Below are 71,118 nucleotides of genomic sequence, written 5' to 3'. Positions count from 1 at the left end.
CTGCATGGTGGCCAAGCAGTGGGGACGCACCACCTGGAAAGCTCCCAAACCTGATGATTTTCATGGTGTAGATAAGACAGACAGAAAATCTACCTGTCCACCCCTGGCCCAGTGCGGGTGCAGCCCAGGCTCAGCCTCACAGTGACGGACTCTGAGGCCCCTCTGATCATCTGCTCTGCTCTGGACACAGCCCAGGGCCTTTGGAGCTCACTTCCTGCCCTGACCTTGTGCTGGTGACTGGGGGGGATGGTGGGGACGGAGGATCCAGAAAACCAGATCTGATTCCTGGCCCAGAGACTGGGTGGACAGGAAGCTTCACCTCTCCAAGCCATCGCATTTTTTCTTTGGGAAACGGAGATAATAATAAAGATTTCACAGGAAGCTGAGGACAGAAAATTCCTTCTCAGTTTGTCTGCGAATGGCAGTTTTTGTTAATGCCACAGTTCACCAGTTGGAGCCAGTGAAAGGGTGAATCCCGCCTAGGGTGACAACATGAGGGCTGTCTGGGCCAGGTCATCCTAATCCCAGCGGGCCTCCAGCCAGCGATCAGGAAAGCAGACGCTGGAGACAGGATGGAGCTGGCCCTGCGGCCAGCCTAAGCCGGGTGGGGGGAGATGCTGCAGAGCCTGCATGGCTGGAGCCCCTGGAACTAGGTCAGCCCCCCACACTCCCCAGTATTGTCCCATCTGAAATTCACAGTGACACGCAGGGCCCAGAGTTCCTGGGGCTAGTTCACAAGTGCGAAAGCTCAGGCTGAGTGAGAGGAGGTCCCTGCACAAGGACGTGCAGGGACGCATGGCAGATGGCCTCCTGCTTCCCACCCCCGTCACTCATACCCGCCCTCCCACCTCCAGCCTTCAGGGCTGTGTAGACCTGTGCTGGGGAAGGTGGGCCCTGTGTGCCCGTAGATGACTGGGAGACCCTGACTCCCAAGGGTGTGAGCAGAGGGGTCTTGAGCAGAATGGGCAGAGCCCCAGAGACTCACTGAGTTCCCATATCAAGGCCACTCACCAATCCCCTTCATGGCTTTGTAGAGGGTCTCTGCGTCAGGGTCTGGGTTGAAGTGGGGGCTGCCCTTCACTGAGATGCCCTCTTGTTCAACCTGCAAGAGAGTCCAGGCCTGCTCAGAGCGGGAGCAGGGGAAAGCAGTGCACCTTGCCACTGCCTCCGTGGGGTGGGCACCAGCTCAGCACCTGCCGACCAGTGGCTGAGCCTCCATCCATCCTGGACCTGCATGTCCTCCCAGGGCGAGTGGAGCCTGTAGCTTCCGGATATGCTAGTTTCCGGCAGACTGTGCTGAGGAAGGGGCACCTTTGTCCACTTGGCATGAAGGTGCCATACGGCCCCCTCATGTCAGGGCTGCAGAGGCCCCACGTGCCTGTTAGGGCCTTGGTCAAGGGGAGGCCTGGAAGGAGGGGCTTCAGGCTGGAAGGAGGGGCCTTCTGAGGAGGAGTGGGTCAGTGCCACCGTAAGAGATGGAATCCCAGCTCTCAGCCCCAGTGCCACGCCTGGGGAGTTGGGGCTTGTAGGCTCGGACAGTGTAGGGGAAGACCTCACAGGTAGCTGGCACTGTGGCCACTTCCAGAGCCACCGTGTGGATTGTGGGACAGCAAGAAGAGGGTCTAGAGACTGGACTCCAGCCTTCAGCTCTCCCATGCCCAGCTGCTCCGTGGGGACCATGCCTCAAGCCCTTCTGCACACCCCAGTCCTGTGCCATGTCTCCTTTCTAGCTCTGGGTCCTTTGATCCTCAGGCAGACATTTGTTTCCTCTTTACTTGCACTTTCTGGGTTTTTGTGATGATCAATGACTTTAAGGAAAATTTTAAAAAAAAGACAAAAAATTTGGGAGGACAGAGTTAGGGTAGGGGACTTGGCCTGAAACAGAATCAGCAAGGGCTTGAAGGGGGTGATGCTAGAGCACTCTTTAGAGGCCAGCAGCGGTTTTACTGGGGCGACAGGGCGCAACATGGAGTCTCTTAGATCTGTGAGGCCGAATGACCCAGGAGTTGGTCACTCCAGGGCATTAGCTGTGTAGGGAAGGGTACCCCAGGGACCGTGGCCTGACTGAGGGGCTGCTGGTTTCCCTGGAGGCTCTGTGGGACTGCCTTGTCTCCTCTGCAGAAAGGCCCCTTGTTTGCAGAAAGGCTCCTTGTTTTAACAGGCTGGCGCCAGCCAGAGCCACAAAACCGTTCCCATCCTTGCCCCTGTGCTGGGGCGTGGGCTCTGAATCAGGCTGTGTCTCCCTTAGGCATCTGCCATCTGAGGCAGGCAGTAGGCCCAGCCACCCCCAGGTTCTTCTAGCACCACTGGCAGACAACAGGAGGGGACAGCCCTGCTCAAAGCTGCAAGGACAATGATCAAGTAAGGAGAGGCTTCATGGAGCGGAACATGCTGCCTGGATAGTGTGTGGATGAAGCAGGGAAGCCAGATTGAGCTCAATCTGCCCTCTTCTTGAGAAGTGGGCGCTTATAAGAAAGCAGAGGGCCAGGGCACCCAGTTGAACATCCTGACAGCTCAGGGCCTTTCCAAGTCCTCAGGCTCAAAGGGGCAGAGGGTTAGCTTTAGAAAACACAGCATGATGTTCTGAAAGTTGTGAAATAAACCAGATAACTGAAGTCCCTAGGCCCTTGATTTCCAAGTCTCTAATCCATGTCTTGCCTGAGGGCTCCTGAGACTTGTGCTCTGCAGAATTTCTAAGGTGCAAATGAATGATCCCTCTTAAGTGTGTGTTTTGGGAGATGGGCAATTAAGGAGTGGAGGGAGATTGGAGATGGGGACTGAGTGTGAAGGAGACTCAGAGACCCTTCAAATGGAAGGGAATTTAGTCCCATTGCATTTGGTCTCCCATGCGCCTGTTCAGCTACTCCTATCCACCCCTCATCCACTCACCTACTCTTCCGCTTACCCAGCCACCACCCACTCATTCATTCACTACCCAGGTGTCCCACTACCACGTCATTGCATTCATCCAGTCACCACATCCATCCATCCTTCCTCCCTTCCTTTGTCCTCCCTCTTCCCCTCCTGTTTTTCCTTCCTTCCTTCCTGGCTCTAGCTAGTTCCTGAAAATGCAGAGCAGCTTCCCATCCATGCTATATCTGTAAAGATATTTCTTTTGAGTAAAAGGTAAGAAGTCTTTCTATATCCTTTGCTTGAATTTCAAATATCTAGTGATAGATTTTCCTACTTTAATTCTTTAGCACCAAGTTTCATAGAAGAAATTATTAGAAGTAATTCCTTGTGGCAATTTGATCCAGAGAGCCTGTGTGGTCCCAGATGTTGCCCAGCTGGGCACACGCATAGATCATAATCCTTGTTTGTGGAGTCACAAGCGTCTGTTACTACTGTTAAAGATTTGAGCAGGTCCTATGTGCCAGGCTTTGTGTTTTAGGGGCTTTAGGTACTTCAGATGTAATGCACTTCTTGACATCTCTGCCAGTTGCATTAGGTAGTTATGAATGCCCCATTTTACAGACTGGGCTTCGAGAACTTGGCAAGACTATACAGCTAGTAAATGATGATGCTGGACTTAACCCACAGCCTGACTCAGAAGCTCAGCTGTCTGCCGCCCCCCTGCTATCAATGACTCAACCTTTTCCAGACACTGAGGTTTCCCAGAACTCTTCCCTGAAGGAGACCTTGCCCACAGGGATGCAGGTTGTGAGTGAGTGTTGGGTCATCTCAGATCTCAGTGCTAAGCTCTGGGGGCCACCCAGGAGGAGCTTTCCTCCTGCCTCTTGCCCCAGGCTGGCACTCAGGGGCTGTGCAGCAGTGATACACCGGGCCACACATACTAGTCAGCCGGTCTGAGGTTGAGCTCCAGAGGCAGTGTTGGTAAATAGCTCTCTGGGGCTTGTGATTTCACTGCAGTGAGAAGCCTCAGCCTCACTTTCCATACAAAGGTTTTACAGGTGAAAAAGACAATTTCCTAGGAATCAGACCCCTGGATGTGAGCATGGGGTGTTGGAGCTCCAGATAATCTATTCAGGACCAGCCCACCCCCCACCACGTTGGAAGAAAGGTCTGTCTAGGTTCTTCCTGGGCCTTGTACAGAGCAGGCCAGTCCACACAGGAACATTTGCACTGAAAAGATGACTCATTCTGGCCTGTGACTCTCCATCTGTTCTGTATCTGTGAAGGTCTCCGGTGAATTGCCACACCCTTGCCTTCTCCTGTCACAAGGCTGCTGGGGAGAACTTGAGAGACAAAACTTCATCGCCTTAAGAGAGGCACGGACAGGTTCCCTCGAGCTGATCTTTCACCTCCCTCGGGTCCAGTCCTGGTCTTGTTAGAAGCTCAGAGGTCATCTGTCTCTCACTGGAAGCTCAGCCAGTCTCACCTGGGGTCCCCCTGTAATCTTGATGCCCTTGGCTTGTGGGTTGCCAAGCCCCACAGAATTTGAGCTCTGGCATCAGACTGCTCAGTCTAACCCAGACTCCAGCATTTCCTAGCGTGGCAACCTTGGATGCCGTCTTATCCTCCTTGTGCCTCCGTTTCCATATCTGTCAATAAGGATACGGGCATTTCTATGGCAGAGATGTCTTGAGGCCCAAGTGAGAGATTGACTCAGGAATGTCCAGGGCACAGTACATACTCAGGAAGCCTCATTGTCATTCCTCCAGGTTGGTCAGGTCCCTACAAGGAGGCTTTTGTCTGCCTGGCTGGGTGGGCCACAGGGCTGGGCCTTTACCCTGCCCCTGATTTTGGGAGCAAGGCCCAGAATCAGGCCACCCTGGGCAACAGCTGACTTTGGAAAGTGCCCAGCGCTAGGTTCTCCCTGACTCATCTGCCTCCTCAAAGCCCAGTTTCCCATCAGCCAGGATGAAGCTGGAGGCCAGCCTGGCCCTCGAGCTGTCCTGGCTGCCTCGCCAGGGCCAGACAGTCACCCTACCTTGCCGCAGGCCTCCTCTCTGTCCCTCCTGTCCTGGCCTAGCATGTCTGAATCTGAGAGCTCCTGGGAAGTGATCTTTGAGGCAAAGAGATTTCCTGAACTGGGGTAAGCCCAGGTTGCCCACTGAGACCCACAGAGAGCCTGGGGCAGGGACAGAGAGAGACCCCAGTTCACGCTAGACCCCTGTCTGCTAGCTGTGGGGCTGAGCAAGTCGCTAGACGTTGCTGAGCCTCGGTTTCCTCCTCTGTCGAGTGGGAAGAGCAGCCTTGCTACCCCAGGGCCGCCTGGGGATGAATTGCAGGTGTGCAGAGCACATCCCCCCACCCCCTCATTGAGTGGGGGACGCCGCCCGCTCCTCATTTTCCTTCCTTTTGTGCTCTCACCTCCTTAGCTGAGACAGCCTTGGACTCAAACCCAGATGAAGCACTCCCGAGAACCTGTGCATTCATCTGGACACAGGAGACTTAGGGGCAAAATGTGTCATCCCTCCCAACTCAGCCATCTGTCACTGTAAATTTCACTCACAGATTTCAACTGTACAAAACCTCTGTGGGCCGGGCTGTCCTCCCATCCCCTGAGGGGTGGCCATTGGTGAGGCCTCCGACATCAGCTTATTCAATCAGGATGCTCTCTAGCTCAGGTTCCTTCAGTGACTCCCCATTGCTCTTAAGGTAGAGCCCAAGCTCCTTTGCCTGCCATGGGTGGCTCTGTAGGACCCAGCCCTGTCCTACTCTCTAGGTAGATCTCCCCTGATCCGCTACCCTCCTTATCCAGGACCGTCAGGCCTATTTCTCTTTAAAACCAGGCTTCCTACTCTTCTGAGCCTTTGTATATTCTGTTCCCTCTCAAAGGAAACGTTTGCCTGGTTCTCTGTAAACCTGTGCACACACCACACACACAGACACACAAACACACGCATCACTTAACCGTGATTCCCCCTTGCTTCCAGCGGCCTGACCCCTCCATTTGGGTTCTCTCAGCCCCTCAGCTTTCCCAGCTGCATTTTGAGGTTCCTTTATCTGTCCGTCTCCCCTGTTTCCATTGTTTCCAGCCGTGAGCATCCATGGGGCTGGGGCAGTCTCTCCTTGTCTTCCTCCCCAGTGGGCAGCCCAGTCCAGTGCCTGGCCTGGCAGGCAGCAGATGTTGCCTGAGCTGACTTCTCTCTAGACCAACAGTGTGTGGGAACCCTCCCTCTTTGCTTGCTCTGCACTTACCCAAGCTTTCCACCAGGCCATGTCGTCCACCTCGCCGGCACCTTTCCCCAGGGAGACGAAGATACACTGGTCAGCCCTCCCTCCACTCAGAGACTCTGCACACTCACCCCGCTGTACTCAGAAGAGCGGGCGGCTTGGAGTAGGGTGTGGTAGCACCAGCAGGCAGGCCCCAGGCCCCACCCAGTACCACCCCTATTCTGACCCCACCCCCTGGGCTAGGCCTAGCCCTGGGTTCCTCTTGTGGCTTTCAGGCCCCACCTAGCACCAGCCCAGACCTGCCCTTGGAAATCCATTACTTGCTGCCAAATGTTTGAGCTGTGGCTGTTACACAGACTGGAAATTCTGAGTTCCAACCTTTGAAAGCCACACTTAGTAAATAGGGCTGTTTATTCACTCTTTGCTAGACCTGATTTATATAAAAAAGGGGCCTATTTATTGCAAGGCATCTCCACAATAAACAATGCAGTGGGGAGCTCTGCAAAAGACGTGAATTAATAGCATCCTCCACATACTGGGGTGTCTCTGTGCCTAGATACCTCTTTAATCACTGCGTGCTCTGTCCCTTTCAAGCTTTGCCACAACCCTAAGAAGCAGGTAGGTGTTCCATGTAGTATAGTAAGAAGTGGAAACTCCCAAGTTAAGATAATTTGCGTGAATCATACTTCTTGGGGGTAGAAGCCACAGGATCCACCAGGCCCCCTTGACTTGCCTGCTCTGCCCTCAGCCCTGGAGTATGAACTGGCTGCCAAGGGAGGGAGGAACCTCCCGGAAAGAGATTAACATTTTCCTTTCTGGAGTTCACTCTCCCTGGGGCCCCTGCCTAGAATGCTTCAACTTTCCGCCTCTTAACCCCTCCTACCTAAAGGTAAAGATTTTGCCTCAGTGACTGCTCAGTGGCCCCTCCATCCTAGGGAGGTTCCCCAGGGCTTCTAGAACCCCCGCTGCTCCTAGAGCCCCAGAGAAAAGTATCCCACTGTGGTGTGATTCACATTCGGTGAAATCTTCCATAGTGTTGATGGAAAATGAATCATCCGATCTAAGAAAGAAACGGAAAATTTTATTTGACCCAAATTTGAAGACTGTGACCGGGGAAGAGCATCTCAGAAAGCTCTGAGAGCTGTTCTGCCCATTAGAAACCAAGGACAGTTATACAAGGTTTTTGAGGCAGAAGGCTGTACATAAATGACGTGCTATGAGCACTTTACATAATCCAGATCTGAGTGCCTTGTGACCCCTTACAAGATCAAGAAAGAATGTTATCTGTTAAAAAGTTATCTGGCTGGTGCTAGGAGAATGCTTTTCATGGTTGAGAATTGCATTTCATGGTTGAGTAATTGTTTCTGTGGACCGGGAGGTTTGGTAAATACATAATGCAGGCTTATTAATACAATGCATGGTTGGGGGAGAGAGGAGACCAAAGGGCAGAGAAAATTTTATGTTTAAATTTTCCGTGTCTTGCCAGAAAATATGAATTTTATTTCTTAAGAGTAACAGGTAAGAACTGTCCCCTCTGTTTGTGTTCCTGACCTTGGCTCAGGTGCTTGTTTCTCTGTTCACACCAAGTCCCCAGCTGCTCCTTCCTGAAGTGTGGGCTGGAGAGGGTGGGGAGGGTGGGAGCTGGGCCAAGTTACGGAAGATTGGGTAGATAGCTGGGCTGGGGCGAGGAGCTGTTGCCCAGGACTGCTGTGAGACCTGGGGGTGGCTCATCACACAGGGCTGAAGATGCCATCACTAGAGGAAGATTGAGGTCCACCTTGGGTCACGCGGATTGAGAAAGGTCCACCTCTGGGCCCCAGACTCTGCGCCCTCCTTGGGAGCCACCGGGGCCAAAACCATGGTGTCCTCCCTGGTGAGGCTTTCGCAGGACCTCAGCTGCTCATGAAGGCCATGCCCACGTCACCTCATGAGGGTCAGGGTCTGGGGACTGGATACCCTCCAGGGCGGTCTGGCCAAAGTCAGTTATGAGGATGACCCTAGCTAGGTCATCAGTGTGGTGGCCCTGGGCCAAGCTCAGAAAGAAATGCTGGATTCTTGGACAAAGACAGGCCACAGAACTTGGTGCGGAGAGAATGTCAGACAGGGCCTGCCCTCTGAGGGCCCTTAGTCCAGTGACCCAGTGAGGCTGCAGAAGGCCTGCCCTCTGAGACCCATCCCACCAGCACTGTGCCCTCTTCTTAGGCTCCGCCCTGACTCGCTTCTGCAGTCAAGACCTCACCTTCCTTCTGAAGCACTGGGCTTGGCTTCTGGGATGCCCAGCACGCCGGCCATTCTTTTTCATCTCTTTTCCGCAAGCAAACTATTCTTCGGGACTCCTCCCTGGGCCTCTGTTCTTCCCCCTTCATGTCAGTTATTCTGAGGCTCGGCTGCCCCTTGGGCTCAGCCAGGTACGTCTCATGTCAGAGACAAGAGCCCCAAGGTCTCCACCTGCTCTTTTGGGTCCCCTGGGCTCAGCATACCCATCTCAGAGTCACCCACTGACATCACGTCACTGAGGGTCTCTTACATCTTGCGTCTTCTCATGTCTCTCCTGGAACTTCTCACCCATCCTCTTGTGCTCATAGCCCGTGTGCCTATTTCTTCCTCCTGAATAGTCTTTCCTCACTTTTGGGTAGTCGTGGGCAGCTTGCTGGCCCAGGCTGTGTGCCTCTGCCCCGAGGAGTGATCCTCTTCCCCCGGATTACCTGGCTGGGGATGGCCATATGATGTCACAGAGGCAGGCAGAAAGAGGGTGGCTGACACTACACCTCCCTGAGCCCTACTGAGTGAGCCCTGGCCTAGGCATCTGGCAGAGTTGGGTCCAGCTAGTTGCACCCTGGGGTGAGCCTCTGAGCACTCAGTGTGGGGTCCTTATGGGTGAAATCTTAGTGACCTGCCCTTCCCGCTACGCAGACAGGCACTATAAAGGACACTCGTGGCAGTGAGCCGGCAGAAGCTGGCATAGTGTCGGGGAGGGGCTCAGGGTATAGCCAGGCCAAGCTAGAGTTCTTGTCGGATGTTAGGTTCTTTCTTCAGTTCAGTCACTCAGTCGTGTCTGACTCTTTGACATCATATGGACTGTGGTATGCCAGGCTTCCCTGTTCATCATGAACTCCTGGAGCTTGCTTAAACTCATGTCCATCAAGTCAGTGATGCTATCCAACCATCTCATCCTCTGTCGTCCCCTTCTCTTCCTGCCCTCAATCTTTCCCAGCATCAGGGTCTTTTCCAATGAGTCAGTTCTTCGCATCAGGTGGCCAAAGCATTGGAGTTTCAGCTTCATCATCAGTCATTCCAATGAACATTCAGGACTGATTTCCTTTAGGATGGACTGGTTGGATCTCCTTGCTGTCCAAGGGACTCTCAAGAGTCTTCTCCAACACCACAGTTCAAAAGCATTAATTCTTCAGCACTCAACTTTCTTTATAGTCCAACTCTCACATCCATACATGACCACTGGAAAAACCATAGCTTTGACTAGGTGGACCTTTGTCAGCAAAGTGATGTCTCTGCTTTTGAATATGCTGTCTAGGTTAGGCATAACTTTTCTTCCAAGGAGCAAGTGTCTTAATTTCATGGCTGCAGTCACCGTCTACAGTGATTTTGGAGCCCAAGAAAATAAAGTCTCTCACTGTTTGCATTGTTTCCCCATCTATTTGCCATGAAGTGATGGGACCAGATGCCATGATCTTAGTGTTTTGAATGTTGAGTTTTAAGCCAGCTTTTCCACTGTCCTCTTTCACTTTCATCAAGAGGCTCTTTAGTTCCTCTTTGCTTTCTGTGTAAGGGTGCTGTCACCTGCATATATGAAGTTATTGGTATTTCTCCCGGCAGTCTTGATTCCAGCTTGTGCTTCAACCAGTCCAGCATTTTGCATGATGTACTCTGTATGTAGGTTAAATCAGCAGAGTGACAATATATAGCCTCGACGTACTCCTTTCCCAATTTGGTACCAGTCCATTGTTCCATGTCCAGTTCTAACTGTTGTTTCTTGATCTGCATACAGATTTCTCAGGAGGTAGTCAAGGTGTTCTGGTATTCCCATCTCTAAGAATTTTCCACAGTTAGTTGTGATCCACACAGTCGAAGGCCTTGGCATAGTCAATAAAGCAGAAGTAGATGCTTTTCTGGAACTCTCTCGCTTTTTCTATGATCTAACAGATGTTGGCAATTTGATCTCTGATTCCTCTGCCTTTTCTAAGTCCAGCTTAAACATCTGGAAGTTCTTAGTTCATGTACTGTTGAAGACTTGCTTGGAGAATTTTGAGCATTACTTTACTAGCATGTGAGATGAGTGCAATTGTGTGGTAGTTTGAGCATTCTTTGGCATTGCCTTTATTTGAGATTGGAATGAAAACTGACCTTTTCTAGTCCTGTGGCCACTGCTGAGTTTTTCAAATTTGCTGGCATATTGAGTGCAGCACTTTCACAGCATCATCTTTTAGGACTTGAAACAGCACAGCTGGAATTCCATCACCTCCACTAGCTCTGTTCATAGTGATGCTTCCTAAGGCCCACCTGACTTTGGACTCCAGAATGTCTAGCTCTAGGTGAGTGATCACACCATTGTGATTATCTGGGTCATTAAGATATTTTTTGTATGGTTCCTCTGTGTATTCTTGCCACCTCTTCTTAATATCTCCTGCTTCTGTTAGGTCCATACTGATTCTGTCCTTTATTGTGTGTCTTTGCAGGAAATGTTCCCTTGGTATCTTTAATTTTCCTGAAGAGATCTCTAGTCTTTTCCATTCCACTGTTTTCCTCTATTTCTTTGCATTGATCACTGAGGAAAGCTTTCTTATCTCTCTTTGCTATTCTTTGGAACTCTGCATTTAGATGGGTGTATCTTTCCTTTTCTCCTTTGCCTTTCACATCTCTTCTTTTTCCAGCTATTTATAAGGCTTCCTGAGACAACCATTTTGCCTTTTTGCATTTCTTTTTCTTGAGGATGGTCTTGATCACTGCCTGTTGTACAATGGCATGAACCTCCGTCCATAGTTCTTCAAGTACTCTATCAGATCTAATCCTTTGAATCTATTTCTTACTTCCACTGTATAAACATAAGCGATTTGATTTAGGTCATACCTGAATGGTCTAGTGGTTTTCCCTACTTTCTTCAATTTAAGTCTGAATTTGGCAATAAGGAGTTCATGATCTGAGCCACAGTCAGCTCCTGGTCTTCTTTTTGCTGACTGTACAGAGCTCCTCCGTCTTTGACTGCAAAGAATGTAATCAATCTGATTTTGGTATTGACCATCTGGCGATGTTCATGTGTAGAGTCGTCTCTTGTGTTGTTGGAAGAGGGTGCTTGCTATGACCAGTGTGTTCTCCTGGCAAAATTCTGTTAGCCTTTACCCTGCTTCTTAAGGCCAAACTTGCCTGTTACTCCAGGTGTCTCTTGACTTCCTACTCTTGCATTGCTGTCCCCTATGATGAAAATGACATCTTTTTCGGGTGTTATTTCTAGAAGTTCTTGTAGGTCCTCATAGAACCATTCAACTTCGGCTTCTTCTGCATTAGTGGTTGGGACATACACTTGGATTACTCTGATATTGAATGGTTTGTCTTGGAAGTGAACAGAGCTCATTCTGTCCATTTTGAGACTGCACCTAAATGCTGCATTTTGGACTCTTGCTCACTGTGAGGGCTACTCCATTTCTTCTAAGGGATTCTTGCCCACAGTAGTAGATATAATGGTCACCTGAGTTAAATTAACCCATTCTAGTCCATTTTAATTCACTGATTCCTAAAATGTTGATGTTCACTCTTGCCATCTCCTGTTTGACCACTTCCAATTTGCCTTGATTCATGGGCCTGACATTCCAGGTTCCTATGCAGTATTGCTCTTTACAGCATCGGACCTGGCTTCCATCACTGGTCACACCCATGACTGTGCGTTGTTTTTGCCTTGGCCTGTCTCTTCCTTCTTTCTGCAGTTATTTCTCCTCTTTTCTCCAGTAGCATGTTGGGCACCTGCCGACCTGGGGAGTTCATCTTTCAGTGTCCTATCTTTTCGCCTTTTTATACTGTTCATGGTGCTCTCAAGGCAAGAACACTGAAGTGGTTTGCCATTCCCTTCTCCAGAGGACCACATTTTGTCAAAACTCTTCGCCACGACCTGTCCGTCTTGGGCGGCCCCACATGGCATGGCTCGTAGTCTCATTGAGTTACACATGGCTGTGGTCAATGTGATCAATTTGGTTAGTTTTTTGTGACTGTGGTTTTCATTCTGTCTGCCCTCTGATGAATAAGGGTAAGAGGTTTATGGAAGCTTCCTGATGGGAGAGACTGACTCTGGGGGAAACTGGGTCTTGCTCTGATGGGTGGGGCCATACTCAGTAAATCTTTAATACAATTTCCTGTTGAAGTGCAGGGCTGTGTTCCATCTCTGTTGTTTTGCCTCAGGCCTCCACCAGAGATCCCTGGACACTCACAGGCAAGTCTCTTCAGTCTCCCACTGACCTCCAAAGTCAAATTCCCTGGGGGCTCTCAGTCCCTTTGCTCAATCCCCAGGTTGGGAAATCTGTTGTGGGTCCTAGAACTTTCTTAACAGCGTGAGAATTTCTTTGGTCTAATTGTTCTGCAGTTTGTGGGTTGTCTGGGGCTAATGGTGACCTCCTCCAGAGGGCTTATGCCACACGCTGGGTGACCCAGGTCTGCTGCAGCCAGAGACCCTGTCCCCACAGCAGGTCACTGCTGACCTGTGTCTCCACAGGAGGCACTCACACATTCAGAGTCAGGCCTGGCTCAGTCTCTCTGGGGCTTCTGGGTCCTGGTGCGCACAAGGTTTTGTTTGAGCCCTCTGAGAGTCTCTGGTGGGTATGGGGTTTGAGTCTAAACACAATGTTGGCCCTCCTACTGTCTTGTTGGAGCGTCTCCTTTGCTCTTGGACGTGGGATATCTTTTTTTTAGTAGGAACCAACATTCTCCTGTGAATGGTTGTTGAGCAGCGAGTTGCAATTTTGCAGTTCTTGCAGGAGAAGATGAGTGCAACTCGCCTCCGTGGGCAGGTCAACCTGAGTGCTCCTTCTAGGGGGTCCCAAGACCTCTAGTCTCACATTTCACTCGTGGCACAAACAGCAATGGTTGCTGCTGTGTTTCGGTACTCAGCCTAGAGTGGGCAGTGCTGAGCCTGCAGCCCTGGCTCAAGCGGAGACCAGATTTTCCAGAGTCCTGTAAGCTGCAGGTAAGTGACAGAGAGGAGGGCAGAGAATGCTGTGGAAACAGACGGCAGAGCAAGGGCTCAGGTCTTGTCTGGTCTCCCGTGTTGGGAGGCTGCTCTGAGGAAGCGATGCTTCACTGATGAATGGTTGCAGTTAACCCCAGAAAGGGGCCAAGAGTAGGGTAGCAGACAGGCAGAATGGAGGTAAGAGATGCCCCTGGCGTGGTGCTGTGTCCAGACTGTGTGTGAGTGCACGGGGCTAACTGCCCGCTAGAACGAGGGAGGGACCCTGGGAAGGTGTGGTCTGTTCAGGTAGAGAACAGGCTCCAGAGTCACGAGGAAAATAGCAGCTGGGGCTGGGAATGCCGAGCAGCCTCGCAGGCCATGGAATGGGTTTCCGCTTAGCCTGAGCACGCGGAGGCAGCATGGATGCCCGAAGAAGAACAGCACGATGGGACCCAGGTTCCAGAACCTGCAGCTGTGTGGATCCAGTTGCGGGGAGAAGGAGGGAGCGCGGGAAACCAGGGACATGAGGAGGAGGGGAGATGGGCTGCAGACAGACAGGGGAGAGATGGAACCGGTGATAGGATATGGGATGGGTGTGAGGAACGGACAGGGCTCACAGTGCAGGGAGTTAGAGGCCAAGAGGTCAAGGACCAAGAGGCCCTTGTGTCGGATGGGTCACCCTGTAGATATTGACATTTCCCAGGATGGATTTTGGGCTGCCAGGGAATGTCAGCCAGGTGCCCAAGCTTGCAGTGAACGAGGAGTAGAGGATGGCTGTGGGGAGAAGGGCAGAGGATGGCAGAGTGGAATGGCCGGGCTCTTCCATGGGGCCCTGACAGCGCGTGGGGCCCTTACACTAAGGCCACCTGGGCCCTGGCAGAGGGGCTGGGACTGGCCCACTGGCACAGATGTAGCCACAGCTGAGTCTGCTGTTCACCACAGAAAGCTGCACATTTGGTGGGAGGCCGGTGGGTGGGACAAGGGCATGCTGGGCTTAGGGCAGGTTGTCCCTCACATCTGCCCCCCTCCATTACTCCAGGTTTTGAAGAAATATCTCCAGTCTTCAGAAAGAGGAAACAGCTCTCACCATTGACAATGTGATAGAAGGGGCCGCATAATGGGTACGAAATGCCGAGGTAAAAGATCTCAGGAGAAACAAAAGTCGCTATTGTGTTTCTTTCCATGACTCTATTAATATGTTTTGAAACTGATTTTTAAATTGGGCTAGTAAACAAACGTAATCTCTGAGCGCCATCTCCTGGAACCATTTACCACATCACACCAGCCTCCCGTCATCCCGGCCTCAGCAAGGCTCTGGGCACCACTGCCTGAAGCTGCAAGACAGGAAGGCCCCTGGGGGGCAGGCAATGCCTATTAGCCCCCTGTGCCTTCTGTCCCCAGGTGAGGCTGCTGCTGGTTTAGGGCCAGCCTGTTTCTGCGTCAGCCCCCAGCTCTGCCCTACGCAGGGGGGCCGCTTCTAGCATCCCCCCTCCCTTTATGGCCTCCTGCCTGCATGATGACCACTTCTTGTGACTGGCTATCTGCTCTTCGAGCCAGAGTTTGCTTCATCTTGGTCTTCTAGCCTCTAGAACTACGATAAAATAGATTTCAGTTGTTTTAGCTGCTCAGTCTGTGGTACTTTATTACGGCAGGTCAAACAAATGAATACAATGGCTTTGCTGTTAACTGAATCCAGACTGCACCCCTACCCCTGTTTCTTGACCATAAGGGACTCCCTTCTCTATCTCTACTGCCCAAATCAAGACCGGTTCTCCGACCACGAATCAAACTCACGTCCCCTGCGCTGGGAAACCACTGGACTACAGGCGAGTCCTTCAGGAGCTTCAGTCTTTTTTTCCCTTTAGATTTTTTTTTTTTTTTTTTAAACGTGGACCATGTTTTAAAGTCCTTATTGAACTTGTTGCAATCTTGTTTCTGTTTTATGTTTTGGTTCTTTGGCTGGAAGACATACGGGATCTTAGCTCTCCAACCAGGGATGTTACCTGAACCTCTGCATTTGGAAGGCGAAGTGTGAACCACTGGACCTCCAAGGATGTCCCAGGAGCTTCAGTCATGACACAGGATGGAAAGGAGGTTGACTTTGGCCACTTTCTCCCGCACTGAAAGCAAGCAGGCAAACTGCAAAGCCTGGCTAGGAACGTGAAAAGGAGAGCGCACAGAAAGAGAACACGACATTGAGAGGACTCGCGGGCAGCCAGCACAGTGCAGCGGCCCTGGCGGGATAGAGCGCCTGTCCAATAGCCTGACCTCCTCTGTCTGCATCCTGGGTGCACGAGGCGCTCCGGGGCGCAGAAAGAGGATGGGAGGCCTGCTGTTAAGGCCATAGCCTTGCCAGGGATGCACGCTCCCTCACGGGTGCTTGCGCTTCTACTTGGGTGTTTGTGGAGGAGGTCGTGGCTGGCCCTGGTAGGGTCTGGGGAGGCTCCCAGCTTCCAGAAGCTCAAGGCTTTGGTCCAAGCCTGGAGGTCTACAGGGGTTGCTTTACACGAAACCAAGGGACATTCAGAAAATGTGCCTATTTGGACTTTACTGGTGGTCCAGTGATCGAGACTCTGCGCTTCTAATGCGGGGGGTATGAGTTTAACCCTTGGTTGGGGAACCACATGCCATGCGGTGTGGCCAAAATAAAGTAAAATGAAACCTAATTAAAAAAAAGAGAAAGTGTGCGTTTTTGTTGTCCTAGTCTAAAATAATGGAGAAGCATTGCCCAGTATATTTCTCTGGGTATAGGTCTCAGCTTGAGACAGCTCAGATATGAGGCCACTTTCCTAAAAATATCCTGCTTTCCCCCAGGACTCAGGCAGGAGGGGCACCTGGGACAAAAGGCTGCCCATCTACAAGTCAGGTATCAGTTAAGGGCTGCACCTCCATTCTTCTTCACTAGGGTGAGGCACCTCTGGTTGATGTGAAACCAAAAAGATCCGATGAGATAGAATGAGGAAAGGTAGGGGGGCGAAGAGGGCCCAGGGAGAGATGCCAAGGAAACTCCTGTTTTCTACTGCCTCTTATTACCATGCACAGAAGGAAGTGTGGCCAGGGTTGGTGGGTGTGAGTGGTAAGGTATGGGCTCATGCCCCTCCCAGATTTCCCCTGATCTAATGATCCAAAGTTATGACCACCTCCTTCTTCTGTTCATGAGTGAGGCAGGAGTGATGGGCTAAAAATGAGAAGGCTCTCAATATCCACTATTAAACAGACATGCTGATTTCAGCCAGGGTCACATTGGGCTCTTTATTAAATTACAGATACATTTCTCTGTGTAGAGTCTCAGAGATGGGCATGTATTGTATTACAGTTATACACAAACACATAGATACAATATAGGAGCACAAAGCCAGTTTCAGAAATGTGTCCCTGACACTCTCAGGCCAGGACAATGCTCTCACCCCTTACAAACAATCCAAAATATTCCCCTTCTAAGGAAGAGATAAAATCTCTCTACAGGATTTCACATTATTTAAATCTCCTTTCTGTCTAATAAAATTTCACACACTTGATATCATGAGTACATTTTCTTTTCTTTTTTTTTTTTTTACCTATAGTTGTCATACGGATATTCAACTAAAAGGCACAAATATAACATTCAAAGAGATGGGAGTGAGGGTGGAAAGTATTTAATGTACTATCGATACGGATTAGAGACATCTAGTTGTGGCACCTCCGGGGTACTCCTTCTGAAGTGCTTCCGTACTCCCGTGGGGTGTGTGCATGGCCTTGGAACATCATACAGACAGCCTGGGTGGTGGGGAGGACGCTGAATGCTAAAACATCTCTGTCGGGAGCACCGTTACTTCTGCTTGGCAGATGGCGAATAACGGAATTGAACTTCTCTAGGGAAATGGAGAGACTTCACACTCACACACATGTCCTCTAAAATTTCCCTGGGCCTAGGGCTTTCCTTGTAGCTCAGCTGATAAAGAATCTGCCTGCAGTGCGGGAGACCTGGGTTTGATCCCTGGGTTGAGAAGATTCCCCTGGAGAAGGGAACGGATCCCCACTCCAGTGTTCTGGCATGGAGAATTTCATGGACTGTATAGGCCAGGGGGTCACAAAGAGTCAGACACGACTGAGAGACTTTCATTATTCAGGGACCTCTGACTTAGGGACAGAGGATGAGATGGCTGGATGACATCACCAACTCAATGGACATGAGTTTGAGAATGCTCCGGGAGCGTTGGTGATGGACACAGCCTGGCATGCTGTGGTCCGTGGGGTCACAAAGAGTCGGACACGGCTGAGCGACTGAACTGAACTGGAATGAGGGACCTGTTGATTTATCCAGGAAGAAAAGATGCATTTCCAGCTGGTGAACTGTAGAGGGCCTCATCTCTTTCTGAGACATGACTGGAACGTAAGCAACCAAAAGATGGAAACCAGGAGCAAGGAGTGAAGAAGACGAGAAATTCAAGCAGTCCTCTCTGTGCCAGATTAGGGAATCAGACACAGGATTGTATTCATATTTTAAAGATCTTTTGGGTTTTGTTCAAATAGAAGAATTTGACTAAAACCCCATCCCAGACCTTGGTGACAGATGATAAGTTTTGGGGACTGGGACTCATGTGTAATCCTCAGGACATCGGGGTGCTATGTCCTCGCAGGACCAGTATAGATACTTCTCACACAGTGGAGCAGTGCTCTGATTCGAAACAGATTCCAACGCATTGTGACCGTAAACCAAGACTCAATATATATGTCTAATTCAGCAAGCAAAGGGCTCTTAATAATCTTGGGGTTTTGGTGCTTTGGAGCTTGGGCTATGGGGGCTGGAGTGACAAAGTGGCTCTGTTGGCTGTCCGGGCAGGGGTGGAGATGAACGGCTGCATTCTGGAGGGTGGCCTGGAGCACATGGATGGGGAGTGCTGGAACCGTGAGCAGCAGTTGTTGATGGTGAAGCACTCCCGGCTGGGCTGAATGCAGGCCTTAGGGCCGCAGTGCAGTGGCCCACAGTGCGGCCTCATTAGGGCAAAGTTGACGCACTTTCCCTGTGGGCGACAAAACAGAGAGATTACTAGAAGCCGCTGGAACTGGGAGCAGAAGGCTGCAGTTTCCCTGGGGCCTGCCGAGCGCCTTCTCTGACTCAGGTCTACCCTTCTCCTGCTGCCCAGAGTCCCCTGATTCCCCTGCTGGGCCTGTCTGGGCCTATCGGTCCCTATAGGTGCTCCTTATGCAGTACAGACTTCAGGCTTTGGTGGGCCTGCCATTCAATGCGAAATGTTACCCTGAGCACCTGTGAGGCCCAGCCTTGGGACCCACTGCGCCCAGACTCTGTCCTGAGCCACACACGTCTCCAGCTGCCCATCCATTCTCACCTTCCTCTGCCAACAGCAGGATTCTGTTCCTCCCTGCCCTGGGATTGCATCCCAAATTCCTGAACTAAACAGGAATCTTACAATCACCTTAGAATCATTTAGGTCAAGTTCCCTAAAAACATTCATTGCAATTTTCACTAAAGCAGCATTAAGCCCCTAAATTTTGGGGGAAAAGTTGGCATTGCAGTCTAGGTTTCTGCATTTTCAAGTCTTCTGTCATAGCGGAAAGTAAAGATCTGTGGTTTCTGTACATTATAGGTCAGCACACATTGTCACACACATGTGTGGGTATGTTCTTTTATTGCTACTCTGAATAGATTGGGATCTTCTATCTTTATTTCTAAGCTCCCGTATTTCTATTTACTCTAGAACATGACCAGATCATTCCAGACCTAGTATCTTCTGCCTCTGGGATCCCTTTCACTTTCTCAAAGCCAGACTGCAGGGCACCTGTGCTGAGGCTGGGCTCCTCTCCCCCAGCCACAGCCTGTCACTGAGCTGCAGGGGCAGGGATGTGCATGTGGGTTGAGGGAGAGGAGTGAGGGGCTCCAGACAGTGGTGGAGGCCCCCGGGTCTGTTGTGTGATCATAAGGGGGTGAGGCAGGCGACTGGGGGCTGAGGGGAGTGTCCTTCTCCTCTGGTTTTCTATTAATGAGGAGATCTAAGCTGGTGACCAATCACTTCCTATATTAACTCAGCTGCTCCACAGTGAAGGAATGTTTCTCGAAGCGATTGGCAAATGGTTGGTGGAACCTTAATCTCCAGGGCTTTGGAGCTTTGGCTCCATTTCTGGATTTCCTGTTTATTACAGAGGGAAGTGTGTGTGTGTGTGCATGTGAGTGTGTGAGAGAGAGGAGTTGGGAGGGGATGAGGGTTGTTGAGCATTGGGAAGCAGGCTGCCAACACTGTCCCAAAGTTATGATCTGAGACTTTCATAAAGGTCACAGTCTTGAACAACTTTCAAGTTGGGACTTCCTGGAGGGCAGAAGTGCTGGCCCAGCTCTATCACACACGTGTTTTGATGTTCCCTCTGTGAGTGGCGTCAAAACATAGGAACTCAGGAACTGCTTGGCCATGAATGCATCCGACAGCCTCTCTGTAGCTCTAATCATTCCCAGGACAACTGTTTCCAGTATATATTTATGTGTTCATATTTAGAGGCGGTTTGCAAGCAATATAGTGTGAAAATAAGAAATTAACATTCACAGTTGTTTACACATCTAACACACTGCACAGAGGAAGGAAGTCCTTTCTAGTTCTTTCCCATTCACTGTGACAGCAGCTTACAGGAGCTGTGGCCTGGACTTGAAAGTGAGTCTCCCTAGGGTCGTTAACAGCCTTGCTGCACCCTTACACAACCTTGTCATGTTGAGCCCATCACAAAGCATCAGAACCTTGATTTTTTTAGCTTCAAAATGCAGAGCAGTGATCACCTGGCTGAACAGAGAGGCAGCCAAGCATGGGTGAGGTCTGGGCCTTGGGTTGTGGATACTGGCCTCATGGCTGTGCAGCTGGGTAGGTGTACAGGGGGTCAGCTTCCTCCCCGGTAGAGTGTTGGGAGGATGAAAAGACTGAGCTTGTATGAAGTACTCACTGTCAATCCCTACTCTGCATAAATGGCCGCTGTTGTGGGAATGAATGAGACCCTTGTGTAAAAGGTCTTGAGTGAGTCACACTCTCTGTAGACAGTTATGTCACTGCTGGCATCACATTCAGTGAGAGTGGAAGGTTTCCTATTTTCACTCGATTTTGCTGATGTGTCTAGCAGAACTGATTTCCACGAACTGAATGGGCTGACCTGGGAAAGTCAGGGAACAAAGAGGATCAGGACCTCCAGTGTGGGTTTGACTCAAGAGAAAGTGAACTGAGCCTTGCTGCATCATTCCATTGTGTGTGTAGGAAAGACGGTCTGGGAGGGACCATTATCAGATTTCCTCTGGGGATTAGAAGGCAGTGGGGCAGGGAAACATGGTCATTTCACAGAAGGTTACAATAAACAAGAATGATTGCTTCTGTTACCAAAAGGCTGAGTGTTTTGGTAAAGTGAACCTTGGAGGATTTTCCGCATTGTATTGTGCTGAAGGCAGTCATATCTAAATCACCGAAACAAGCAGCTGGCTGAGGTTTTAGAAGGCGGCAGCTCCTACAAGGTCATCCCCAGACTCCACGGTTCTCTGAGCATGCTCACATACACAGGCCTGACTGCATTTCCAGTCCAGATCGAGGAGTTTGGAAACAACTTCCCTATGGCTCAGGAACTGGATGGAGGAGAGAGAGGCTGCACGTTTGCACTGCTGGGAACTGACTCCCTGAGGCTTGTTTTTCAGCACAGCCTGGTGAAGAGGGCCTGGGCGAGGTTCTGTCTGAACAGAGCTCCTGGGACGGGGTACAGGGCTCAGGGGATGGTCAGCAGTGAGAGGACAAAAGGCTTATGTCTGTCCTTGGAAGGACATCTGGTTGATGCTCCTAATCCCCTGCCCAGGCTGAGCTAGGGCAGGCTGAGACCCCCCAAGTGCAGTCTTGACATGTTCCCACTGAGGCATGCCCTTTCCCCCAGCTCCAGAACTCCTCTTGCTGAGGGGACCTATGGTTCAGGTAGGGAAAACATGAGGCCACTCCTGCATAACATGTCCCTGAATAGGGTGTCTCCTGTTATACATTCAGGGTGGGGATTGGGAGCTGACACCGGCCTGCAGAGACGGTAGGCTCCCAGTTGACACTCCATCACTTAGGCTATGATTCACTCTAAGGCCTGGGACCAGAACACAGAAGGCTTCAAGAAAGGAATCAGGACTCCTGCACCCACCAGAATACTGGAAGTGTCCACAGATATCCTTAACACTCAAGCCCCAGACTATGGTTGGGAGGGATAAGGTCAAATGGGAGGGGGGCAGAGGAATGGGAGGGATCACATCCACCAGGCACAGTCACGGGCTCCCAGCCCCTCTCAGGATGAGCAGGTTGGTTTCAGCCAGCTCTGGCTGCTGCCGCTTACTCTTTGGATGGCCTTGGCAGCTTCCCTGATCTCTCAGGCCTCCGTTTTGCCTCCAGGAAGCACACAGATCACTGTGAACCCAGAGAGATTAACGGGCAGGCTGGAGAGCTGGTGTTGCAGGGGCCGAGCAGAGCCCTGGGGGATACGAGCTCCCTAACCCATCGCTCTGCCATCCCAGCACGAGCTCCACAGAGCAGCCCTGGGCCTGTGACCGCTTCAGAGCCCTGTGCTCTGGGCAGGAAGGCTGCGTCTGGGGTCTCCCATCTGGGTCTTATCTCTGTCTTGCTCTGTCCTTGCTGCTCCTGACTGAGCATCTCTGGGCGGCTGTCTCTGCTGTTTGAGGCATAATGCTGGCATGGGGCTCTTGTGAGCATAATGAGGCTGTGGTTGTGGGGAGAGGTTCCAGGAGAATCAGGTGGAGAATGGGGCTTCCCGGCAAGCAAACCTGGGACTGGGAGCCGTAGGAACGCTGGCGCTCTGGCACCAGATAATGTCTCTGCTGGGTGTGAGCAGCGCCTCAGGTGTGTCAGTATCGGTGTCCAGAGGCTTTCTGGCCTGACTACAGTTTCCAAACGCCCAAGCGCCCAGTCTCCAAGAGCCTGTGTGATTCAGGGAAGGTGACCGATGCAGCCCTCATTAAAGGCTCGGGGTCCGCAGCGTCCTCCAGGCCCCTGGTCTGGTCTGTGGAAAGGGTCTGAGTTTGGAACGGCCAGGCAAATGATTTCCAGGCAAACCATTGCCCTCCTTGGGCCCCAGGGAGCTGGGTAGGGCAACCTCTGGTGGTCTGTGGGTAAGCACCATGAGATCATGAGTACTGACCCCAAATGGGATTCAAAGAGAAGGGTAGAGCCAGGCTCAGAATTCAAGTCTGTGCTCCTCCCAGCCTTTGTGACTTAGTCAAGTCACTCAGCCTCTCTGTGGGATAATAGTAGTATCTACCTGTAATTATTGGGAGGATTAAAGCAATGAAGACATGTAAAGTTTTTAGCTCGAGCAACTGACCCACAGAAAGAGCACAGTAGAATTACCCAGCATTATTGTTACATTCCAAGGATGACAGCTGGAACAATTTGGCTTCTCCCCATTGTCACAGGCAATGACACAGGAGGTCGTCTTTGCTACCTGCTAAATGCAGTCAGTGTTGGCCCGACAACATTGGGGAGGGGGTGTCACCATGTCCTACCATTGCTGGCACTTGAGTGACCAGTTCAGGAAGATCTCATGGGTGGGGTGCAGCTAGCAGTCCCCCAGGGGAGGGGGAATTGTGGAGAGGGACGATTGATGGGAGGCAAATAGGCCTCTCCAGACCTTTTTACTTAGGATTGGCAGTTCTAGTCATAGTTCTGAGAAGAAAGGTCCTGACATCCTTGCGATGAGGACACAGAGGAAACGCACGTGTGCCGTGTGGAGAATCGTCTGGAGGCGCATGAGCTCCAGGTCTGCACTTCTTGAGCATTTTTCCTGGCAGATACCCAGACAGGACACGGTTCTCTGACCGACAGTCTCAGGGGCAATGATGAAGGGCAAAACCAAGACCCCAACCCATGGGGAGCATCCCTGTGCCCTGCTTACCATGTCTCTGGTTGGGCACCACATTACTGACATCTGATTGCAGCGCTGAACAAATTCACACAAGCTATCCAGTTTTCCCTGAAAAGCAGATGTGTTTGTGAGGATGCTACAGGCCTAGATGCTGCCTCTAGAGGGACAGTGTCTCCTCTCACTTGAAATTGCCTGTCAGGGATCCATCCCCACCAATTCCCTGAAACAACACTGAACTGCCCTTTGGGGGCCCCAACAACATCCAGAGCTTGGGCCCATCCCAAGGGGGAAATGCTGGCAGTGATGGGAACGTGAGCCCTTGTACTTTCGGCTTCCCCTGAGCAGCTAGGTTTGGGGTGCTTTTGGCTTTTCTCTAGCAGCAAGGGAACATAGTCCGGTGCCCACAGCTCGTTTCTGCTCAAGTCATGCCTACTGGAGCCAGACTTGGGCGTGAAGCAGCTGTCCTCACCCCCTGCTCCCCAGCCGTGGACTCAGTACTCCTTCCCGAGGGCCCCTCTCACCTCCATTCGTTTCATTCCCCCTCCTTGGCACCCACAAGGGACAATCACTGTGGGGCACGGCATTTGGCACGTCTCCTCTGGCTCCTAGGGAGAGAAATCACCATGTTCTCATCTGACAGCTCCTGGGTGCAGACACATGACGTCTGTTGCCCTAGCACCTGTCAAGTACCAGCCACTCAGCAAATGTTTGTGGGAGAATCAAGGACAGGTGAGCAGCTCCCGGCACAGGAAGAGAGTGGCCTCCATGTGAAAACACACCAGCTCCATTTGGCTTACAAAGACGCCTCCTCTCCAAAGATCAGCAAACTTCATCCTGTCCCCTTGGCTCCCAGAGGCGCCCCCGCAGGAGAGGCTGGGTGCGAGGCTGCACCATGTGACGGCGGCTGTCAGGGGTGCAGCAGCAGCAGGGGACAGGGCTGCACTCACCCGCCTCGGGCAGACGCAGCCCCCAGGCCCCACTGCAGCCGGCGCTATGCCAGCCCTGCAGAGGCCCTGTTTGCCGCTGTATCTCAGACCCAGGCCCCCTGTCTTGGGACTCGGTGCGCCTGCTCTAACTGCCTCTTATGGGCCCTGGTTTGGGTCCCCACTCTGGTGGGTCAGCCACAGCCTCCCCACCTGACTTTGGCACCTGTGCTCACCTTGACTCACCTCTCTCACAGCTCGATGCCAGATAAGACTCTCTCCTCCCTCCTCAGTCCCCCAGAGGCCAACCCCACCAAGGCCCTCATCCTGAAATGAGCCAGGGATGAAGAACAAGGAAACGGAGGCCAAACATGCAGCAGAGCTCAGGGAGGGGGTCCAGGTCCCTGAAACCTGAGGATCCTTTTCCAAAAACTCACCTGGGTCCTGAAAGGACCATCCTACAAACAGTCCTTTGGGAACTGACAAAAAGCCCATTGATTCCAGGAAGGATCATAGCTGTTCCTGAGACAGGCTACCCCACATGCTGACCCAGTGCTAAAGGCCCTGGATCAGACCATTCTAGGGGCTGGGGAGTGGTGTTCTCTGGGTGACATTTTGCGAGTCTGCTTCTCCGTCAGCATCCCTGCCTTCCCTCTGTCACCCTCTCTTTCTACCAGTTCTCTCTGCCCAGATAGGTGAGAGCTGGAAGGGTGGGGGAGGATATCTCCCCAAGTACTTCTGGGGGCCTCTCTGTGTAGGGCATTGTGTGCAATGGGCATGCTCTCAACATCAGGACCAAGCACATCACTCACCCTTTCTGGATTCAGCACTGGCGGTGGCTCCTTGACGGTCTGCAATGGAAGTGATCAAGATGGAAGTTGTCAAGCTTAGTGCCCATAAAGCTTATCTCTGCTGAACTGACGCGTTTTGGGGTAAGACCCTGCAGCGTGAATTGGCTTCCCTCAAGTTTCACACCCCAGCCTGGGTGTCACAGCTCCCTCCTTAATGACTTTTCACCTCCATCCATCTTTTCCTGCTTACCTGGTACTCACAACAAGGGACAGTCACTGTGGTTAAAATCATAGGTTCAAAGGCATGTGGAGGGCTCTGGCTCAGCTACGCAGATAGAAGGGGATGCTGCTCAATAGCAGTAGGGAGGCAGAAAATGGGTTTTGGGGTGTCTGCTGTCTGTAGGTCTATAACCAACAGGTTCCCCCTCTCTGGGCCTCAGGCTTCTCAGTTATCAAAGGGGGAATCAAGGCCTCCATGTATGGTTAAGCGGGAGACAGACTAAGGTTCCTGGTCCCTGGTAGAGGCTGCACATGGGAGTTTTCATCAGCAGCCCTGGCAGCGTATGGAGACAAGAGAGCATTCCCCACACCCCTCCCAGCTCCCCTCTCCCACCCCCTGCAGCCCTCCCTGCCTCCCAGCCCTCGGGGATGACTGTCCACCTCCCTCTCCCCATGCTTTCTCTCCTCACTTCTTGCCCTTTGCAGAAACCTGACCTGCTGGCTTCTAGGCTGCTTTGCTTGTCCTTTCTCAGCTCTGCTTTCCCTCTTCTTCACCCAGCGCTGTCCTGTGCCCTTGCAAACCTGGCTGGCCAGTCCCTCTCCCTCCCCTCCGTCCCCAGGGCCAGTCTCTACTCTTTTCATTATCAGGGCACCTGCCACACCCTCTGAAGGTGACATTTACCTTCAATGCCCCCCAGAGGCCTACACCAGACCAGCCACTAGACAATGAGCTCTTATGGGCAAAGGTGGCGGGTACTTCATTCCTGCCCCTCTGTGCCCAGCATAGGGTCCTGCATATCCCGGTGACTTTGTGTGACTGATGAAGGAGTGACTAAGGTACCAGAGATGGGCAGGGATCCATGCTGCTTTCAAAGGCACAGCCGCCTCTGAGGTTAGCCCTCTCCAGGCCAGCAACCTTCTCCCTTTGGGCCATCAGTGCCCAGGCAGGCCCCTCTTCTTCTCCCAGCAGCAGAGACTCCTGGGGCTTTGATCTACCTGAGTCTTTCTGCTCTAGGGCAGTGTGGTTCTCAGGGGATCTGGGGTCTCTTCTTTTCAGGGGCCAGACAACCCATAGGCCCCCTGTATGTGAAGGTGGAAGCATGAGGCAGGTAGCCCCCTAGAGGCCCCGACTGTCTATGCCCAGGAGGGGAGGACAGAGTCTGTGCCTTGTTGGAGCTGATGGGAACCTGCCCACAGGCAGGATCTGAAGCGGGCCCATGCTCGGTCCCTCAGGGGTTGGTGAGGGCTGGACACAGGCTGTGTAGGCAGGGCTCACTCACCCTCCTGTGGCATAGCCACCAGACGCAGCAGAACATCAGGGACAATAGGAGCAGGGCTGGGATGAGTGCGAAGAGGTAGAGAGGGTTGACATAGGGGATGACTTGCGCGGGCGGCGCGGGCGGTGCGGGAGGTGCGGGCGAGGCAGGCGGCGTGGGCGGCGCGGGTGGCGTCTCTGGAGGCGGCTGGGCAGCTGCTGAGGGAGCTGGTGGGGTAGTCGTATCTTTAGCTGGCCCCCCTGCCTACAGAAAAAACACATGGCGGAGTCCTGGCATGGACCAGGCGCCTACCACTTGGATCCCACCCCAGTCCTCCCTTACCCCTTTCTGCTTGTTTATCCCACTTGAGGAAACAGATTCTAGGAGATCACAGCTGGTACCCTGTGGAGCCCTGGGCCACAGATCCCACTGCTGGCCCTGCTCAGAGGCTCTCTCCAGAGACCTGTTAAGGAAGTCCAGTCCTCCAAGGAGTGATGGCACAGCCCTCACTGCCTGCGTTGGCTGAGAGCATGGGGTATTGTGAGGATCACAGACAGCTGTGACACCCAGATGGGAGAGAGGTGGGGGTGCGAGAGCAGAGGCAGGGCACCCTGAACACCTATCCATAGCCTCACTCCCCTGCTTCCTGGCTCTGCAGCCTCAGGCAAAGCTAGCTGGGTATGACCACAGCTGTTGCACCCTCCAGACCCATGTGCCTGGAACCCAGATTCGGAGGGCTTGAGGGTCCCAGAGGTCCTGGGCTCTGTCTCCTACTACACAGAGCCCCAACCTCTCCCACTCACCCCAGTTGGAATCCAGGATGGAGCCTTGAGGTCCCCACCACAAGGCCCAGCCCAGGGAAGGTGGCAAGGTAGGTCCAGGCTGGGCAGAGCCTCAGCATCATCTCTGGAGTCTGCTTATTTGTCCCTTCCATGTGCCTTCAATGACACTTGGTTCACAGAGAGAGCAAAGGTTTGCAAGGCTTGGACGATAAGGCATACCCCAGGTGCTCTTTTTAGTAGCACTATGGCACTGCCCAAGCCTAATGGGAGTTCAGCACACAGATGTAGGGTTAAGGGCTCTGAGCTACCTGCGAGATGATGCTTAAGGCACATCAGGCTATCTGCTGGACCTGCCCGGGGTGCTGTTCCCTTCACTTGCCTCCTCAGGGTTCAGGGTGTCAGGACAGCCTTAGCTGCCAGAGCCTTACCCTGGTACTCGCACAGTCCTTGCTGGTGAGGCTAACATCATTGTTGATGAAGCTGATACCATTGTTCAGGCTAATTTCCAGGGAGAAAGCCCTAGAGCACAGATAGGGGAGACAGTGACAACCAGGTCAGACAGACATAGTTCTTATACTTTGAGCTCATAATCTCCTCCCTGTAATGACTTTGAACATCAGGCATTCAGGATATCAGAGAGCAGACAGCATGGGTAAGGAGAGTTCACCCCAAAGTATTACGAGGTCATCTTCTGCAATGAAGTCTGACGAGGCAGTGAGGATCCCTAAATGAAGTCAGATGTCCTCGTGGCCATGAGCTAAGTGACCAAGGATGGTGGTATGGTGTCACCATTCCAACTCCTCTGTCAGTACAGTATGGGAGTTTAGCTCCAAAAGGCTGCCCTGAGCAAAGGTACCACCCATCCCCGGGCACAGCATCTCCTGCATCCTGCTCTCCTCAGCAGATCACTGAGCACCTCCAGGGACTGTCAGCCAGGGCAGGTGCGGAGGATGCATGCAGTCCCCCTGGAAACATTACTGTGTTGCCCCAGTAGAGGTGGATTCTCAAATTCTTTACACCTCATGGTGGCAGAATCAGGCACTTACTCATCTGGACTCTCTATCTTTATTCCTGGGCATATCACACTGGTATCTTTCACAGAGCTGGCTTTTTCATCTGAAACACAATCGCATGAGAAGAATGTCAACGGACTCATCCATTCATCCACCCACCCCTCCCCTTCTGCCTGCCCTTGGCAAGCGGAGCCACCACTCTCTGGCAGAAGCAGCTTCTCTTCTCTGCCTTTTCCTGACACCTACCATGCGCCAGGCACTGTTCAGGCCTTGGGCTCTGGTGTTTAATGGGAACAAGGCAGGCAGAAGTCTTGCTCTCAAAGGCCTGACATTTGTGGGACTGGAGAGGGAGTCAGACAATAAAGTAGCAAACAACGGACAAAATGAATGCCAGAGTGGAACGTGCCATGATGTCAAAACCAAGGCGAGGGGTAGGGAAGGGAGGGGAAGGGGCTGCTGCAAAGACGCAGCACAGCCAAAACTAAATAAATGAAGTGATAATCAAACTGAAGGCTTCCCTTTGCATTCCTGATTTGTTAATGTTTTTATAGCCTCCTTTTAACTTAGGGACTTTTTTTTTTTTTAATGAACTGATGAAGAAGAACGATTCATGAAGAGCATGTCTCATGAAGAAGCATCTCTGTGACTCTCAATACTTTCCCCAATTCCACTTCGGCTAGATTTGAGATGTTACAGGCACTTGTCTATGTTGGGATCAAGGGTCATGTTTTATTCTTTACTGTTTCGTATTTTCCTGTTTTCTACCATGTAGCATTGTTATAATGAACAATTTCTAATGTATTTTTATTGTTTTTATTTTTATTTTTTTGCCACAGGTCAGGGCTCTTCCCTAAAGAATGGTTCATTTCCACGTGGAAAACTTTTTGGACCTAACTCAACCGTCAGATTAGCTATGAACTGCAGACAGTGCGGGTCCTTCATTGGGACGGCAGATAAAAGCTAACTGCCCAGTACGGTTAGGGGAAAGGATTTGCATCTGAAGGACAGGATGGTTGGGGTTCCTGTGAGCAATTTGTTCTGCATAGGCTGTTCACAGTCCTGAACAGGGAGAGGGGGTGACGGCAGGCACTCCACACACTGAGAGCGCAGAAAAGCGTGGCTGATTGTAAAGCAGGTTTCAGCCCAATAGTAACTGGTTAGCTAAATACTCGCCACATCTAGACAACTTTTTGAAGCATAAAAACTTTACATACTAGTGACAGGCAATGTAAAACTTAAAGAAACCTTGGTTCTTTTTTTTTTTTTCTTTTTTACATTTCTTTATATTTTCTAAACTTTTGTCTTATGTTTTAATCAGAGGCAAACATAATTAAAAGGAAGCAAGTCAATCCTCATCAGTGCATCAGGGCTCCCGGCAGTAAACAGCATGGTGCAGCCACTTCTTATCAGCCTCGACTCTATGCAGTGAGGTGGTCAGTGGAGGAGCCCAGGACTGCAGGATGGGCTGTCCTGTGGGAGAACCTGGTCCTGGCCTATCCCAGAGAGGTGATGTCTAGAAAGGAAAGCAATACAGCCACGGACCACAGAGGAACATCTGAACACACTTCCTGAAAGATAGGTTGTGTCCCACCTTCCTCGAGAAAGGTCATCTCAGCGAGGTGGAAGGCTCAGAGGAGGCAGTTACAAGAACCAGCTTGTGACCTTGGGCACGCTCTTGAATTGACCCTGACTCTGGTTTCAGATCTATACAAGGGAATAACAATAGGTGTATTCTGAGAATTAATTGGGATAGTGCATGTAAGACCTTGAGCACATTAGCCAATGTGCTCAATAAATCGTTCTCCATGCAAATAATTTACTGATGCGGCTCAGATGGTAAAGCGTCTGCCTACAATGCAGGAGACCCGGGTTTGATCCTTGGGTCGGGAAGTTCCCCTGGAGAAGGAAATGGCAGCCCACCCCAGTGCTCTTGCCTGGAAAATCCCATGGACGGAGGAGCCCGGTAGGCTACAGTCCATGCGGTCACAAAGTCACGGACACGACTGAGCGACTGCATAGTCACTCCCAAGAAACTACAAACCGTGGGAAATCTAACTCCCTGAGACCATCTACACATTCTGTGGTGTGAGCAGTTAGCAATGGGAGAACCCTGCCTATCCCATGCACCCGTGGAAGAAGGAGAGATGGCCCGGAAGTGCTGAGGGAGAGAACTTGCTCTGGGTTTACCAGATGGCCCTGGAATGAGAAGTCATTGAGCATAATGTATCTAATCAATGTATCAGTGGGATAACTTGGAGACCTGAGGAGGAAGAGGAAGTCTAATTGTCCCCAGGCACTCTCTGGGGGAGATGAGACCCTCTTCAGTGATGAGGGCATATCTGCTGCCCATCTGTGTGCTTCCTCAGGCCACTTGCCCATCATGGAAGAACACCTCGTGCCTAAATATTTCCAAATAGTAGCTTATGTACACAATAGGGCTTAGCTGCACACCTACCATACGAACGGCCCCATTGTATAGTACAGATAATAGAGACTGAGAACAGACCACTCATTAGGTCAAGATCGCACATGTAAAGTGGGCCTGAGCCAGAATTCCAGGGTCCAGGCCTGGCGATTGGCATCTGCTCTCAATACCACCCTCCTGGGAGAGCTCAGTGCACCTGGCCCAGATTCAGGGCCCTGGGGGTGCCATCACTTCCCACCAGAAGAGTTGTGAGATTCAAGTACTTGTCTCTCAAGGGAAGTGAAGGCCAAGGAAAGTGTGGGGGCAGTGCAGCCGTAAGGGCAGACCCAGCATCTCAAGCCCAGCCTCTGCAAGGGCAAGCTCTGGGCCACGATGGTCTTGATGTGCTGGAGTTGATACTTTCCAGGCTGGGATGAAGGGCAAGGTGGCCAGTCTTACCAGCCAGGTTGCTCCTTCCATTGTCTATGCTGCCTTCATCCTCACAGTGTCTGCAGTGAATGGTCAGCAAAGGCTTTGACGGCTTAGCTGGCTAAGGGGATGCAGTGTGCTGTGGGAAGCGTGTCACTTGGTGGCACCGAGGGGCTACTTACCGATTAGCTTGTCTTTGAATTTAAATCTACAAATAACTTCATCCTCATTCTTTGCATTATTAAAACCTTTCCCAGAAATCGTCAATTCATATTCATCTGCAAGGGCGACACCCAAAGGTCTGTTATTAGGAGAGTGCTGACTTCCTTCTGATCTTACAGTTATGACAGGCCACACTATAACTGAATTCCCAGGGATTCCAATAAGCAAGCAGCTATGTCTGAACCAATATATGGGCACACACTGGGTCTTACCTGGCATCACAAAGGGTAAAGCTGAGGTGCCTGGGCCTTGAGCACTTGTGGACCTCTCACTGCCCCTTTGGTTCATCAAGCTCATTGAAGGCACCCTGTCTGCTACCCTCCATGGGGCAAACCCAGCCACAGGTTTCTGACTTTGAAGTCCCAAGGTCTTCCCTAAGAGGCGCAGGCAGTGTTCCTTACCAGGCCTTCCCTTACATTAATGACCCAGAAACAAGATAATGCAGGCTGAAGACATTCCTGACCCTTGTCTGAGCTGAGCACCCAAGACTAAGTGCTTGTGGGCCTTTCTCACACTCAGGGGTCTGTTCCTCCTCACTGCGATTCTCTATGCCAATGGCAGGCTGGATACCCCAGGTACAGGGCCAGGACCTGGGTAAAGCAGGGCCAAGAAAGGAGGCGAGGACCCTGCACAGGAGAATCCCCCATGGAGGGTGGAACCCTGTCTTAGCTGTGGTTCTGAATTCTGCAATGACTGCTCTTCACCTCCCTCTTCCTGCCGCTTCTTGTACCTCACACAATGCCCCCAGGGATTCACCAAACATTTCCTTCTGTTAGGGTGGGAGACTTTGATTTGCTAAGGTGTAGTTCTGGGCCATTGGAGAAGGCAATGGCAACCCAATTCAGTCCTCTTGCCTGGAAAATCCCATGGACAGAGGAGCCTGGTAGGCTGCAGTCCATGGGATTGTGAAGAGACTGAGCGACTTCACTTTCACTTTTCACTTGCATGCATTGGAGAAGGAAATGGCAACCCACTCCAGTGTTCTTGCCTGGAGAATCCCAGGGACAGGGGAGCTTGGTGGGCTGCTGTCTATGGGGTCTCACAGAGTCGGATACAACTGACGTGACTCAGCAGCAGCAGCAGTTCTGGGCCATAGCCCTAGCCAGGCTACTAGGTCCCCACTGGTGCTTCCTGGCAACTGAAATACTAACGGATCCAGAGAAGGCAGCCAGTGGGCCTGGCTCCTGGGGAGTGGACCAGGATAAATGCAGGTCTCCCAGCTACAAGCCCAAGGTCAGTAGCCTCCACCCCTGTTCTCCTAGTTAAGATCATTAATTGCCCAAGATCAGTTAGCTTGAGGAATATTCCTCAGAAATGTCAGCACAGCTTTGGACCTGACAGTCCTGATTCCCCCTCCTTCAAGTCTTCCCGTAGTCCCTATCAGATCAAGGTGAAGTTTGAAAACTCTCTGTTTTGAGGAAATTAGATTCCTGGGCTGTGGGCTGAAGCCATCCTGCTGACATGTTTTTATAGGCTTTCAAGTATTTTCAAGAAAATGGGAGTCCATGTTTAAAATCTGAACATTTTCTCTACTAATCCAGATTCCTAGAATTCTTGGAAAATGGGAACATTTGGCACGTGTGGGTTTGTATTTCTGCATGTCAACCACTGACTGGGCCAGAGCCCACTGCCCTCTCAGAAAGGGAAGCTCTCCAGTGGCCAAGTGCTTGCCCCTAACACTATTGACCATCATCCTTGGCTTGGCCTTGGTCCACGCCTCTTTCTCTTGGTACTTGCCTGGTCTAAGAGGGTACCTGAGGCATCGACCTGTCCTTGGAAGAGCTTTAGCAACACGGAAGCATGGAGAGAGCACTGAAGCTTTGATAAAGTGCAGGGAAGGTGAACTGATTGCCTTGTGCTAAGAAATTAGTGCTTTCGTGGCCCATTCAGGGCAACCTTGAGGTCCGTTAACGACATCCCCTCCCATGCCCAGTAGCCAACCAACCAATGCTGCTTCTGAACCCAGATCTGCCAGGTTGCTCCCTCACCTTTCACACTTCCTAAGAGCCCTGGCTATCATGACATAAGGATCTGTATTTGCCCAGGAAGAAGCAGCTGGAACTGTGTCCTGCAAACACGCCTTTACCAGCACAACTTGGTCCAGCCTGAGCAAGGTGACTGGGCCTTAATCTCATGGAAGTATATTTAATAATTCATATTCCAGGATTATTTATTGCAAAGAATGGTTTCCTTGCAAAGCAGAACCATAAACCAATGAAACATATTTTAAGTAAAGATATAAGCAGAGAAGAGAAACTTAAGCTATTGAATATGGGGAAATCAGGCCACAGATGAGGCCAAAAAAAAAGCCAGTAGAAGCGTTTCTGCCATAAACAAAGAGCCAAAAGGAATCAGAAATGAGCAAATAAGTGCCATGCCAAAGCTTACAACTCCTGTGTTCATCCAAATGTTGTTTCCCACTAATGAGCACCTACTATACACCGACCTTTATACTTTCTCCCTAAAATCTCCCAATAGCCCCATGAACTTAGGCATGAGCTAGGCAAGATTTACTACTCAATTTTACACAGAGGGAAACTGTGACTTAAGGCAGGTCACTTCCTTCAACCCAAGGCAGGTACAGGGATCTGACCTCAAGTGCCCAATTCAGGACACACATCACGTCTGCGCCTGTCTTAATTCCAAACATCCATCACTCTGCTCTCTGGGGACACGCCCTTTCTGACCTGAGTCTTTGGCTTACAGGGCTCTGAGTTGAAACCAGAAAGCCCCCATTGGGGACCTGGTCGTCCCAGCCGCATGGTGGAGATTGGGCCCAGCCTCCTTCATGTGGGTGACTGGAGGGAGGGCAGCAGCGGAGGGCAGGGCTGGACGACAGCCCAGAGCACAGACCACACTGGCTCCCTCAGGAGCAGTGTGAGCTGCCCGCTGCCTGGGCGCCTTCCTTCCTCCTCGGGCCTCCTGCTGCCTCCAGCCCTGCTCAGGTGCTGCTTCGCCTCTGCAGTGGAGCCCTTCTCTCCCAGGCAGTGCTGCTCTCAAAGGGGGGCTGCTGAACTCTGGCAAGTCTCCAAAGTGGAAGGCAGGGTGGTGGTTTCAATATTTCAGCAAGAGAGACTTCTGGGTAAAGAACTTTTGCTTTGCCCAGAAAGCTGTCCCTCTTGCTTTCCAAATTCCTCTCCTCATACCCCAATTCCTCCAACAGCATCAGCCACAGGAAGGAAATAAAGTCACAGGAAGGAGTGAAACTGGCTTCCAGGCTGTATTTCCTGCACATCCCACACGGGTCCACTGCCTACAAGCCCTCAGGCTCTGGAAGGGGGATTGAGTCTTTCTGGAACAGAGAACTTTCTCTCTGGAAGAAAAGCTGTACATCAAGTGGTCTGGGAGCTCTAGAGAGAGGTGCTGAGGAGGTAGGCTTGTCTGAGTAGGCTGGTGGAGCTGAGCATGAAGAGGGCGTCTAAGCTGCTTGGGGCTGACGGGGGCGCACAGGTGGGAGTGGCTGGCCCTGGGGAGAGGAGGCGGGGGCACCACATGCGGTGTGGCACAGCCACTTGGAGAGAGACTGGACATTGCCAACCATGAGCTGGGCTTTGCCTTAAGGCAGCAGTTGGCCGTGAAATAAATGGGCCCATCCATGCAATGGCATATTATGTAGAAGGTTGGCTAATACTATGTACTGCATGATCCTATTGATGTAAAATATCCCTGTAAAGTATATTTAGATAGGAATTTACATATCAAAGTTGAACTCTGCGGTTGTTAACTGGGGAGACCATGGGATGGGACAAGGGGGGACCTTATCGTGGTGGAGGGACAGCCTCTACCCAGGCTGGTTGCAGGAGTATCCCACACTGCTCTGCACGATGTGCCCTGCCAACACCCCTGCTCAACACAGCCTGCCCCAGCCACCCTCACAGAGGGCCTGCAGCCACGACGCAGAGCTGGACACCAGACCTCGGAGGGAAGCCCTGCTTGCCCCGTGTCCTACTGTGGCCTCCACTGGGCCCCACCTGCTGGGCTTCTTGCAGACACTGACTCTGGTCTGGTCACATACAGGAAAATGAGGGACCAGGTGCCACCTCCAGCCATAAATAAAGCCTGAATAAACCTTCCTGCCTGGGTTTATTCAGGTTTTATTTCTGGGTCAAGCCTGAATAAACCCAGCAACACACAGGAGGGATGAATCCCCAAACAGTAGTGCCCAGTGCCCCAGGGCCAAACCTCTCACTCATCCTCTGTGAGTCAGCGAAATAGACGGTGGAGGAAGAAATCAGAGAGTAGCTGCTTCTAGGGGGTGGGGGCAGGGATTGCCTGGGGAGAGAGCTGAGGCAACATTCTGGGGACACCTCTGATGTTCTTAGCAGCAGCAGCAGCTGATGTTCTGAGCCTTCATGTGCGCATTTTTCAGAACCCATCAAATGATACACTGAAGTCTGCTGCATTTGGAAAAAAAAAAAACAACACTCAATGAAAAGTGTTTCACAGGTAAAGATATGCAGGATAAAGGGTTTGTGGGTGTGGTAGTCTGATCAGTATAAGTTATTTGGAAATGCATCAGGAAATAAGACGGATTGATAGAGAGAGAGATAAGAAAGAGAGAGGAGTTAGATAAATATGTGACCAGGGATATATGGTTAGATATTAATTGCAAGTCCAGTGGAGAGAGGAATGTTCATTATACATTTATTTCCATTTTTGGTGTATGTTTGAAATCTTCTGTAATAAAGGGTTGGAATAATAACAATGAAGTGGATGATAAAATAAGAAGAAGAATGCTGTGGACACAGCCAAGAAGAAGTTATGGTTCTTACTGAGTGATGAGTGGCCATGAGAGACCAAGGGCTGTGAGAAGCCTGGGGGCCCAGCTGATCAGGAAAGGCTGCGGATGGAGGCGCTCTCAGAGTGAAGTCTCAAGGGCTGGGTGGGCTGGACACTGTAAAGCTGGACAAAGTTTTGCAGGAAACCCAATACCCCTACCCCCAGCCTCTGCAGCAGATGGGCAGACTTAGAGTAGAGGCTGGACATTGAAAGGCCCAGTTATCTGGCTTAGGGGCCTCAGCCTCCAGAAGGTTACAGAAGTAGCCTTCTCTGCCCTTCGGGTCCTATGTAGAGGATGGGCTGGAGCAAAGGCCTAGAGGCAGGGAGGCCAGCAGAAGCCTCTGCCTATTCCTAGAGGTAGCCCAAGGTGCTGAAGCAGCCGCGTGCCTCATGCTCATACCCTCCTGGCTTTCCCTCACTCTGCTCACTGACTTATTCAGAATGACAGCTTCTACTTTATTGGGGGTCCAGGTTCCTGCCTTGAGCTTTCCCTCCCAGTGACAGTCATGCTGTGTGGCAGCTTTTGACAAGATGACAACAATTGTAAAGGTCAGAGCAGCACCGCTGGGCCTCACTGGCAGAGGCTGTGCAGCAGGCACCTGTCACCCCAGCTAGGCCACCACAGGGCGTGAATGACAACAGGCATCCTCCCCTGAGGCCTGCAGGCCCGTGTGTGTCCTGGGGACCTGATCAGAGAATGGAGGCGCTCAGGTTGCTGCAAGGTGGGATGTGCAAGGAAAGACCCTGCACGCGTGTGGGGTCTCCTTCCATGGCCGCACCTTGCACGGGCCACGGGGTCAGAGGCAGCAGGGGTAGAGAGCTTCCACCCACAGAGGGCTCAGCGGGAGATGCTTTCATCCTGGGAGTTCTTTAACCACTTCCCTCCCCAACCTGAGCTCAGCAGAGAGGTAGGGGAAGAACCAGGGGTCAGTGATGAAAGTCTTAGTGCCAGCTCCTGTAGGTGAGGGCCACCAGCTTCTAGATCCCGTGCCAGTCACTGTGAATTCCACTGCTTCTGTGTCCCACTGCAGATCTGATAGAGGGTATTGTTATTTCTACTTCTTGGAGATGAAATTGGAGTTGGTAGATATTCAGCAATTTGCCTCGGTTTCATGTCCTTGAGCAGCAGAGCTCAGATATGAACGCTGCTCTGTCTGACCCCACAGCCTTCTGCACTGTGGTCTTGCAGCTCCGAGCACCACAGCCAGGACCAGCTTCCTGGCTATGCATCCAGCTGCATCCAACTGGATGCTGTTATTGGGAGTGTGTGCTTATCCACCCACCTCAGCTCTACAAATCCCAGTGATGCGGATGCTTGAGCTGGCACACACAGAGCTCAGTTCAGAGAGAGTGCTTCTATCAGCAATATGCTACACAGGATCCTCCCCAGTCTGATGCAGGGACCATCCCAGGAGAGGGACAGCATCGCCATCAGGTTCCAGACCTCAGGGAGAGGCTGTCCCCACTGAACCTCTGGGTGTAATGACAGCTGTGAATATTTGTTGGATGCCTTTGTCAGGATCTGTTACTAGTGTGACATTTGCCGTGAACTATGTCCAGTTCTTTCCTTCATCCACTGGAATAATCATGTTTCTCTTCATTTTTCTGATGAGGAAAATCACACTGATATTTTATGTATTGAATCAGCTTGGCATTTCAGGGGTGAACCCTAATTAGTCTTGATGCATTTGTCCTTTTTCATGCTGTTGGCTTCTGTGTGTTAGTGTTTTGTTGAGGGTTTTTAAACTAAAGTTTTTCTTATTTCTTAGTTAAATTTAAAGTTTTGAGCTAAAAAAAAATATGTATGCTTGTAATCAGTTAGCAATATTTTTGTGTCAGGTCATTTTGTGGCATACATTAAACATACAGAGCTGTTTGTTGATTATATCCTAATAAAGCTAGAAAGTGAAAGCAAAAGTCGCTTAGTCACGTCCGACTCTTTGCGACCCCATGGACTATACAGTCCATGGAATGCTCCAGGCCAGAATACTGGAGTGGGTAGCTGTTCCCTTCTACAGGGGATCTTCCCAACCCAGGGATTGAACCCAGGTACCCTGCATTGCAGGTGGATTCTTTACTAGCTGAGCCACCAAGGCTCAGCTGTACAAACACACACACACACCACAACCCCCCACATGCACACCTCACATACACATTCTCTTATGGGCCCAGTGTAGTCACATGTCCCCACATTTCTCTGCAATCACCCCACACACTCAGACACCACACTTACACATACAACTCACACTACACACACAAACCATATATACTGAAGCCATGTGCTCAGAGCACACTCACAATGCACACTGGGCGTACTAACAACTCACACAAACACACACCGCTGTATTTACAAAAGCAAGTCCAGCTCTTACCTCCTACACAGATATCGGAAGGCTCCACAGAAGTAATTTCAATACAGGACTTAGTTTCGAGCTGAAATAGGGAGATGAGGGACGGGAGCAGGGGTGTGAATGTCAGGAACTTGCCGAGAACCCACCTCTTCCCGCTTCTCAAGTCCAGCCCTCACTCACTGGATCAACGATGTCTTTAAGAGCCTTGAATCCTTGGCTCACTGCAAACACGTGATATGGGCTGTCTGCAATTTCCATTAACTACAGTGGAGAGGAGATGGTTGGCACACAGCCAGAGGCTGGAAACACAGTAGATCCTATCCCAGGAAAAGGACTCTTGCCTGCTGCCATGTTGGATTCCAAAGGCCACTCTCTGGCGTCTGTCAGCAGCCCACCCCCAGGAAGTGGAAAGCTCCTCCACCCGCCCCTCTGGCGTGTAGGTTTACACAACGCTTGCTGTTCACCTGCCATGACTACCCGTTGTCCAAACACTTGGGCTGGGATTAAGGGACATCCACTGGGTGGCGCTGGGACAGCTTCTCTGAACGCTTTCACCAGCTGGGCTCAAAAGTGGCATGTGGTTCCCTCTTCGGAATTACCTGATGTTCCTCAAAGTTTTTTACACCCACGCAGTATACTGTCGCTCCCATTTGCCGAGCCTTGTCAGCCTACGAGAAAAAAAGCGTTGAGCATAATTCGTCAGACAACTGGAACCCACAGCTGGTGACGATGGTCTGGACTCACTTCTTTCACAGTTTCTTTTAGTGTCTGTTCCTTCAGAGTTCCATCAGTCAGACAGATGATCATGGAATGAACCTTGTTTTCTGCAGAAAAAATAGGGAGTTGCCTTGTGAGCAAGGCACCTGGAGGGATCTGCCTCAGGCTGTCAGGCCTGCAGCTCTGCTCCCGCACCTCCTCCTCCTGGGGAGGGGCCACCCTGACCCCAGAACTGCCACCCAGAGCACCCCGAAAGAGAAGGGGCCTTAGCCCAGGACCCACTTGACAGGTGAGGAGCGCGAGACTGGCTCAGAGCGCTTCCTAGTGACCCTCACTAGGGCAAGGTGGACAGCCTTTGTCCTGAATGGCAACTGCAGCCTCTCAGCTGAGCTCAGGGAGGAGCAGCCAGACTGACTGCCAGAGGCTTGGCCAGCGGCCCCGCCCAGCTCCCTGCCTTTCCCAGCAGCCTGTGCTTCCTTCCTGATGAGGCTGCAGCCCTGTAGTCTACATGCCGATGGTTTTGGGCTGAGCACAGCCTTTCCCACTGTTGGAAACACTGACACAGGACAAGAGTCACCCACAGGGGAGAGGCTGAAGGGAAAGGGCAGAGCCAGGACCGTGGTGGACAGAGTGTGGGCAGCCAGGGGGCACCAAGGCCTCTGCTCCCTAAACTGGACTCCGTCTCCTCACTGTCCCTGGAATTTCTCTTCTTTCTCATGCAGCCCAACTGTAGGTCAAGCACTTGATATCTAGTAAGGACCAGGAATGTACTGCATGACCCCATGTGGTTCTCAGGAACATCCCTGGGGGAGCTTTCCATCCTCACTGTAGGGAGGAGAAACCTGCAGCACGGGGAGGGCGAGGAGCTCGCTCCAAGAGTCAGCGCTAGGGGCTGGCCAGGGAGGGTCTGCACCAGCCCTCGCTGAGGCCTGGGCCAGGCTCTGTCCCCCCTGAGCACAGTGACGTCAGCAGGCAACTTACCTCCTGAGTGAGCTTCTTCAATTTGCTCAGTTGCCTGCAACAAATTGAAGGAAAGTTGGGGGAGGTGAGAAGTAAGAAGACCCGATAATTCTTTAAGAATGTGACAAAGCAGAATAAATTCTCAGGGCTGTAGGATCTGTACCTTTTTAAATCCTTCCTGCATGTATGTGTCTCCTGTAGGCACTATATTCTGAAGTCTGATAAGACCATCATGAACTTCATTTCTGAAAAAAGTCAGTAAAGGGGACTGAGGAGGAATGAAGGTTGACTGTTACAAAATAGACCAGCTGCCCGGCGCCATTCTGCTCTGTGGAGGTCTGCCTGGACCAGAGAGCACAGTGGCCCTGTTGTGACCCCTCTGTCTGTGTCTTTACAGACAGGACTAACCCTAACGCTTCCTCGTCTGCCACCCAGTGAGCATGGAGGATGCTGCTCTTCCGTCCCATAAGCAGGACCTGGCTTTCAATGCGCTCATCCCTGTCTCAGCAGGCAGACCTCAGGGGACTCAGCAAGCAGTGAGTCCGTGGTGAGAGGGGAGCAGGCACGGATGGCACCTGTGGATCCGGCACCCCCAACATGACTGGAGATGCTGCTGGCACCCAAGGGGCCCCTGGTGAGGGCACATTACCCTCCAACAAGCAAGGCTGAGTTTGGAGAAGTCACTCTGCTGATAACTCTGCCCTGCCCACCATCCTCTCCCGCAGGCCCCCTCTAATAGCCTTGGTCCTTCCAAACCACTTCCCTCCCTGGATTGGTGCTAAAGAAAGTAGCCAAGCTGCTCCATTAGAGTCTAGGGCTCTCGGGCTTCACGTGCTTTTGAAGAAATAGATGGTAAATGGGGAAGAGGCCCGAGAAATGTCCTTGTGGGCTGAAGAGCAGTGACCCCAGGCTGCCACAGGGATCTCTGTTGGCCTCTGTTACAGCAGATAGTGGGGGGATGGGACTGGGACACGCCAGGGGGCGGGGCTTAGGTTCAAGCTTATCTGGTGTGATGGCTGAGCCTTCACAGCAAGTCTTAGAGAATGAGGTGCTGAAGGCTGGCTCGTGCCTCAGGCAGAAGGGATTCTGCCATGAGCTGAGAACTGAGAGCCCCTGGTCCTGCCCTGCCTGACCCAGCAGGGGAACTGAGGAGGCCTGGGACCAGGGCCAGTGGCCCTGCCCACCCAGGCAAAAACAAGCAAGCAAACCCCCCTACCCTCCTCCTGTCACTTTCGGGGAGATCTGTTCTGTTGCTGCTGTTGCAGCCCACATGTGCTGGGGCCCGCAGCCCTCCCTAGCTTCCAGCCCAGGGCTGAGCTTATCCAGGCCTCACTCTGGCCTTTCTCTTGGCTGGCCTGCCACCCCATCCTCATTCCCAGCTCCATGCATGGAGAGAATCCTAGCCTGCTTATGCCCTCACGAAGTCCTTCACTTCTTACAACTCTACCCCGCTTTCCCCCTCCCCTCATTCTCACTCCTCTTCTGACACTTTCCCTTGAGGGCGGCATTTTCTTTTTTTTTTTAATTTTAATTTTTACTTTATTTTACTTTACAATACTGTATGGGTTTTGCCGTACATTGACATGAATCTGCCATGGGTGTACATGAGTTCCCAATCCTGAACCCCCCCTCCCACCTCCCACCCCATATCATCTCTCTGGATCATCCCCGTGCACCAGCCCCAAGCATCCTGTATCCTGTATCGATCATAGACTGGCGATTCGTTTCTTACATGATAGTATACATGTTTCAATGCCATTCTCCTAAATCATCCCGCCCTCTCCCTCTCCCTCAGAGTCCAAAAGTCTGTTCTATACATTTGTGTCTCTTTTGCTGTCTCACATACAGGGTTATCCTTACCATCTTTCTAAATTCCATATATATGCGTTAGTATACTGTATTGGTGTTTTTCTTTCTGGCTTACTTCACTCTGTATAATCGGCTCCAGTTTCATCCACCTCATTAGAACTGATTCAAATGTATTCTTTTTAATGGCTGACGTCTCCACTCTCCAGAGAGGACTGGGAGCCCCTCAGGAGACTCCTGCACAGGTCCCTTGGTTCAAGTTCTGAACTCTTGGTTAGAGGAGTCAGCGGTCCTCCTCTCCCCCACGGGCAGCTCCTCTACCAGAGGCCCCCAGCTCTCTTTCTGCCACAAGCCTGACAGCTCCCCACTCACTTGCTTTCTTCCACCTCACACTCACTCAGGTCTCTCTCTCCAAAATGCAGACCACAGGGACACACAAAACCACGCCTTCCCCACCTCACTGAGCAGGAAGCCCGGTCCCCGCTTCTCCCGGGAGCCAGGCCTGGGGAGTGCTGTCTCCGCGCACTGGCACCCCACACTCTCTGGGTTTCAGTCATTCGCATCATGAGCATCTTGAGCTCCTGGATACTCATGAGCTCCCTATCTTCCACCTCAGGCCTTCGGGCACACCTAGGGTGCTGCTGTGTCATGCTGCCCTCCTGACCCCAGCCCAGCCTGGTATTCAGAACCATACTCATGGGCTCCCTTGTCTCAGAGCCACCAAGGGACCAAGCTCCCATCCAGTGAACTCCATTCCTTCAGCAGGCCCACCCCTGTCTCCTGATTCTGACTCTGCCTCTCTTCTTCCCCCGTGGCCCAGAGCAGAGACTGACACACAGGGCAGGTGCCCAACACAGGCCCGTGTTCACAAAGGGCCCACGCACCTGCTCCTCCAGATCCCAGGAGTCCTCACAGTGAGCCAGTTCTAAGAAAAGTGAAGAGGGCTGGGAGGACAGGATGAGTGGAGGGCGGGGTCTGGGGAAGTGGAGATGGTCCAGCGGCACAGCGGATGCCAGTGCCAGCACAGTCAGGGCTTGGTAGCAACCAGGGAGCTGGGACTGGGGTCAGAGTGAGCCCTCAGCGGAGCCCAGGCTGGCCCAGTCTGCACCCAGTGGAACCCTCAGCTCCTAGGAGTCTCCCTGGCCCTCATTCAGCAGGCCTGCCTTGGGAGATTAAAGCAGCACTTACCTGTCTGAAGTAAGCTTCATGACGGTGTGACCCTCTGTGGAGAAGGTGATGAAGGACATCCGCAGGTTAGGGCTGGGGACGAAGCACGTGCTCGTGAGAAGCTCTGTACGACACAGGCTCACAGTGAAGCCAGCGTGCAGCCAGGAAGAAGGCGCATGCCAGTTTCTCTTCTCCCCACCCCAGAGCATCTGCTTTTGGGTTCATTTCCTAAACCTGGAAGTTTCTCTAACTTAAATGAAGGATTGTAGGTACCTAGTGAGGGAAGCCTGTGGAGACATGCTGCCTTCTTGGAACAATGTAGCAGGATGGCATCCTGATCCAACCTTATACCCCTCACCCCTCTAAAGTGTCTCTCTCTCTCTTAAACACACATGCACGTACGCATACACACACGTGTACACGTACACTGCACACATTGGATACCTATGCGTTCTCTCACGAGGGCCTCCTAACTGGTTTCTCTTCTTCTACAAACTTCTTTGTACCTTTACTGCTCTTCCCTCCCTTACATCCTTCTCGGCTTTGTTCCCACTCATCTCAGAGAAATCATTCTCCTTCTTAGCAGCTATTCATATACTTCCCGCCATTTCCTTTCCCTGGACCCTGTCTTTTGGTCCGTTGACACTTATCATCGTTTAGGTAAATTGCTACAGTACGTTCTTAGATAAGCTCCCTACTGCTCCTGAGTCTTGTTTCAACACATTTTACTCACAATATCAGACTTTCCTTTTTGGCACATAACCTTGATCATGTCAGACCCCTTCCCAAGAATCATCTGTAGATCCCTATTTTTTTTACAGCAGGAAATCCAAGTCCCTTGGCCTGGCCATTACGTGCCCTGAAGGCTTTGGTCCAAATCTGTCTTGTGCAGCCTCATCTCCCAACCTTCTTCTGCATTAACCCTACTCTCCAGCTGAACAGACCACTCACTGCACGAGAAGGCTCCTTAATGGTTTCTGTTGCTCTCTCTTCCCCATCCTTCAAGACCTAGTTCAAAATTCCACATCCTCTAGGAAACCATCCTTGAATTTTCCCTAAGAATTCTTGCTTTTCCCTTTAATTTGCCTTTGAAGACTTCTGCCTTTTTCTTTTGTCTATTGACACCATTTAACCTGGTGTTCAGTTACCATGTTACAGGCTTGCCTGTTTCCTCATCTATATGGCCCTTCAGGGTAGACTGTGCCCCTACAATTATGACCCATCTTCCAAGTAGGAGGCAAGAAAGCTGCTGAGACCCAATGGAATCTGCATGACCTGCTCTTTTCTGCTTCAGAACATCCCCCTGGGCTCTGTGCTCCTGACTCTAGGGGCTCCCATTCCCACTGAGTCTAAACAGCTGTGTACTCTGCCTGGCGGGGAAACACTCTGAGATTTGGAGAAGTCATACTTTTCAAACTTCTTGACCAAATCCTCCACAAAGGAATAAATGTTCATCCAGTTGTTGTTCACACTGCCTGACCTGAAAATGAAGAAGGCTTGAGTTAGAGGCATGAGGTGTATCCATTATGTAGGCAGAATTTCTGCCTCCTCAGTTTCCAGTAGACCCTTTAGCAACTCCTTCCTCCCGCTCCGTGTGGCTGAAGGCTGCCACACAGCCTCAGCAATCTCAGGGGGTCCTCCTGGTGGGGAATTCATAAGTTTTGAGTGTGGGAAGGGTGACCAATCAGATCTGGGTGCTCGGGAGTCAGGAACTTTTAAGGGATGAGGAACCTCTGCTAACAAACCAGGATGGTTGTGCAGCTATCACATCGGAAGTGATGTAGGATGCGTCGGTTGGAAAAGCCTCCAGTGATTTTGATACGACTCTCCTGGTCCCTCAATTTCCCTTGAGCATAAACTATTCCCAGGTGTCTGCTCCTCTCTTGTCCCTTGAAAGTGTGTGTTTGGGTGTGGGTCAGGGCTCTTTGGCACAATATTCCAGCAAAAGTCTCTTAGTTGGTCCTGTCTACCATTCCGTCTGCATTTTCTAGGCTGCAACTAAATCTCTCAACAAATATTGATGACACTAACAATAGATTCTTTTAACATCATCAAGATTATCATTCATTGAGCTGTATGTACCAGGCCTTCATGTTACATGTTTTCCAATTCCAGAACAACCCCATGATATCAGCGTTATTTTCATTTTTCAGATAAGAAAGCTGAAGCTCTCACAAGTGGTGGAATTTTCCACAATTTCCAGATAGCTGTTATGGAACTGAACCCATTTCTAGCCTTAAAACCCACGCTCTACCCATTGCATTGAGCAGACGCATGTGACATGGCTATGTCCAACAATTGTTGTTGTTTGGTCTCTAAGTCATGTCTGGCTTATAACCCCATGGACTGGAGCCCACCAGGCCCCTCCGTCTGTGGAATTTCCCAGGCAAGTATACTGGAGTGGGTTGCCATTTCTTTCTCAAGAGGATCTTCCTGACCTAGGGGTCAAACCTAGGTCTCCTGCATTGGTGGGTGGATTCCTTACCACTGAGCCCCAGGAAAGCCCATGTCCAATAATTACTGAGTAGAGAACACCAGACTCTGACAACTGACCCACAAAATAGACTTTCTATCAGAAGCGTCCATACTAAAGTGCAAGACAAATCCTTTCTTAACTAATGGTAACACTTGAAATGAACATAATATTGTTTAAGTCAACTATACTTCAATTAGAAAGTAAAACCTTTGCGCTTTATGTACTCAAATCACAAAAAGAGAACACATTAGAAGAGCTACATCCAAATGAAATTTATCCTTGGAATGTGAGCATGGTTCAACATATGCAAATTAAAAAATGGGATAAACAACATCAATAGATGAAAGCTAACAATCACAAGATCAACTCAGCAGATTCAGGAAAAGCATTTGACATATTACAACAATATTTCATGATAAAAAACCTAAATATTTGAGTATAGAAGGAACATATCACAAAATAATTGAGGCCATACACAATGAACCCACAGTTAACATTATACTCAGTGGTGGAAAGTTGAAAGCTCTGTTTCTAAGATCAGGCCTGAGCCAAGGATTCCCACTTTTATCACTCTTCTGCTAGAGCTAATTGGCACAACAAAGAAACAAAAGGCATTCAAATTGGAAAGGAAGAAGTATGCTTGTCGTTATTTGCAGATTATTTGATTTTGTATATAAAGAATTCCAAGCACTCAAAGACCTGTTGGAATTAAACAATGAATTCAGTGAATTTTCAAGATATAAATATCAACATACAGAAATCAGTTGTATTTCCAGTAATGAAATGTTGAAAGGTAAATAAAGAAAGCTGTCCTATTGGGAGTAACATCAAAAATAATGAAACACCTAGGAATAAATCTAACTAAAGAAGTGAGAATCTGTGCAATAAAAACTATGTCACAAATAAACGAAAAGACACCCCATGTTCCTGCATTGGAAGAAACAACATTGTAAAAATGCCTATATTACCGAAAGCCATGTAGCTTCAATGCCATCCCTGTCAAAATTCCAATGCATTCATAGCAACAGAAAAAAATAGTCCTAAAATTTGTGTGAAGCCACAAAAAACTCCAAATAACCGAAGTATTCCTGAGAAAGAAGAACAAATCTGGAGGCATCATACTTCCTGACTTCAAACTCTACTTCCTGATTTCAAAGCTATAGTGATTAAAACCATGTGGTAATAGCATAAAAATAGAAACACAGACAAATGGAACAGAATAGAGAGCCCAGAAGCAACGCCACAGATAGTTAACCAATATTTGAACAAGGGAGCTAAGAGCACCCACGGGGAAAAGATAATATCTTCAACAAATGGTATTGGAAAAATACAGCCCAGGCAGAAAAATGGAAACGAACCTGTATGTTACACGACTCCCCAAACTGACTTCAAGTCATAAGGCCTGATACCATGAAACTCCTAGAAGGAAATGTAGAGAGAAATCCTTTAAAATTAATCTTGCCAGTAACTTTTGGGGACATAACAACAAAACCACAAACAACAAAAGCCAAAATCAACATCAAGCATAAAACTTTGGCAAAGCAAAAGCAACAACAAAAAAAAATGAAAAGGCAATCAATAGAATGGGACAAAATATTTACAATCACATATTGGATAAAGGGTTAATATCTAAAATATGTAAAGGGCATATACAACTCAATTAAAAATACCCAAATAATCTGATTGAAAAGTGGGTAGGGAAATAGATACTTTTTTCAAAGGAGACATCCAAATGGATGGCAAGTACATGAAAAGATGCTCCATGTCACTAATTATCAAAGGAATGCAAATCAAAAACCACAATGAGATACATCTCTGTTAGAATGGCTATCATCAAGAAGACAAGAGATAACAAGCATTGGTGAGAATGTATAGAAAAGGGAAACTGTTACAGTGTTGATGGGAATATAAATGGCTTTAGCCACGGTGGAAAACAATATGGAGGTTCCCGAGAAAATTTAAAATAGAATTACCACACCAGCCAGCAATCCCACTGCTGGGTGGGGAAGTGAATGGGGAATGAAGACAGAATATTGAAGGGACATACACAATTCCATGTTTATTGCAGCATTATTCACAATAGCGAAGATAACAGAAACAACCTAAGTGCCCATGAACAGATGAGCAGATAAAGAACACGTTGTAGATACATGCAGTGGAATATAATTCAGCCATAGAAACAAGGCTATCCTGCCATTGTGTCAATAGTGATGAATCTTGTGCTAGGTAAGATAAGTCAGACAGAGAAAGACAAATACTGTAATGTATGTTATCACTTATATGTGAAATTGAAAATAGCCAAACTCATCTAAACAGGGTACAGTGGTGGTTACCAGGGTCTGGGGGTAGTAAGCAGTGCTGTTTAAGGGTACAAGCTTGCAACTAGTTGACAAATAAATCTCAGGTAGCTAATGCAGAGTTTAGTGAACATACAACAGTATTTTATTATAATCATTAAAATGTCTAAGTGACTAGATCTTAATTATTCCCACCACAAAAAAGAAGTAATAATCATGTGATGTGATAAAGGTGCTATCTAAATATACTTGATATATGTCAACTATATTTAAAGGAAAATAAGGATTTTTAAAAAGGAAGAAATACAGAAAATCAGAAAATTATATGTATATATTGTATATGAAAATATTGACTTGTAACCATTAAAAAGCCACTTGATGAAAGTGAAAGTGGAGAGTGAAAAAGTTGGCTTGAAGCTCAACATTCAGAAAATGAAGATCATGGCATCTGGTCCCATCACTTCATGGGAAATAGATGGGGAAACTGGAAACAGTGTCAGACTTTATTTTTTGGGGCTCCAAAATCACTGCAGATGGTGACTGCAGCCATGAAATTAAAAGACGCTTACTCCTTGGAAGAAGAGTTATGATCAACCTGGACAACATATTCAAAAACAGAGACATTACTTTGCCAACTAAGGTCCATCTAGTCAAGGCTATGGTTTTTCCTGTGGTCATGTATGGATGTGAGAGTTGGACTGTGAAGAAGGCTGAACGCCAAAGAATTGATGCTTTTGAGCTGTGGTGTTGGAGAAGACTCTTGAGAGTCCCTTGGACTGCAAGGAGATGCAACCAGTCCATTCTGAAGGAGATCAACCCTGGGATTTCTTTGGAAGGAATGATGCGAAAGCTGAAACTCCAGTACTTAGGCCACCTCATGTGAAGAGTTGACTCATTGGAAAAGACCCTGATGCTGGGAGGGATTGGGGGCAGGAGGAGAAGGGGACGACTGAGGATGAGATGGCTGGATGGCATCACTGACTCGATGGACATGAGTCTGAGTGAACTCGGGGAGATGGTGATGAACAGGGAGGCCTGGCGTGCTGTGATTCATGGGGTTGCAAAGAGTCGGACACGACTGAGTGACTAAACTGAACTGAATGCCCATGTAGCCATAAAGAAAATATCTCTAATAGGTACTGAATATATTTTCACACAAAGGAAGTAAAAAGGGAACCAAAACCTGTTATTAAAAAAAAAAATCAACACAAAAGAAGTCAGAAATGGAGAAAATTAGGGAGAAAAAAAAGCTAAAAGACATACAGAAAACAAATAGCAAAAGTCTTTCCTTATCAGTAATTACTTTAAATACGCATGGATTAAACTCTCCAATCAAAATGTACAAATTGCCATGATGGATAAAAATGATGCAACCATATGATGACTACAAGAGAATCATTTTTACTGTTAAGACAGCAGGAGCTTAAAAAATAAAAGGATGAGAAGAGATACTTCAAGCAAAGATAAATCCAAAGAGAGCTGGGATGACTATTAGACTTTACATAAATAATTGTTATGAAAGACAAAGAAAGACATTATATAATTAAGGGAGAGTTACTTCACTGAGAAGACAAAAACAATTACAAACAGATATACACAATGGTGTGATCACTCAGTAGAGCCTGACATCCTGGAATGTGAAGTCAAGTGGGCCTTAGAAAGCATCACTAAGAACAAAGCTAGTGGAGGTGATGAAATTCCAGTTGAGCTATTTCAAACACTGAAAGATGATGCTATGAAAGTGCTGCATTCAATATGCCAGCAAATTTGGAAAACTCAGCAGTGGCCACAGGACTGGAAAAGGTCAGTTTTCATTCTAATCCCAAAGAAAGGCAATACCAAAGAATGCTCAAACTACTGCACAATTGCACTCATCTCACATGCTAGTAAAGTAATGCTCAAAATTCTCCAAGCCAGGCTTCAGCAATATGTGAACTATGAACTCCCTGATATTCAAGCTGGTTTTAGAAAAGGCAGAGGAACCAGAGATCAAATTGCCAACATCTGTTGGATCATAAAAAAAGCAAGAGAGTTCCAGAAAAAACATCTATTTCTGCTTTATTGACTATGCCAAAGCCTTTGACTGTGTGGATCACAATAAACTTTGGAAAATTCTGAGAGAGATGGGAATACCAGACCACCTAACCTGCCTCTTGAGAAATCTGTATGCAGGTCAGGAAGCAAGCAACAGTTAGAACCGGACATGGAACAACAGACTGGTTCCAAATAGGAAAAGGAGTACGTCAAGGCTGTATATTGTCACCCTGCTTATTTAACTTATATGCAGAGTCCATCATGAGAAACACTGGGCTGGAAGAAGCACAAGCTGGAATCAAGATTGCCAGGAGAAATATCAATAACCTCAGATATGCAGATGACACCACCCTTATAGCAGAAATTGAAGAGGAACTAAAAAGCCTCTTGATGAGAGTGAAAAAGTTGGCTTAAAGCTCAACATTCAGAAAATGAAGATCATGTCATCTGGTCCCATCACTTCCATGGGAAATAGATGGGGAAACAGTGGAAACAGTGTCAGACTTTATTTTTTTGGGCTCCAAAATCACTGCAGATGGTGACTGCAGCCATGAAATTAAAAGACACTTACTCCTTGGAAGGAAAGTTATGACCAACCTAGATAGCATATTCAAAAGCAGAGACATTACATTGCCAACAAAGGTCTGTCTAGTCAAGGCTATGATTTTTCCAATAGTCATGAATGGATGTGAGAGTTGGACTGTGAAGAAGGCTGAGTGCTGAAGAATTGATGCTTTTGAACTGTGGTGTTGGAGAAGACTCCTGAGAGTCTCTTGGACTGCAAGTTCCAGCCAGTCCATTCTGAAGGAGATCAGCCCTGGGATTTCTTTGGAAGGAATGATGCTAAAGCTGAAACTCCAGTACTTTGGCCACCTCATGCGAAGAGTTGACTCATTGGAAAAGACTCTGATGCTGGGAGGGATTGGGGGCAGGAGGAGAAGGGGATGACAGAGGATGAGACGGCTGGATGGCATCACCAACTCGATGGACGTGAGTCTGAGTGTACTCCGGGAGTTGGTGATGGACAGGGAGGCCTGGTGTGCTGCAATTCATGGGGTCGCAAAGAGTCGGACACGACTGAGCGACAGAACTGAACTGAACTGATGCACCAAATATCACAGAAGCAAAATTTAAAAAGCAAACAGATGTAAGGGAGATACAAACAGGTCTACAATAATAGACAGTTCAATACCTCACTTTCAGTAATAGAACGATCAAACCGACTATAAGAAAATAGAGGAATAAGGGAATAAAGGATGTGAACATCATAACAAGCCAATTGTACCTAACAGATGTGTATAGAACACTCTTCTCCTAAGCAGCAGAATACACATTTTTCTCCAGGATAGATTACCAGACATTTCTTTAAAATTCTTTTTAAAAATATTTCGTCATTTATTTATTTTATTTTTGGCTGTGCTAGGTCTTCGTTGCTGGGTGAGGGCTTTCTCTAGTTGCAGCAAGTTAAGTCAATAGCATAAAATAATCTGGAAATTCACAAATACATAGAAATTGTTTAAACAATACCCTTTTAATCAGCAAATGGGTCACAAGAGAAATTAGAATATAGGAGACAAATGAAAAAGGAACCATGACATATCAAAACGTACAGTGAAAGTAGAGAGGGAGATTTGTAGTTGTAAGCAGGTTCATTAAAAAGGAAGAAAAATCTCAAATCTATAAACTAACTTTATAGCTTATGGAACTAGAAAAAGAAATGAAAATTAACCCAAACTAGCCAAAGGGAGGAAATAAAAAAGATTATAACAGAGACAGATACAACATAGAATACAAAAAATAAATACCAGTGAAATAAAAAATTGGTACATTGAAAAGATCAGCAAAATCTACAGACCTTTATATCCACTGACTTAAATAAAGGAGGAGTGACTCAAAGTACTGAAATTAGAAAATGAAGTGGGACACTACTACTGATTTTATACCAATAAAGAAAGATTATGAGAGCACTGAAATTTGTAAACCAACAAACTAGATAACCTAGATGAAATGAGAGAGTTCCAAGAAACACACTTAACTACTAAAACTGAATCATGAATAAACAAAAGCTTGACTCAGGAATCAATAATCTCCCAACAGAGAAAAGTCCAGGGCCAGATGGCATCACAGGTTAGCTCCACTACTCATTTAAAGAAGAATTAACCGTAATCCTTCCCAAAATCTGTGAAAAGATTGCAGATTAAGGAACACTTTCAAACTTATTTTATGAGGCTTGCTTACCCTGGTACCAAAGCTAGACAAACACTACAAGAAGAATACAGACTCATATTTCCTATGGATAAAAGTACAACCATCTTCAATTAAAAAATCTAGCAGCATCTGAAAAGGTGGGATTTATTTCTATAATATAAAGAAGGTTCAACACATAAATATTAAACAATGTAATTAATAAAATTAGTCTATTGGAAAACTAGATAATCATTTCAACTGAGGTAGAAGAATCCCTTGATAAAATCTAAAATCCCTTCATAAAAACACTCAAATTGGGAACAGAGAAAAATTCTCTGAAAAACATGATAAAGGCTAATACATGAAGAACCTACGGCTAGTGTAACAATCGTGAAAGACCAAAAGCTTCTCCCCAAAGATCAAAAGCAGAGCAAGGATGGCCACTTTCATCCCTTCTGTTAACATAAAATTGGAAGTTACAGCCAGAGCAACTAGGCAAACAAGAGAAATAAAGACATTCAAATTGGAAAAAAAACGATATAGCATCCCTGTACTTGGATAATATAATCTTATATGTAAAAAACCCCTGAAGAGTTCACAAAAACATTTAATAAAGCAATTCAGCAAAGTTATAGGATACAAAATTGACATATAAAAATCAGTTATATTTCTATATACTAATAATGTATATTGGAACTCTGCATTCAAATGGGTATATCTTTCCTTTTCTCCTTTGCCTTTTACCTCTCTTCTTTTCACAGCTATTTGTAAGGCCTCCTCAGACAACCATTTTGCCTTTTTGCATTTATTTCTCTTGGGGATGGTCTTGATCCCTGCCTCCTGTACAATGTCATGAACCTCTGTCCATAGTTCTTCAGGCACTCTGTCTGATCTAATCCCTTGACTCTATTTCTCACTTCCACTGTACAAATGTAAGGGATTTGATTTAGGTCATACCTGAATGGTCTAGTGGTTTTCCCGACTTTCTTCAATTGAAGTCTGAATGTGGCAATAAGGAGTTAATGATCTGAGCCACAGTCAGCTCCTGGTCTTGTTTTTGCTGACTGTATAGAACTTCTCCATCTTTGGCTGCAAAGAATATAATCAATCTGATTTTGGTGTTGACCAACTGGTGATGTCCATGTGCAGAGTATTTTCTTGTGTTGGTGGAAGAGGGTGCTTGCTATGACCAGTGAGTTCTTTTAGCAAAACTCCATGAGCCTTTGCCCTACATCATTCCGTACTCCAAGGCCAAATTTGCCTGCTACTCCATGTATTTCTTGATTTCCTAATTTTGCATTCCAGTCCCCTATAATGAAAAGGACATCTTTTTTGGGTGTTAGTTCTAGAAGGTCTTCTAGGTCATCATAGAACCGTTTAAATTCAGCTTCTTCAACACTACTTGTTGGGGCATAGATTTGGATTACTGTGATATAATGGTTTGCCTTGGAAACGAACAGAGATCATTCTGTCGTTTTTGAGATTGCATCCAAGTACTGCATTTCTGACTCTCTTGTTGGCCATGATGGCTACTCCATTTCTTCTAAGGGATTCTTGCCCACAGTAGTAGATATAATGGTCATCTGAGTTAAATTCACCCACTCTAGTCCATTTTAGTTCGCTGATGCCTAAAATGTTAATGTTCACTCTTGCCATCTCCTGCTTGACCACTTCCAATGTGCCTTGATTCATGGGCCTAACATTCCAGGCTCCTATGCAGTATTGCTCTTTACAGTGTTGGACTTCACTTCTATCACAGTCACATCCACCACTGGGTGTTGTTTTGCTTTGGCTTCGTCTCTTCATTATTTCTGGAGTTATTTCTCCAGATAGCTGTGAAAAGGAGAGAAGTGAAAGGCAAAGGAGAAAAGGAAAGATATACCCATTTGAATGCAGAGTTCCAATTCTAAAGAAAGGCAATGCAAAAGAATGCTCAAACTACTGCACAATTGCACTCATCTCACATGCTAGTAAAGTAATGCTCAAAATTCTCCAAGCCAGGCTTCAGCAATATGTGAACCGTGAACTCCCTGATGTTCAAGCTGGTTTTAGAAAAGGCAGAGGAACCAGACATTAAATTGCCAACATCCGCTGGATCATGGAAAAAGCAAGAGAGTTCCAGAAAAACATCTATTTCTGCTTTATTGACTATGCCAAAGCCTTTGACTGTGTGGATCACAATAAACTGTGGAAAATTCTGAAAGAGATGGGAATACCAGATCACCTAACCTGCCTCTTGAGAAACCTGTAAGCAGGTCAGGAAGCAACAGTTAGAACCGGACATGGAACAACAGACTGGTTCCAAATAGGAAAAGGAGTACATCAAGGCTGTATACTGTCACCCTGCTTATTTAACTTCTATGCAGAGTTCATCATGAGAAACGCTGGACTGGAAGAAACACAAGCTGGAATCAAGATTGCCAGGAGAAATATCAATAACCTCAGATACGCAGATGACACCACCCTTATGGCAGAAAGTGAAGAGGAACTAAAAAGCGTCTTGATGAAAGTGAAAGAGGAGAGTGAAAAAATTGGCTTAAAGCTCAACATTCAGAAAACGAAGATCATGGCATCTGGTCCCATCACTTCATGGGAAATAGATGGGGAAACAGTGGAAACAGCGTCAGACTTTATTTTTTTGGGCTCCAAAATCACTGCAGATGGTGACTGCAGCCATGAAATTAAAAGACACTTACTCCTTGGAAGAAAAGTTATGACCAACCTAGATAGTATGTTCAAAAGTAGAGACATTACTTTGCCGACTAAGGTCCGTCTAGTTAAGGCTATGGTTTTTCCTGTGGTCATGTATGGATGTGAGAGTTGGACTGTGAAGAAGGCTGAGTGCCGAAGAACTGATGCTTTTGAACTGTGGTGTTGGAGGAGACTCTTGAGAGTCCCTTGGACTGCAAGGAGATGCAACCAGTCCATTCTGAAGGAGATCAACCCTGGGATTTCTTTGGAAGGAATGATGCTAAAGCTGAAACTCCAGTACTTAGGCCACCTCATGGGAAGATTTGACTCATTGGAAAAGCCTCTGATGCTGGGAGGGATTGGGGGCAGGAGGAGAAGGGGACGACAGAGGATGAGATGGCTGGATGGCATCACGGACTAGATGGACATGAGTCTGAGTGAACTCCGGGAGTTGGTGATGAACAGGGAGGGCTGGCGTGCTGCGATTCATGGGGTCGCAAAGAGTCGGACATGACTGAGTGACTGATCTGATCTGAAAGAATAGCAAGGAGAGATAAGAAAGCATTTCTCAGTGATCAATGCAAAGAGACAGAGGAAAACAATAAAATGGGAAAGACTAGAGATCTCTTCTGGAGAAGGAAAGGGCAACCCACTCCAGTACTCTTGCCTGGAGATTTCCGTGGACAGAGGAGCCTAGTGGGCTGCTGTCCATGGGGTTGCACAGAGTGGAACACAACTGAAGCGACTTAGCAGCAGCAGCAGCAGCAGAGATCTCTTCAAGAAAATTAGAGATACCAAAGGAAAATTTCATGCAAAGATGGGCACAATAAAGGACAGAAATGGTATGGACCTAACAGAAGCATAAGATATTAACAAGAGGTGTCAAGAATACACAGAACTATATAAAAAAGATCTTCATGACCCAGATAAACACGATGGTATGATCACTCAGCTAGAGCTAGACATCCTGGAGTGCGAAGTTGAGTGGGCCTTAGGAAGCATCACTACTAACAAATCTAGTGGAGGCGATGGAATTCCAGTTGAGCTCTTTCAAATCCTAAAAATTGCTGCTGTGAACACGTTGCACTCAATATGCCAGCAAATTTGGAAAACTCAACAGTGGCCACAGGACTGGAAAAAGTCAGTTTTCATTCCAATCCCCCCAAAAGGCAATGCCAAAGAATGCTCAAACTACCGCACAATTGCACTCATCTCACAAGCTAGCAAAGTAATGCTTAAAATTCTCCAAGCCAGGCTTCAACAGTACATGAACTGTGAACTTTCAGATGTTCAAGCTGGTTTTAGAAAAGACAGAAGAACCAGAGATCAAATTGCAAACATTTGTTGAATCATTGAAAAAGCAAGAGAAAATCACCTACTTCTGCTTTATTGACTATGCCAAAGTCTTTGAGTATGTGGATCACAACAAACTGTGGAAAATTCTTAAAGAGATGAGAATATGATACCACCTGTTCTGCCTCCTGAGAAATCTGTATGCAGGTCAGGAAGCAGCAGTTAGAACTGGACATGGAACAACAGACTGGTTCCAAATAGGAAAAGGAGTGCATCAAGGCTGTATACTGTCACCCTGCTTATTTAACTTCTATGCAGAGTACATCATGAGAAATGCTGGGCTGGAAGAAGCACAAGCTGGAATCAAGATTGCTGGGAGAAATATCAATAACCTCAGATATGCAGATGACACCACCCTTATGGCAGAAAGTGAAGAGGAACTAAAAAGCCTCTTGATGAAAGTGAAAGAGGAGAGTGAAAAAGTTGGCTTAAATCTCAACATTCAGAACACTAACATCATGGCATCTGACCCCATCACTTCATGGGAAATAGATGGGGAAACAGTGACAGACTTTACTGTTTTGGGCTCCAGAATCGCTACAGCTGGTGACTGCAGCAATAAAATTAAAAGACACTTTCTCCTTGGAAGAAAAGTTATTACCAATCTAGACAGCATATTAAAAAGTAGAGACATTGCCAACAAAGGTTTAGGCTTTCCTGGTGCCGCAGAGGTTAAAGCGTCTGCCTACAATGCGGGAGACCTGGGTTCGATCCCTGGGTCGAGAAGATCCCTTGGAGAAGGAAATGGCAACCCACACCAGTGTTCTTGCCTGGAGAATCCCACAGACAGAGGAGCCTGGTGGGCTACAGTCCACAGGGTTGCAGAGAGTCAGACACGACTGAGCGACTTCACTTTCAACTTTTCATGGGTTTTCCAGTGGTCATGTATGGATATGAGAGTTGGACTATAAAGAAAGCTGAGCACTGAAGAATTGATGCTTTTGAACTGTGGTGTTGGAGAAAACTCTTGAGAGTCCCTTGGACTGCAAGGAGATCCAACCAGTCCATCCTAAAGGAAATCAGTCCTGAGTATTCAGTGGAAGTACTGATGCTGAAGCTGAAACTCCAATACTTTGGCCATCTGATGCGAAGAATGGACTCTTTGGAAAAGACTCTGTTGCTGGGAAAGATTGAGGGCAGGAGGAGAAGGGGATGGCAGAGGATGAGATGGTTGGATGGCATCACTGACTTGATGCACATGAGTTTGAGCAAGCTCCAGGAGTTGGTAATGGACAGGAAAACCTGGCGTTCTGCAGTCCATGTGGTTGCAAAGAGTTGGCCACTCCTGAGTGACTGAAGAACAATACTAATAATGAGCATTCTGAGAAGGAAATTAAGAAAACAGCTCCATTTACATTATCAAACAGAATAAAATCCCTAAGAATTAATTTAATCAGGGAGACAAAGTGAAGTGAAGTGAGGGATTCCCTGGTGGTTCAGATGGTAAAGCATCTGCCCACAGTGCGGGAGACCCGGGTTTGATCCCTGGCTTGGGAACATCCCCTGGAGAAGGAAATGGCAATCCACTCCAGTGAAATTCTGTAAATATGTAAATCACTGTAAAAACACGATAAGGAAAATCATAATTTTTTCTATGGTAAGACAACCAAGCTAAGTCAAAACTAAAACGTGCAGTACATGCCCCCATTTGTGGACTGTTCCCAAATACTCATTGTGCACCAACCATATCCCCTCAAGATAGGAGGATATAATCAACCTTTGAGGATAATGGTCCCTTTCTTCTGATGCCAGTATTGTAAGTTTTAAGATCAATTTTTTTTTCTCATCCTGGCAGGGGATCATTGACCTAAAAACTTATTCTTTATATGCATACCTGGCTAAAATCTCTGATGAGCTTTACATATAATGTTAACCTGTCAGTGTGGTATATGATTCTTTATCTCAAAAATATATAAAACTGCATCTATAGATAGCTCCTGGTAAGTGGAACAGTTCTCAGAGACTCTGAGACTCTGTTTCTTAGGTTATAATCCTCTGTTTAGCTTAAATAAAATTCTCTACTTTTTCTTTTTTGTCTAATTGTTAATTGACTTATCATCAGCAAACATTATATATTCATGGATTAACAGCCTTAATATTGTTAAATTGGCAATACTAGCTAAGGGTATCTACAAATTTGATGCAGTATCTATCAAAGTCTCAACAGCTCTTTTTTTTTTTTTTTTTGTAGAAATTGAACAATCCACCCCAAAGTTCATATGGGATCTCAGGAAACTCAGATAGCTATAAGCAAAACCTTGAATAATAACAAAGTTGGTAGATTCAAATTTGCTGTTTTCAAAATTTATTACAAAACTACAATAATCAAAACAGTGTGACTCTGGCATAAGGACAGACATATAGAAAAATGGAATAAACTGGAGAGCCCAGAAATAAACCCTCTTATATCTGTTTAACTGATTTTTTTTACAAGGATACCAAGACCACCCAAAGTGAGAAATGACAGTATTTTCAACAATGATGCTAAAAACAGAATGTCCAGATGCAAAAGAAGGCAGTTAAGTCCTTACCTTACACCCACAGGGTATACACAAAAGTTAATTCAAAATGGATCAGGGACCTAAAAGTAAAGGCAAAAACTAATAAACTTTTAAGAAAACATAGAGAAAAAGCTTCACAATATTGGATTTTGTAATGGTTTTTAGATATGACACCAGAAACACAGGCAGCAAAAGAAAAAAGCAGATAAACCAAACTTCATCAAAAGTAAAAACTTTTGTGCAAAAGATACCGTAAAAAATGAAAAGATAACCTACAGAATGAAAGAACAGTTGCAAATCATATATCTGATGAGAAACTGATATCCAGAATGCATTAGAACTCCTACAATTCAACAACCAAAACCAAACAACCCAATTAAAAAATGGGTAATGGACTTAAATATACATTTCTACAAAGAAGATATACAAACGGACATTAAGCACATAAAAGGATGCTCAACATCACTAGACACTAAGGAAATGTAATCCAAAATCATCGCAATGGCTATTATCAAAACCAAAACCAAATAAAACAAGCAAACAAAAAACTTGGAAAGTAATGTCTCAGAGAGAATGTAGAGAAACCGAAACTTGTACACTGCTTGTGTGAATATAAAATAGCACAGCCACTGTGGGAAACAGTATGGTGTAGTTAACATAGTTAAACACAGAATTGAAAGCATAGAATGAGTCAGTAATTCCACTCCTAGGTATATGCCCCGAAGAAATGAAAACAGGGACTTGAACAGATCCATGTACACAAACGTTTGCAGCACTGTTCACAATAGCTCCAAATGGAAACAATCCAAGTGCTTCAGTTCAGTTCAGTTCAGTCGCCCAGTCGTGTTCGACTCTTTGCGACCCCATGGACCACAGCACACCAGGCCTCCCTGTCCATCAACTCCCGAAGTTCACCCAGACCCATGTCCATTGAGTCGGTGATGCCATCCAGCCATCTCACCCTCTATCGTCCCCCTTTCCTGCCCTCAATCTTTCCCAGCATCAGGGTCTTTTCCAATGAGTCACCTCTTCTCATCGGGTGGCCAAAATATTGGAGTTTCAGCTTCAACATCAGTCCTTCCAATGAACACCCAGGACTGATCTCCTTTAGGATGTACTGATTGGATTTCCTTGCAGTCCAAGGGACTCTCAAGAGTCTTCTCCAACACCACAGTTCAAAAGCATCAATTCTTCAGCACTCAGCTTTCTTCACAGTCCAACTCTCACATCCATACATGACCACTGGAAAAACCATAGCCTTGACTAGATGGACATTTACTGACAAAGTAATGTCTCTGCTTTTCAGTATGCTGTCTAAAGTGCTTATCAACAGATAAAAAGATAAAGGAAGTGTGGTATATACATTAAATGGAACCTTATTCAGCCATAAGAGGAATGACAATTTGATATACGCTGCAACATGGATGAACTTTGAAAAGCATTTTGCTAAGTGAAATAAGTCAGACACATAAGGCCAACTAGTGTATGAGTCCACTTGTATGAGGTACCTAGATTAGGTAAATTCAAATTCACAGATACAGAGAATAGGATAGAGGTTACCACAGTTGGGAGAGATGAATGGGAGTTACTGTTTATTAGGTACAGGTTTCAACGTCCTCTGCTGACCAAAGCACATAAACCATATACAGACTTTCCGGAGCACCCTTCTAGAACAGCCCCTCCCTCAGCACTTCTCATCCTCGTGTCCTAATTTTCCCTTTGGTGTTTATCCCCATCTAATACACTATTTCCTCTTTGATTTATTTCTTGCCTCCTAAAATAAAAGCTCTAAGAGGACAAGGACTTTTCAAGCTTTGTTTGCTGCCTTATCCCCACTGCCCAAAACAGTGACTGGGGTGCTGATGTTTTCCAGTAATCATTTCAGTGAGTGGATGAGCAAGGGAAAGAGGGAGTGAATAAGACTGCTCACCAAGGGAGGAAAGATCCAGAGAACCTGGGAAGTGTCTGAGGAGGTGTCTGACCTGCACCCCTCTTCCCTACAAAGGGCACATGGGGGAGAGTGAGCCAGGGAGTCAGGGCTGGGTCAGGGGCCCCTGCAGTGCAGGAGAGTTCCCAGGGTGTGTGACTCTGCCTTCCCTGGCAGTTTATTTTATGCTCATCCTTCATCTGACACATGCTAGGAAAACCATATAAACTCCCATTCATCCTCATCACAACCTGGTGAGGTAGGTGTGACGATCCCATTGTACAGATGGGGAAGCTGAGGCAGAGAGAGGAGGCGACTTGCTTAAGCCGCAAGACTGATGAGTGGAATCTGCCTGACTGCAAAGCTGGGGCTGCCTCCTCAGTGGTCATTATTCCCCTCTCCCCGAGTATCAGGAAGCAGCCACAGGAGGAAGCCTGTCCTCATACTCTGGGAAAATCTTGTCAAGCCTGTTTTCGGCAGCTGGAATGAATGAGCACAATTTCCAGGGAGTGGTGTTCTTTCCCTGGGGCTGAAGGAGTATGCTGTGCTTTCAGAGCAGCCTGGCCAGGCCTCCATGGCCAAGCTGTAAGCCTACTCCTCCCTGATGGCCTAGAAGGGCCCTTTCTTGGACACCCCCACATCCCCTTCCCATTTGCAAAATCCAGTAGGCTTCAGTCCTGGCCAGCCTTAAAGGCAAGTGTCATGACTGACGGTAAAGGGGAGGGTCTGAGGAGCAGCTTCCATACTGGAGCCTGAGTGTGGGTAGAGGGGACTTAATTTGCTCCCCTTTCCTTGCTGCCTTTCCAGCCTCTTGGGAAGGCCTGTACCCTTCACAGTGAATTATGTAGCTACACCAGCTATGCTCAGAGGGACCTGTGCTGCCTCCAGCATTTAAGAAGCTAAAGGAGGCAAAAGGTAGGGGAGGAGGCAGGTGAGAGGGGTGGAAAGTGGGGACAACCTGGTTTAAGCAGCCATTTCTCTGGTGCTTTTTTTAGTCCCCCTACTTTACACCTTCCTTGGAAGAGAAGAAAGGGCAACATCTCCCCACTGCTTAACGCTTTGCAGCAAACTAGCTTTGAGTGACATTGAGTAAACCATTTAATACTCTCCACCTGTTTCATAACCCTAAGATAGAAAAATAGAACATCGTCCCACAAGCTGTGGGGTGTTTTAGTGTTCAGCACATCTTGGAACCTAATAAGTGCCCAATTATTATTATTTCATGTGACCCACTTGTGTCCAGAGCCCTCCCCCATCCATCTTGGGGCTGTGCTGTGCCCACACTGGGCTTGACTGCAGAGAGCAGGGGTGTGGTCAGGGGCACTGCAACAGAATGGTAGCTGAAAGGACTCTTTGGGCTCACTGCCACTCTCTGGAAAGATTGACCCAAAGAGGCTGTTTTCCCCCTACAATGTCCAACCATCTCCAACCCCAAAGTCCAAAAGGGGAATTACTACCACACTCTGGGCAATCAGACAAGACTTGCCCCAGGGTGTCTTAGCAGTCCTTCCACTGGACTGTGAGGAGGAGACTCCTCTTCCCACCTCTGCTGCCTTTGCGCAGAAGCTGGTGAGCTGGGCACACATCCCCTCAATCATCAGTCTCCATGGAGAGTAAGAATCAGAGGATGTGCAACCTGGGATGCTGGAAGTAGGGCAACACATGAAGTCTGAGTCCTGTCACCCCCACCAGCCTCTGGGCTACTTCACCCAACCTCGGGGGGCTTGCACCACTTTCCAGAAGACTGAATATGTAAATACTTTCCCTGCTTTATATTCCAGGATTGTTTTGAGGATGGCAGATGGACAGTAAAAGATTTTAAGGACCATAAAGTGCTTTTCTTGGTACTGGGAGTCATACCATTGTTAACACTAAATAAATAAAATTTATCCTCAGCCCCACAGAGGAGTTGAAAATGGAACCAAGGCAGTCTCTCCAGTCTGAGGATCCACCCTTCGATTTCCTTCCTTGAGGGTCAGAAGGTACTTCATGAGAGGCCCGGGTTTCCCAAGGACACATGTAGACAGACCGAACTGCTCAAAGAGTGCACACAGACTGTAATGTGGGTCTCTAAATTGCTCAAAGAAAGAAGCGAAACATTTAGGACCAGCAAAGCAAAGAACTTCTAAGCACTGACACTATGAGCATGCCTCACAGATGACACAGCAATCTCTCTGGGGCCCAGTGAAATAGAGCTTATTTGGTGAAAAACAAAACACAAACACAAACACAACCCCAAACCCTAAGTGATCTCCCACATGCTGAGAAGACAGCTCTTAGCGATCACCTGTCCCTGCAGCTGTTTAAGGGGCATGCAGGTCACCGATCCAGGCCAAGCTGATAGCCATCCAGAAAACTACGGTGGCCTTTTTAATTTCCCAAAGAAAAAGTCCCAGGAAACAAAGGCCTAGGGCATTCCTTCTGATTCAGGACAAGGAGGCCACAGTGGTCTGTTAATTGGGTCTGATCAAGACTACTCTGCCCTCTCCCCCCAGAGAAGCTGGCATCCATTTAAGCCAAGTCGTGTCCATGTTGACATCAGAGACAACGCCACCCAGTGGCACAGGCAAGGGCAGGAGGGCCACTCACATGTCCAAGATGAAGTAGAGGTCGAATGAGCTGTGGCAGGAATTCTTGTCTTCTCTTGACCGGCCCTTCCGATGCCAGGTGCTGGGGCCCTGGCGGTGCTGGAAGCTTCCCGAGTTCTGGATGAGGTGGCGATAGAGCTTCCCCCAGTCCAAACTGAGGTGGTGGAGGTCTTTCCAGCCTGGACCACTGTGCTGGAAGCTCCCCAAGCTCAGCAGCGGCGGTGGCAACACCAGCAGCAGGAAGAGCGTGGGCCCCGGCATGCCAGGCCCCCAGCTATCCATTTATTTCGGCTGCCCCTGCGGCCTCACTGGATGCCAGAAACTCAAGGCCACCTCAGATGGCAGCCTCTGCCACCTCTGTGCGTTCCCAGGGCCTTTGGCCCCTCCAGCCCTTTCACAAAAGTGCCGTGTGAGCCTTGTCTGGTACCTGCCCTGAGGGCGAAGAGGTGAAGAGGACTGGCTTTGGGGGATGGCCCTTCCCCCGCCCCAGGGGGCAGAATTCCCTGTGATGACCCTGATGAGGGACAGGAAGGTTGGCATGGTGACTTTGTGACCTGCAGCTCTGCTCAGCGTCCTGCCTGTGGACAATCCCGGGGGGAGTCAGGGGATCTTTGGAGGGGCAGTAAGATGAGGCCTCCATTTGTCCCTCATCCCAAATCCTCACTTGGAGCCATTAAAATCCTGGAGATATCCTGCCTTTTTTATCAACTGAAAGAGGGCAGAGCAGAGGTGGCTTAGATAAGGACATCACCATCATGATACTGTCTAGGAACTGGGAGTGTAGGGTGTTACAGGGGTCATTCACGTGACCCAGTAGATGGAATGAGATAGACGGGAAATAAAGTCCTGCAAGGGTGTCAAAGTCCCTTGTAAATGAGGGACATGCCAGTTATCCATTCTGTATAAAAACCACCACCAGCTGAACGACAAAACAAAACCTATTTTGTTACGCTCACAGTTCTGTGGACCAGAAATTCAGAAAGGGCTGAGAGAGGAAGGCTTGTCTCTGCTCCATGGAAAAACAGGCAAAAACTGTAATGGGGTGGGCTTTGGCTCACAGCCACTAGTGTGTGACCATCAGAACAAGACCCTTAGTCAGCTGCCCAGAGGCCTGTAAGACAGAGTTCAGTGAGAAGTGGATCGTGGCCCTTTCCTCGGGCCCTCCAGGCCCTCTGGTCTCAGGCCAGTGAGTGAGCTGGGGGGCCTGGCAATAGGCTGGGGCGCTGTGTGCTGCAGAGTTCCTGAGACCTCATCACAGCCGCCCACTGAAGAGACCCAGGCTTTGAAGCGGCGGCCTTCCCCGCCCCATCCCACCTCTGCAGCTTAGTGGTGGCAACAGCATCCGTGGGTCGCAGTCCCCGTTTGGGCGGCCTTGGGAGCCTGAGGGCCAGCAGCGTCCTGGGTTCCTGGCTCCCTCAGTGATGACAGCCAGTCAGGGGCTGGAGACCTGGGTCTGAGGGCATCGCTAGCTGAGATCTGCTTTCTCAGCCAGACCTGGACACCGGTGGGAGGATCCAGACTGGGTGCTAGATGAATATCCTGGGCAGGGTAACTAGCCCAGGCACAGACACCCTTCTCTTAGCCAGGGCTTGGACCTCAGAGGATGAAAATCGAGTCTTGAGACCTTTAACAAGTAAAATGAGGGGTAATGATGTCGCTTTGCTTATGGGATTCGCTAAGCATTAAAAGCTAAAAGGAGGCAGAATTACACGCCTCCCCTTCCTTTTCTTGTCAGAATGGAGAATGACATTTATTTTGATGAGGTTTACAGTCACATTGTGACCTATGACCTGACCTTAGGAACAGAAGATCAGACACCAAGGGGTTTGCAACAACTAACCACACTCCTGCCTCATCTTTTCTATCAAAGGGTTTTTGCTGAAAGCTTTCGAGGAGTTTGAGGTTCTTAAGGCATGAGTCACCTGTCTCCTTGCAGTAAACATTTCTTTGCTCTAAACTCTGGCATTTTGGTGGTGTTTGGTTTCACTGTGTATAAGGCATGGAGACTTGTTTAGATAACAAAACCATTCACTCAAGTAAATTTTAGAAGTAGAACATATCTTCCTTCTCCCTCAAACCTAATTTTTTATTACAGTGACTGCAAATATTTTGAGGGATTTGAATCTGTGGTCTGGACTCCTATCAGTGAAAAAGGCAATGTCTTCATTTATTTGGGCTGTTTTTAGTAACTTCCCTATAAATTTCCCTATGAATGTTTTGACCTTTTTTGTCAAGTGCCTTCCTGACATGTACTGTATTTCTGATACTACTGGAATGGCATTTTAAATATAGTTTTTAAACTATCGCTGTCCTGAAGAAATTTGCTTATTTACTGCTCTACTCATCCAGTTTTTTTTTTTTTAGTTTGACCTTTTATTTCACCTCATTTATGTTAAAAAACAAGAGTCATTTTTGTACAATTTTTCCATATTTTAAATTTGGTTGTTTCATTATAACCTCATAATAAATATTTATTCTGTCATAAAGTTCCTATAAGCTAGTGGTTAGAGTGTGAAGCTTGGTGAGATTCAGGTTAACTGTTGTTGGTTTTATTCCTTTTGCATCACACCAGGAGACACGTGGTACTTGATAGTTGTATTTTTACTGATATTGACATTGGTCAATGGGATGAAGTTTTTCTGTCTGTTCCCACAATTAAATTTCTCTCAACAATGTTTTAATTCATGGTTAAATCCCCCAATAACATTCCAGCTAATGACTTAAGTGTCTCCTAATGATAAGTATTTATTTTATTTCATTAAGGGTTTCAAAATGGTGACTTTTTAAAAAAAATTTTTATTGGAGTATAGTTGATTTAAAATGTTGTGTTAGTTTCAGATGCACAACAAAGTGCAACAGCTATACATGTATATATATATCCATTCGTTTTTTAAGATTCTTTTCCAGTACAGAGTATTACAGAGTATTGAGTAGAGTCCTCGTGCTATACAGCAGGTAAAATGCTAATTTTATTATTCATTTTGTATTTATTAGTTGAGATTCTTTCCCCCCTAGTTTTATTGAGCTATAAATAACATATACATTATAAGGAGAAGGCAATGGCACCTCACTCCAGTACTCTTGCCTGGAAAATCTCATGGATGGAGGACCCTGATGGGCTGCCATCTATGGGGTCGCACAGAGTCGGCCACGACTGAAGTGACTTAGCAGCAGCAGCAGCAGCATACATTATAAACGTTTAAAATATGTAGCATTGTAGTTTGACTTACATACATTGTGAAATGCTTACTATAGTAAGATTAGTTAACATACATCATCTCATCCAGATACAAAAAATAGAAAGAGTATTTTTTCCTATGAAAATAATTCTTAGGATCTGTTGTCTTAACAAATTTCAAATATGCCATATAGTAGTGTTAACTATGGTTATCATGTAATAAATTACATCCCAAGTACTATTTTATCTTGTAACTGAAAGTTTGCATCTTTTGAACAACTTCTTTCAATTCCTCCCCTACCAACTCCTCACTTCCAGTAACCACAAATATAATCTCATTTTAGGAGGTTTTATTTTTTTTAAGATCCCACACATAAGTGAGATCACACAATATTTATCTTTTTCTGTTTTTTTTTTAATTTCACTTGGCAAAATGCTATCCAGTTTTATTATAGCTTTGTAGTATAGTCCAAAGTCAGAGAACATGACTCTTTCAGCTCTATTCTTCTTTCTCAAGGTTGTTTTGGCTAGTTGGAGTCTTTTATGTTTCCAAAAGTTTTAAAATTACTTTTTCTCGTTCTTTGAAAAATGCTATTGGTATTTGATAACTATTGCACGGAGTCTGTAGATTTCCTTGGGCAGTATGGTATTTTCATAGGATTAATTCCTCCAGTGGGCTTCCCAGATGGTGCTAGTATAAAGAACCTGCTTGACAATGCAAGAGATATGAGAGATGCCAGTTCGATCCCTGGGTCTGGAAGATTCTCTGGAGGAATGGCAACTCACTCCAGTATTCTTGCCTAGAGAACCCAATGGACAGAGGAGCCTGCCAGGCTGACTAGGGTCCATAGGGTTGCAAAGAGTTGGATATGACTGGAGTGATTTAGCACACACGCATGCAATTCCTGCAGTTCGTGAACGCAGGCATCTTTCTGTTCGTATTACTTTCAGTTTCTTTCATCAGTATCTTACACTTTTCTGAGTACAGGGCTTTCACCGCCATAGGCAGATGTATTTCTAGGTATTTTATTGTTTTATGCAATTATAATGGGATTATTTCCTTAATTTTTCTTGCAGTTTGCTGTTAGTATGTAGAAATGCAACGTTCTGTATTTTCATATCCTGCAGCTTTACTGACTTCACTGATGATGGACTCTAGCAGTGTTCCGTGGCATCTTTAGGCTCTCTGTGTCCGGTATAGAATCATCTGCCAACAGTGACAGTTTTTCTTCCTTTCCAACTTCCATCCTTTTATTTCTTTTTCTTATCTGACTGCTGTGGCTAGGATTTCCAATAATATGGTGAATAACAGTGGTTAGAATGGGTGTCTTTGTCTTGCTGCTGATCGTAGAGGAAATGCTTTCAGCTTTTCACCATTGAGGTTGATGTTAGTTGTGGGATTATTAGACAGTTCCTAGATCTCCATGTCTTTAGGGTCAGTGATCAGAGCTTTATTCATTTCCTTGTGTCATGTCATGTTTTCTTGGCCTCTGTGATCCCTGATTGGCTCTATGGATATGTGCACATTGGAGTAAGATATCTCCTCTTTCCTGCTCAGACTCTGTGCTTTAGGCTGATGCTTAAGTCTCACCTTGTGTTTTGGGATTTTTGCAATAGACTCTTGCCGATGAATAGTCCTGAAGCACATTAGTGTCAAAGGAAAACTTGGTTAGGTATTCAGAGTCTATAGGGAGGTGAATCTGAAAGACTGTGAGGTCTGGCTCTACCAGCAGAGGAGTAGATTTGAAAAGACTGGGAAGGTGGGAACCAAGGGTTTCCTTTATGAGAAATATTGAGGGTATAGGAAGGGAGCTAGCATTTCTGCAGGCTTTAGTAGGTGCCAAGACGTTTTCTGATGACATATTTGGGAGGCTATGTGGGCGATGGGCCTGGAATGTGAACCTATGTATGGTCAGCAGCCCCCTTAGAGAATGATTGTGTGTGTCAGTCCCATACCCTGTAGTCCAGAGCTAAAAAGACCAGTCAGGTAGCTACCTCCAACTCTTCTGACTTCACAAGACACTTCTTACATCTCTGAATTCATCATCCTCTTGTCTCACAGGGCACAAAGGGATGACATTAACTACTGAGCACCTGAATATTTAGCAGGGACTTGGCTCTGTGCTGAACACCTTGCAGCAGGTATTGTCAACCTCATGGCATCCTGTAGAGAAGATACCTTTATCTCCACTTTTCAATGAAGAATTAGAAGCACAGGGGGATTACGTAACTTGGCCAAAAGATTAAGTAGCAGCCAGTGAGTGGTGGAGGCAGGATTGTATTCATACTTCAAAGATATTTTGGGCTATTTTCAAACAGCAGAATTTGACTAAAACTGCATACATTCTAGCCCTTGGTAACAGATGAAGAACTGAGTGTGGGGAATTGGACTCATTATGTCTACATTCACAGGGCACCAGGGTGCTTTGTCCTGGCAGGACCAATATAGATAGATACTTTTCATACAGTGGAATAGTATGAGAAGTTGCTCACCAAATAAATTATCTTGCTGATCACCAACAAATTCCAACTCCTTTTGACTGTAAACCAAAACACAATATATATGTCCACTACAGTACACAAAGGGCTCTTAACAATGTTGGGTTTTGCTGCTTAGATGTTGGGTTATGGAGGTGGGAGTGACATACTACTTCTGCAAAGCTTCCGGGCAGTGGGAGGGATCAGCGGTAGTATCTTGGAGGGTGGCTGAGGGCATATGGGTGGGGGATATTGATGATCTGAGCAGCTGATATTGAGGGGGAAGCGCTCCTGGCTGGGTTGAAGGCAGATGTTTGATCCGCAGAGCATTTGCGCACAATGGGGATTCACTAAGGTGAAGTTGATGCACCTTCCCTGTAGAGAAACGAGAAGAGGAGAGGTGAGGTCACTAAGCCACTTGAATTAGGTGCAGAAGGCTGTGGTTTCCTTGGCTTAAGGGGAGCAGACTCAGGCCCCGTCGGAATCTCCGGGGCAGAATTTCTTGATGCCCTTCCTCTCCCTAGCTGCTAGCCTCCAGTCTGCACTCCTGTTAGACTCTGTTCAGGAATTGTTCTGACTCTCATCTCCCTTTGCCCTGGTGTTGAACTTGTCTGCTTCCTTCTGGCCTGGGAGCCTGTGCAGTAAGGACAAGGGCTGATTGTCACTGTAGCCCCAATAAGGTCCAGGTTCTCTTGGTGAGTGTATGCCAAAGGGATGAATCCTCTCCACAACCCTCAGGTTGGGCTCTGGGCCCAGAGAGCAAGGGCAGGTAGGGGCACCCTCAGGTGGTGATGGGCTGTGGAAACACATGGGCCCCCAGGTTTGGGTAAACATCGATACAGATCTTTTGGGCCAGTGTGATCTGTCTGTAGCAAGCAACGGCCCCTGGCTTTCCTGTCATTTCCTCCTTGTCTCCAGCTCCTGCCCAGTGGAAGACCCCCAGCTGAAGAGCCCAGATTGCCAGGAGTGCCCTCAGCACTCTGGCAGCTGGCAACAGCTGGGCACGTCACACCAAGAGATGCAGACAGAGAAGTGTCTCCACATTCCGTGAGTCAGCATAGTGGAGAGAAGGAAGGACACCTTGGTCTTTCCCAGACAGCCAGGTCACTTCCAGCGGGAGGGCCCTCCAGGACCACAGGGTCTGCCCTTACCCTCAAAATCTCACTGGCAACCAAAGCAGCTAGAACTTAGGAGCACACTTTGAGCCACAGCTCCTGAGTGTGGACCTTTCTTGGAGTGCTGTGTACACTCACACCTTCATGCCTTCATACCCCTCAGTTCATTATATGCAGCAAAGGATGCAAGGTGCCCAATGAAATCGCCCCTGCTCTCAAGTAAGCTTCTAGACCAGTGGTTTGCTATGGTTGCTTGAATAATGGCCCTGAATATATCCAGGTTGTCATCCTTTGCACCGATGGATGTTGTAGGTTATATTGCAAAAGGGCTTTTGCAGGTGTGGTTAAGATTCTTGAGATGGGGAAACAATCCTAGGTTATCTGGCAGGGGGGCCCTACATGTGATCAAAGGGTCCCATGACAGAGAAGCAGAGGGAGATGAGCCCTCGAAAACAAGGCAATGTGCCTGTGGAAGCAGAGAGGGGTTTATGTACTGCCCTACTGTCTTGTAGAGGGAGGAGGGCCAGGAACCAAGGATCATAGCTCCAGAAGCTGGAGAGTCAGGAGAAGGATTCTCTACTGGAACCTCGGGAAATTGTGTATTGTGAAAGGGCCGACTATTAGAAAAATTCCTCTGGAGGTTAGCAGGTGGTAGAGTAGAGAGACACTGTCATTTCACAGGAGGTAACAATAAATGACTGATGCCATATTGCATGGAAGGTCACGAAGATACTCCTGGGTACTTTGTCCACACGGCCTGGCTTTGTGTCTCTTGCTGTACATTCAGGGGTGAGACTGGGAGCTGATTCTGGCCTGCAGAGACTGTAGGTCGCAGCTGACACCCTGTCACTTAGACCATGATTTACTTTAAGGCCTGGGACCAGAGCACCAAAGGCTTCAAGAAAGAAATCAGGACTCCTACATCCACTGGAATACTGGAGGTATCCAAATATATCCTATAACACTGGGGGCCCCAGGATTATGGTTGGGAGGGATAAGGTGAGAGGAATGGGAGGGGTCACATCCACCAGGCACAGTCACGGGCTCCCAGCCCCTCTCAGGATGAGCAGGTTGATTTCAGCCAGCTCTGGCTGCTGCCACTCACTCTCTGGGTGGCCTTGGCAGCTTCCCTGATCTCTCAGGCCTCCGTTTTGCCTCCAGGAAGCACACAGATCACTGTGAGCCCAGAGAGACTAAAGGGCAGGCTGGAGAGCTGGTGTTGCAGGGGCCGAGCAGAACCCTGGGGGATACGAGCTCCCTAACCCATCGCTCTGCCATCCCAGCATGAGCTCCACAGAGCAGCCCTGGGCCTGTGACCGCTTCAGAGCCCTGTGCTCTGGGCAGGAAGGCTGCGTCTG

The 71,118-nt window shown here is 48.2% G+C and overlaps 2 protein-coding genes across 2 annotated transcripts in view; both read right to left on the bottom strand.

The window, feature by feature from the left end:
- The window catches only part of LOC102176495 (annexin A8), a 16,386-nt gene extending 10,132 nt beyond the window's left edge, over window positions 1–6,254 (bottom strand). The window contains exons 1-2 of the mRNA XM_005699329.3: window positions 6,106–6,254; window positions 1,012–1,102 (exon numbers count right to left, since the gene is read on the bottom strand). Of these exons, the coding sequence (XP_005699386.1) occupies window positions 1,012–1,102; window positions 6,106–6,126 (112 nt within the window). The 5' untranslated portion in view covers window positions 6,127–6,254. The remainder of the gene's footprint in view (window positions 1–1,011; window positions 1,103–6,105) is intronic.
- ANTXRL (anthrax toxin receptor-like) lies at window positions 18,025–63,250 on the bottom strand. Its single transcript, XM_018042156.1, has 13 exons — window positions 62,991–63,250; window positions 44,344–44,415; window positions 42,957–43,028; window positions 42,653–42,743; window positions 38,885–38,953; window positions 38,466–38,546; window positions 38,307–38,367; window positions 31,116–31,211; window positions 28,134–28,203; window positions 27,516–27,606; window positions 26,330–26,569; window positions 24,852–24,890; window positions 18,025–18,252 (listed from the first exon to the last, which is right to left on the bottom strand). Exons 1-13 carry the CDS (start codon window positions 63,248–63,250, stop codon window positions 18,025–18,027), a joined length of 1,470 nt encoding a protein of 489 aa, XP_017897645.1.

The sequence above is a fragment of the Capra hircus genome, chromosome 28 (assembly GCF_001704415.2).
Source record: "Capra hircus breed San Clemente chromosome 28, ASM170441v1, whole genome shotgun sequence".
Taxonomy (NCBI): domain Eukaryota; kingdom Metazoa; phylum Chordata; class Mammalia; order Artiodactyla; family Bovidae; genus Capra; species Capra hircus.
Note: the sequence above shows the minus strand (reverse complement) of the source record. Positions and strands in the feature narration are given on the sequence as shown.

Excerpts from the sequence above, each read along its gene's own strand:
- ANTXRL (XM_018042156.1), bottom strand. The coding sequence starts at position 63,250 with ATGCCGGGGCCCACGCTCTTCCTGCTGCTGGTGTTGCCACCGCCGCTG. Across the intron at positions 38,547-38,884 it reads AAAACTTTGAGGAACATCAG|TTAATGGAAATTGCAGACAG; the intron begins GTAATTCCGAAG and ends TCTCCACTGTAG. Across the intron at positions 18,253-24,851 it reads CAGTGCTGAATCCAGAAAGG|GGAAAGTGCGTCAACTTTGC; the intron begins GTGAGTGATGTG and ends TGTCGCCCACAG.